Raw genomic sequence first — 60,948 nt, 5'->3', positions numbered from 1 at the left:
TTAATCTAATTTGTTCCCTAACTTAAATAAAAGAACCTATGTAAAAGCTTTTGATATGTTACATTGATTATTTACAAAATAAATATAATATGATATGAGAAATATATGGTATGGAAAGAGTTTTGACCAATCAAAACCCACCCATGAATTTCGATAAATAACACCATGTTCTCTACAACGTATATGATTCTGGTTTATTTGTCAGTTATTTTTCAGATACCATATCTTTTCTATATCATAGTCGAACTCTTTTTCCTAACCTAGTTCAGTCTTTTAAGGGTCTTTTTTGTTTGTACTTGAAATCGGAATTAGAATTAAAATAGTCTATTCCCATAATCTATTTGGTTCAGACAGGAATCAAAATAGAAATTGAAATCAGTTGGAGTGGGATTTCATTCCCAAGGGAAGGGGAGGGAATGGCCATTCCCTCAAATGACCCCAAGTTCTTTTTGAAAATTTGAAGAATGCTGAGGGTAAAAAGTCTGTTACAGCCATGAAGTATATTTAAGGTCCCATTTGGTTTACGGGAATAGGGGTCTGGAATCGGAATTGAAATTGGCCATTCTAATTCCAACTGTTTGGTTGGGGAAAATTGGAATCCCATTCCGACATTCCCATTCTTGGTGGAATGGCATTTTCCCATTTCAAAAAATGGCCATTCCCTCTCCTTCCCTTGGGAATGAAATCACATTCCAACTGATTCCAATTCCTATTTCAATTAATGTCTGAACCAAACAGATTATGAAAATAAACCATTCCATTTTTTTATTCTAAAAGATTTTGATTCCGACTCAACTGCAAACTAAGTGGACAGTTGCACACTAGAAAGACCCAGACATTGTTCATCCTCTCTCTCCTTCAAAATACCACCACCAACTTCTGTAAAGCAAGACCTCTCTCTCTCTCTTCTTGTTCTTCTTCTTTCTTTCCTTCTTTCCTTTTGTCCGTTCCTTCAACTTGCAACACCGCCACCATTACCCAACTGCAATTTGGTGTCACCCTTACCCACTCGTTCCCTATTTTAATTTACCTCCCCACTACTGCATTATACATCCATCGGCCTCCTATTTTAATCCAAATTATATTGATCCAACATCTTCTCTTCCCCTACTATTTCATGAATCAGCCATTTGATTCAGCTCGAGTATGCTTGTTCCTATCCAACACCAAAGTTTGGTCTATATATACAAGCCTACTTGGAGGCTTCAGCCTCTGCATCTTGAGTCGATTTACGAAGACCCAGGATATGTTTTAAGTCTCTCACCCATATTTTTTTTTAATTAAAAAGATAATCCCATTTTTTTTAATTAAAAAGATAATAAACAACTTGAATTAGTAATGTGTCATTCCCAAAACAACCAAAGTTTTCCCCATAAATTTACAATGTCGATTGTAAGTTCCTAACAAAATATACAGGTTTTCCGGTGATCCAATTGTTGAGATGGTCACCGATTACCCCTCTAGATTGGACTCTCAGGACCAAACATGTGGAAACCGACTCTTTATGGTAAGGCCAATTGATCTCATGTGCATCTTATTAGGGATGATAATTTTCTTCATTTCCGGGAATCTGCCCCGAATGAGGCGGGGCATGGGGATGGGGAAATTTCTATCCCCGTTGGCAAGGATTGAGTGGGGATGGGGAGAGCACTCTCCATTCCGCAAAGCCCCCGATCTCTGCCCTGTGGAGATTCCCGCATATATATATGTATGTATGCATGTATCTATATATGTATGCATATATTACTATTTTAAAAATAGGTTGAATATGTTTGAATATATTTGTATCTTTTTCAATAAGACTGTAAATTTTAATTATTTTATTTTTAATTTTTTAAATAAAATAAGAAAACAAAAACAGAAAGATTAACATTATAAAAAAAATCACATAAATGGAGATCCCCATGGGGACTGAGATAGGGATAACCTTGTCCCTGCTAGCAGGGAATGGGGAGTGGCTCTCCATCCCCGCCCTACCTCGTTGCCATTCTTGCACCCTACTCTATCTCACACCAATTCCCCTTTGGTGTATAGTATTAATATGTAATAAAAAACAAAATGTCTAAATTTTATTTATAAAAAAAAAAACATCTATACCATTTTAAAGGGGATGCTTACCTTAATTTTGTTGCAGGTTATAAAAGGATAAATTTGATAATAATTGCTAACTTTTATATCTTTATCTTTGCTTGCCTCCATACAAAAAAAAAAAATTGTTTTCCAAACCAAAAACAACTACCATGTCATGAAAAAACAATATAATTTTTCTGACATGGCAATTGTTTTTATTTTCAAAACAAAACCAACCATGTTATTGAACACGGGTAGGATATGTTATTAGGTATGCAAATGGATATCAGATTCGAATAAGGGTATATCTGAATCCGACCCGATCTCATAAACATCAATTTGAATATGAATATGTTAAAGATGTTGGGTATCCGAATGTGATCCAATATGATTTAATATTTGAATATGATCCAATCCGATTTAATTTCTAAGAAATTTAATAAACTATTAAAAGGTAAAAAATATAACAGTTTACATAAAAAGAAAAATAAAAAATACAAGTATTTTTTCAACATTTTCATCATATATACATGTTTTTATAAAAAATAAATAATATAAAAAATTACAAAAATGCAATATAAACATATTTATTAATAAATAAATAAATTTTCTAGTTCTTTTGATATAATTTTTAATAAAATCCTATTATCCGATGTGATCCAAAAACCTGATAAGAGGATATCCAAATCCAGCAAAATAAGATCAGACCGGATTGTGATCCGATCCATTTATGCCTCTAATGCTATCAACAAAATGCTTCCAACAAGTCATTGCAGCTGTGCATTGATTGGGACATGTTGGAAGCATATGATTGGTAGCATATCTGAACCCCATATTTCACATGAGGGGCAAATCTTCCCACAAGCATTATAAAGTCTCACTCATTTCTGAGTTGGAATCACCTGCAAACAAAAGATGTTCCAATACCCTCTCAACATGATCTTACATTATGCATCTCATGCATGCTGGATCCCAGTCTCATGCTAAGATGTGCGGTTTCAGATCTTATTCGAAGGGTATTGGAACGTGTTTTGTTGGATTCGAACGTTCAACCCTCTGCCAACGCACATCTTATACATGGCGGATCCCAATCTCACGTTGGCATCTCATACATGGCGGATCCCAATCTCGTGGCGAGATGTGCGGTGTGAGATCAAGCTGCAGCAGCATTTGATCATCATTTTTCTCATGGATCAGCGTCGAAGTCCGTAAGTCCCATTCCCTACTGGCAACTGCGTAACGTACATCGATAGATGACATGTGGGCTACTGCTGGCAACCATGGTCTTCGCATTCTGCGCTTCTGTGCTTCCCTCTCCCCGGTTACAGTTGCTGCTGCTGTTTCCACAACTCCTACAGCTTCATTTCTAGTGACCAGTTTTGGTGCCTCAACTCTAATGGAACCCACTAAGAGTTCCTCCTTCTCTGCTTCTGCCCTACCCAGAAGAAGGTACTCCTGCTATTGGGGGTTGGGTGGTGATTTTCAGTTCCCTGAAAGCCCTAGTCCTTTCGCCGGGTTCTCTTATATTTCCTTTATCCGGCTCTTCTTCTATTTTGGAACGATAATAACGACTGTAAAACTAAAGCATTTTTATTTCTTATATTTTTTCATTGGCAGTGGAGGTAGAGGTAGGGCTTCAGAGATGAGAGAAGATCATCTACAACCCACAGGCGGAAGGAGACCCACCAAAGACAAAATTGACGCTCTTGGAAGACTATTGTAAGCACAATTTCACTGCATTTTGGGTACCTGAAAATAGCAGAATCTGTTTTCTACATTGGAAATTCAGAAACAAAAGTTTTTTTTATTTTTTTTTTATTTTCTATTATCCTTGTTGTGAGGTGGCCAGAAACATGATTTCAATTTTCTGTTGACATCGGAATTTGTCCCATTTGGATGTTTTACTTTTGTTTCCAATTGGGTTTTTACGAATTTGAAATGTAACAAAAAGTGCATTTTCTTTTCTGCAATATATATGACATATAAAACTGGAATAATTTGATATTAATTGATTGTGTTTTCTTTTGAGAAAATAAGTTGATACAATTCAGTTGAAGAATGTTTTTTGATTATGTGACTTTCTCAGAACACGCATATTGCGCCATATGGCTTTTGAGTTGAACTTGGATATCCGAAGTGATGGGTATGTCAAGGTGAATGATCTCCTGAAATTGAACATGAAAACATATGCTAATATCCCACTAAGATCTCACACGGTTAACGAAGTTAGGGAGGTTAGTTCTGTAAACTCTTCTATTCTTTCTTATTTAATTCAGCCTGTGTTCTCTTTCAATATCTCCGAGGATATGATTCTATCAAGGTTGAGAATGTCTTTGGATTTCTGAATTGTAGGTTTTAGGAGTAAAAGGTTCAAAAGGATAAATAAAACATGGAATTAGAAGAATACCCAGAAGAATACCCCAAATAACTAAGACATAGAAATAGAAGAGCATGCCATATAGATTGTGAGGAAATATAATGTATCATTATTAGAATATGGTGTAGTCATTTTTTTTTATGGGTAAATATAGTGTCCTTTATAGTACTTGAGACTTTGTGCTAAATATGCTGTGACCTTCGGATTCTTCTTAGTTCTTTTTTCTCTTCATTCAACTGGTACATTTTAAGTTTTTAGCAGAGAATGCCCCTTGTAAGAGCATTTTGTTTTTATGTAGATCTCCTTAACAGAATTATTGCTTGATATATATGATTTTCAGGCAGTCAGAAAGGATAACAAGCAGCGGTTTAGCCTCTTGGAAGAAAATGGTGAGTTGTTGATTCGTGCGAACCAAGGGCACACAATAGAGGTGATCTTTCCTTAATTCTTTCTAGAGTTTTATCTGTCATGCATTTTAAGGCAAATGGATATAAATAAACAAGGCGTGTATATCGAGCAAAATGTTTTGGGGACTTTTGTAAGCATTTGTTCCTAGTTTATTACTAATACAGATTGTAATTGAAATATATTAGTTGTATGTTAGTTACGTTTGTTTTGTTTTGTTGCAGTTAGGAGTAGATGTAGTTGACAGTTAATTATCTCCTCTGCTGAGCTGGAGAGTTGGTTACAATAACTAACTTCTCTCTATATATATATGGTTGTACAGCTGTGATTGAAAAATGAAGGAAGATATTTTCTCTCAAGTTTTCCCGCTCATTTCTTCCTGCTCTCTGTTATTTCTTCATCTCTGATAATTACTAATATCAAAGCTGTTGTAGTAAGTTTTATTGGGTGATTGGAAATACTTTATCACTGATTGTTCTTGAAGTATTCCACTGGGACATAATGTAGCATATTCTTTAATCCCATTGGATCTGACTGGGGGATGTGGCCCTCCTCTGTTAGGCCCTTTTGGTCTTGGTATTGAAAGTGGTGCAGATTGGCTTTTTTTTCCTCCCTTTAGTGGGTAAATGGTGCAATTTGTTGTTATGTTACAGCATTCTGTCTCTTATATTGAATTTCATGTTTGGGACTCCTCATCTAAGCCTTGTCCCAATATGGGGTCAGCCACAGGAACCCTCTTTTTCCATTCTATTCTGTTAACTGCGTTACAGAGTATTAATTTTAAACTAACTAATTGAATTTTCATGTCTCCTTTGCAGACTATTGAATCGGAAAGCTTATTAAAGCCCATCCTTTCAGCTGAGGAAGCTCCAGGTATTAATGTTTCCAGGGGAAGTTAATATGTATTTTCAACGTTGTTGCATATAGCATTAAATTCTGACTAGGACCGTAAATTTCTTCAAACCCCCCCCCCCCCCAAATATGCAGTATGTGTACATGGAACATATAAGAGGAATCTAGAGTCAATTCTGCAGTCTGGTCTCAAGCGTATGAAAAGGCTGCATGTTCACTTCTCAAGTGGCTTGCCAACAGATGGGTGTGTAATTAGTGGTAAGCCAAAATAATTGAATTCTTTCACACATTGTATTATTGTTAACTTCACAGGTTTCACATTTTATTCTGTTGTCACAATACATAGAAAAAAAGATAAAGAAAAGAAGAAAACAAAAACAAAAAAAAAAAGGGAAAGAGAAGTGAAAGCTGATTTTAGAAGGGAAATGGAATTTTCCTTCAATCAACTGAAGGAATCTAGTTTATATTGTTCGAACACTGACTGTATTACACAATTTGCATTATGCACCTCATATATTCTTGTCAAACTGGAAACATTCAAATATTGGGTAGCTTTGGTAGGTGACAGCCCAACAGTTCTGAGCTGAGATCTCTGAGACCTAGTCTGTAATATCACACATTTTGTATACCACGTTACATGGAGTCTTGGGACACTGGGAACATTATGAATATTGAAATGGAATAGGTATTAGTTCAGTTCAATTCTTCCCAACAAACCCTTGACTGAAATAAAATGAGAAATCAGTTCAGGTCCCAAGTCTTTTATGCTAGTTGGTGTGTGTAATTGTTCATTCATTGTATCTATGCATTTGCCTTGATTGACTGAATTTGTCAATAGAAATCCAGTAGGAAAGGTTGCATGGTGAGATAATCTAATTATGGTCATGTCTGAGTAGGATGTAACTTGGGTGGGTTGGGCAAGAGCAAACCTGCACTTAGCACCTTGTTGGTCACATAAAAAGTATAGCTGCAAATAGTGTATGGTGTCATATCAGGTACCTGTCGTGTTTGATTCTGTATGCTGGGCATGTGCAGGTATCTGGGTATCATAGGTCTTATCTTGCATAGGGCCATAGGAATTTACTATGCAGGTTTTGGTACACTTGATTTTTGTCCATATACCTCCCCCCCAAATTTTGTCTCTTTTTTGGATATCTGGAAATAAAAGATTTTTATGTTTTAAAGCTTTCAATCTATGTTTATAAAAATCAATTATCCGATGCTAGTCCTAACTATCTTGGGCCTTGGGGGAGGTGGAATGAATACAGTCTAACGTAGGACATTTTCAATTATCAATTCAACTAATTCCTGGTTAGTATTGAAACAACTACTGAAAGGCATGGTGGAAAATAACCAGTTACCATGCCATGTTACTGATATATTTTCTGTTGAAACAATTGAAAACAATTAATTTATTGATATGCATATTGACTTCCAGTTCTTTGTTTACTTATTGTGGGAAGATAGGCATAGTCTTCAACATATCTCTATTCACAAGTTTTAAGAACTTCGATATTTTAATTTTTCCCAGGAAAGAAATATATGAATTTCCAAACTTCTAATGGTATACTTGACTTTAAAATCTTCCAGGTATGCGGCAAGATGTTAACTTGCTGATCTTTCTGGATGTTAGAAGGGCTCTGGAAGGTAAATTTTCTGCTGAATCCTTTTAAGTTTTGGGTTCAAAGATCAATTAAAGCCCCTGGGAATGGATCATTATTGATGCATATGTTTCTTATTTCAGATGAAATGAAGCTTTACATGTCAGACAACAAGGTGATCTTGACTGAAGGTTTTGATGGTGTCGTGCCAATCAAATATTTCGAGAAAATAGAGACATGGCCAGATAGACACCCAGTACCTTTTTAAAGCTGGCCGATTAGCTAAATGCTGTGTTCTGCTGATAGACAGTCCTGGCGTAGAATATCTCATATTACCCTTTATATTTTGGTGAAGATCACCATTATCAAACGCAGTAGTTTTTTTTTGGGGGGGGTCCAATTATGTATATCATCACGCTAATAATGTCATATTTTGTTCCAAGTTTTAACCATGAGTGAAATTAATGTTGGTTGTGTTTGGTAGCATTGTTGTTTCCACCTGAAACATTTTGGGTTATATGTGATGAGAGATAATTTGGCCCGTCCAATGATGTGATGACATGTGGAGCGACGGAATGATATGGCAACATTTCAGCGACCTCGAACACCTTAGTGATCTTAGTCGCCTTGGGCACCTCGGGTCACCCAGTTAGGCCGAGGCCCGAGCAGTTTGCTGCACCCACCGACCTGTTGAGGTGCCACATAGCTTCCTAGAAGCAAGCCAGTTGTCTCCGATTTCCTCGGGATCACGGTGTATGTCAATTGATTTTTTCTTGCCACCCGAATCGGACAAACCTGGATAATCTTTATCAGCTTACTCGAAGTCCATCTTCAGGTGCGAAACCAAGTCTAGGTTAGACAGGCCGGTGATCTCAGACACACATCGTAAGGCCCATGGCAGATTGCCTATAAAGGCTTTGCCTCCAACCTCACAAGGTATGCACGATTTAGCTCTCACATTTTTATGCTCTCAAGTTATCAGCTCTCTAAATCTCTATCGCTAACTTAAGCATCGGAGTGCCCACACCGGGTAAAACACCCCGGAACACTCTGATTCTCTTGTCTTGCAGCTCGACCCGACCACATAACTAGTCCGACGTCCGAGCTGTCTTCCAACAAGGAGCATTCAGATTGTGCATCATCAATATGTATTATGACAGAAAGCTAAAAGTGTTGTGTTACAGGAAGGGGTGTCAATTGGACCGGATTTGGTTCAACCCGATCCGATCCAATATGAGTCCATTATAGATGGATCAGGTCCAATCCAATCCGATGAGTACTCTAGACCATTTCGGATCAATTCAATTCAATGTTTGGATCGTTTAATCTGTTCAAATTGGTTTTAATTTAGATTAATTCCAACCCAAACTTGGTCCATTAACACCCGAATTCATATCTTCTATCAATGGACCGGATATTGGTTCAATCCGATCCAATTAAATGTAAATCCATTATGGATGGACCAGGTCCAATTCAATAAATACTTTGGACCATTAAATCTGGACTGGTCCAATTCAATATTTAATACATCTTTTATTGGTCCATCCAATCCGAAACCGGTCCATTTACACCCCTAGTTACATGATATTGACCGCAATAGATTCTAATCTAACTGATTGAATTTGTGGCTTTGAACACCATTGAACGAGTAATTGAATTTGTGGTTTTGAGCACCACTAAACAAGTAATTGAATTTGTGGCTTTGAGTACCATCGAATGAGTATCAAGACCCGCCCACCACTTTGCTGACGATTGTCTCATATTTGTAAAAGCCAGCCTGTAAGCTTACCATAACATACTGGAGATTTTAAATAAGTTTGCAAGAGCTTCAAGTCAAAAACCATATCAAAAATCAATAATGATTTTTTCCAAAAATGTATTAGCAAAGTTTTTTACGAGTCGAGCTTTTTACGAGCTGTTTGAGCTTGGCTCAGTTTCAGTTGAGCTCGAACCTATTAGAGCTCGGCTCGTGAGGCTTGCGAGTTGGCTCGAATATATCTATATATAATAATAATAATAATAATAATAATATTATTATTATTATTATTATTATTATTATAATTATTAATTATTATAATTTTTATTTTTATAAAACATTTTTTCTAAATATTTTTATAAAATATAAAACGAGTCGAGCTCGAGCTCAAGGTTCTGGTTCAAACCAAGCTCAAGCTCGAGTTCGAGCCTTGTAGAATAGTCTTGAGCCTAGCTTAAGCGTGGTACTATTCAGCTCGGCTCGACTCAAATCCACCCCTAATTCCAAGGTCAAATACAAAAGAAAAATACCTGGGAATTCCCTATAATCACCTAAAGGGTGACAAAAAGCAAGGCGCAAACCAGTTGGTTAGTAAGGTCTACTGGTTGTAGCTAGGGGTGGATTCAAACCGAGCCAAGGCGAATAACTAGTTATTCGAGCTTGACTCGCCAAGGTAGTATGAGGCTCGAGTTCGACTTGAGAAAAATGTTTTATAAAAATAATATATATAATATTTTATTTGATATTTTAAAAATTAAGAACTATAATAATTAGTTATTGTTATATATAAAAATAAAATTATTATTATTATTATTATTATTATTATTATTATTATTATTATTATTATTATTATCATCATCATCATTATTATATGTGTGTACATATGTATGTAGCTATTCTACCTCGACTCGATTAATAAACGAGCCTGTAAATTGGGCTCGAGCTTGACTCAAAGCTCGGTTAAAATCGAGCTGAGCTGAGCTTGAGTAGCTCGTGAAGAACTCAGCTCGTGGCCATCCCTAATTGTAGCGGAGACTTGGGGTCAAATCCTGTCAAATCCTGGGTTGGGGGATGGATTACCAAGAAATCAAAAAGGGTGACAAAAAGCATCTTTAATGGAGTGCTTGAGAAAATTAAAACAAAAAAGAAAGGGTGGGTGGAAAAGCAAGTCTCTTTCCTTTGGAGGGAAAATAACTCTGTTAAAATCAGTAATAAGCAACCTAGATCAATACCAGATGAGTATGTTTGGCCTGCCCAAAAAGGTTACAAAACAAAGAGGAATTTCCTGTGGAGTACAAAGCAAAAGAATAAATCCTTCGTGCTCACAAGTTGCAACTCAGTTTGTACAGATAAAGGAAAGGGAATATGAGGTTAAAAAAATTACGCCAAATAAATCAAGTGAATCTAATGAAACTTGGTTGGAAAATCAATAGATCATCTCTAACAAAAATAATCTCTTGGTGCAACTTGTTCAGCATAAATACCTAAAAAACATGGACTTCTTGGAGCACAAGACTCCATATTCTTGTTCTTGGGCGTGGAGGAAAATCACTCATGAAATTGTTAATCTTAAAAAGGGTATCATGTGGAGAATTGGAAATGGGGCTACTTGTAAGTTTTTGGTGTGATAATTGGGTAGATCTACAACCAATCCAAAATGTCTTGCAAGATGAGGCCGACATAATCCAGAAGATAAAGGTTATAAAATGTAGGGTCCCTTCCTTTTCTACCTTTTCCTTCAAACCAAACATAGCCTAAAAGTTAAAAGATTCCTCTTATGAAAGAAGAGTTAAGAGGAAACGAACATGCCCTAAGTCTAATTAAAAAATCAAGAAAATTCTATTGTCCCGGAAAATTAGAAGTCTTTCTTTGGCTCTTGATCTTTAACAAAATCCTTCCAAAAAAAAGAATCTTTAAGAGAGAAGCCTAAAGTTACAAACTGATTGCCCTTTTTGTACAGAGGCTAGTGGGAAGCCTTTTTCAAGATTCCATGGACAGACCTGATTGGGATCTGATAGACTAGTGGCAGAAATCAATAATTGAGGGAATAGGTGGTTTGGGAGAGAATAACTTCCACCTTTTGGCACCTTTGGAAGAATCGAAATTTCAAAATATTCAATAACAAATCATTTTCACCCCTTCAAATTCAAATTGTATTCAAAGTTTGGGACTATGCAAAAGAGTTTATAGAAGCAAATACCGCTACAAAACTCCCATATCGAAAACCATCTTTCTTTTTTCTAATAAGTAACAAAAAGAATTCATTAAAGATAACCTGAAAGAACCAAGATACAACAAGCTTGGCTGCAAAAGGCAAGCCTACTCGAGCCGAGAAGAACCAAGAATTCATCAAGAAACAAAGCTGCTTCTTAAAAAGAGAAGAGAAGAAGCAGAAAGCAAAAAATTACAGGTTACAGCCCGGTCCTGGGCAACCCTACTCGAGCCGATCCTTAGACATACCCAATCTAGCCAACATGTCGACCAAAGAATTGGCACTTCTGGGAGTCCACATGAACGAGGTATTTAGGGAATCCCTCAGAACTTGTGCCTGTCTTACCAGCGGCCTCATCCTCCAGGGAGATATTCTTCTCTCTTCTTTAGCCAAGAAATAACTGTTTGGCAATCCCCTTTTCAATGTCCACTTCTTTCCAAAAAACCTGTGTTGGATAAGATAAATAGCCCCAAATCCAATATGCATTAAGATAAATTTTGACACCTCGGTTAGAGAAGATGAGAGTTGTTCCTTTGGTTGCATTATGAGGGATTCAGATTTCAGAGGGCATGTTTTGACAATCAAATGTGGAAAGATAGACAAACTCTTCAATTGTTGTGGCAGAAATATGGGCTGCCCTTTAAGCCCACAAGTAAGCTTTGCAGGTTCAGAGAGAGACCATCACCATCAAAGGAGATTCCCTTCTCGAAGATCCCATGGAGGTGTCTTAAGTTAGCGGAGGAGTGCAAGCTGATAGCCTAGAGGACCGCAAGACAGATCTCTTACTCCCACACGCACAGAGAAGGAAGTGTAGTTGCAGATCGGTTGGCTAGTAAAGGTGTGGATCGTGAAGTTTCCCTGTAGCACGCCCCGCCCGGGGAGCTAAATTTTGTCATCTATGTTGACGCAGCAGGCAGAGCTCTCCCTCGCTAGATCTTGTTGTCTGCTGTTTTGGTTTTCTTTTTTCTTTTTTTTTTTTAATCTCCCTGTTTTGTAAAAATTAAAAAAAAAAACCAACCCACTAGTAGGAAACTAGAAATTAGGGGTGCTCACGGTTTAGGTTTTGTAACTAAACTGGTAGTACCGGTTTTTGGAAAACCGGTAACTGAAATCAAATCAAAACCAATCGGTTAATCATCAGTTCAGTTCGTTGTTTTATTAGTTTTTAAATTTTTACAATATATTATAAATATATATTTATATATAATACATATTTATTAATTTATAATATATAAAAAATATATAGAAATATATGTATACCAATTGACTCGGTTAACTGATTCTTCGATTTAATTTTGATCGATTCGATTTTTTGGTTCTTTTGCCCACCGACTCACCCCAAAAATAGCAATGATAACATAACACAATCAAATTTGTTCTTTTAAATTGAGTCAACTTACTCGTTCAACCAATAGTTGGATACCCAAGAGTTGACTAAAATGTGGCAGAAATTTGTCAGATTAGGGGTGAGCATTAATCTGAAAAATCAAACCAAAAATTTTGATTTTGATTTTTTTAATTCGGTTTTTTTTCTAGATTTTGGATTAATTTAGTATATAATGTACAATATATAATAATATATTATATATATTTATATATTAGTATACAATACAATCAAATTTGATTTCATGATATAAATATATAATATAATATATATTATATAATTTGATTTCAGTTATTTTGGTGTTTTTATAATTCAGTTTCAATTCGATTTTGATTTTTTCATTCAGATTGACACCACACCATTGAACAGATTTTTGAATGGGAATTGGGTAGGGGCCGCGCAAACGCGTACCCCACTGCCACAAATTATGACGTACACTCTCCCACTTGGGGAGATGTTAGGCGGGCACCCCTCCTCACTGCAATGGAGGTCGCCAACCTAGGCCATGGGCCTTCTTGATCACCCATTGACTCCGTCCAGGTAAGTATGATTATTCTTTTTTCTTTCACTCTATTTATACTCATTTCCTTCCATTGCTATTAACTTCTTTGGTCGATGTGGGACAATGTTCCAACTTAGAGTCTTAGGGCTTGTTCGGGAGTCCAACTTCAGTCAGAGCAAAGCCCGTTCCAACAGCCTTTATAGCCTTGCGTTGGGAATATTTCTGTAGTTATATGGTTTATTTTATGGGAGATATTCCCAATGCAAGGTTGCAAGGGGCTACTCGAAGGGTGTGAGCACCGACTTGCCCTAAAAGAAGTCGAGGGCCTAATTGACAATACGATCTGGACGGTCAGCTAATATATTTGCTTGACTGTAAGACAACTTTACCCTTTTACATTTATTTAAGCATAGGGACCCATTGGACCCATCACCTCGCGTTAACTATTTTCACTCATATTTGTTCAATGCCTGATCGATCGGAGACATTCAAGGAGCTTCTGCCACACCGAAGGAGACATGATACGTTGTTGCTAGAGGATATAATGTCCTTAGGTCGCCGTTAGATTATTTGCCAGAGTGATTTCGAAGAGGTACGTTGTTTTTCCTTTTCTCACATTGTTATTATTTACCATTATAACAATTTTAATTACTATTAATTCATATTAATTATTATAATTAACTATTAACAATTATTAATTATTAATAGTAATTAATAATAATAACTAGTATTAGTGATAAGTTAATTATTGATTAAATATTAATTAATAATTATTACAGTAATTCTTAATTTATAATAATTACTTATATGATCAGTAATTAATAATTAATTATTAATTATTAATTTTTATAATTATTAGTATTAGTTAAAAATTGAATATTCATTAATTATTAATTATTAATTGTTGATTATTATGATTATTATTATAACTTATTAATTAAAAATTAATAAGTAGTAATTAATATTAATTTTATTTATAACTATTAATTATTATAATCATTATTATTAAATACTAATTAATTACTAATCATTACAACAATTTTTAATATTATTTCTTTATTGAATTATAAGTTAATAATGAATAATTAATTATTGATTATTATTATGTAATAAGAATTATTATCATTAACTATTACCAATTATTAATTATTAATTATTATAATAGTTAATAATAAATTAATAATAATTCATAGACAATTTGTAATTGTTAGAGCTAACCGAATAAGGGTAAATTAGTCATTTTATTTCTGTTAAGTTATGTGCTTATGTGGCAGTTTTAATAGAGACTTCCTGCCCCATGCTTAAGTGTGGGGGCAGTTTAGTCTTTATACAACTAATTAGAGGCTAATTCATATTAGGGTCAACTGATAGGGTTTAAGCTATCAAATTCGATTGTTCTTCTTCTTCTTCTTCTTCTTCTTCTTCTTCTTCTTCTTCTTCTTCCTCTGGTTCGAACTGCTGAAGCCACTGAGATAACATGGTATCAAAGCAGGACGTTGCTCTTTAAATCTTTGCTCGTGACTGCTGCTCCTTTCTATTTGTGACTTCTTTTTCTTCTCTTTGGACTGCAAATGGAGAACACAGACTCGACCTAGGTTTGAGAACACTTCGGCCTCTCTTTCTCTGCTCAGAACTTGATTGCCTTTCAAGAGAATAACTCCAGAAATAAGTGGATGGTCGACTGAAGCTCTCCATCAAGGTTGGTTATCCTTTTTTTTTGTGTTGTTAGTGTTTCTGGGTTGGAAAACCCTAAAAAATCTGCTCGGACTGACCATAACTTAAAGAACTAGGTTATTTGTAGCCTTGGTTCTTGGCAGAAGGCCTAAGAATAGGTTATGTTTATAGTGACCGAATGGTGTAAGGGTTACTGTAGTGGTTGTAGTTGATGTCTTTGGACTGGTAGTGACCAAAAAAAAGGGCCAGACAAACCTGTACCATGTGGGACAGAGATGGTTGTGTGGTGATGCTTTTGATGCTCACCCTTTATTGAGCAGCCTCAAGAGGGCTTGTATGTGGTTAGTAAATTGTTGAATTACTGTAGTGGTGATTTATGGCTCTGCGTAATTAGTAATGGTGTGAGCAAGAACAAAAGTTGTTTTTTCGGGGGGCTGGAAGGAATGGTCGAATTGCCTACATCAATTTTCTGCCTTGTTGGTGTTGTCTGAATGTTGGTTTACCTTTTGTTCTTAATCCGAATGGTAGTATGTGCACAGTGGTGACTGGTTGTGACTTGTTGTGAAACTATCACCTGATTTTAGAGACTGTTGTAGTGTTGCCTTGGCTGCTGTAGAGTTCAGCATTAGAGATAGCAGTCGGGGAGACATAATGGCAGCAATGGGAGGTGGTTCTAGTGATTAGAAATCGAGTGTGATGATCCCCTTTGCTTATTTGGGTGTGCAGATGACCTCCATTAAACTTAATGGTGAGAATTGTGTGCCATGGGCCAAGTCAGTGGAAGTTTTCCTCAAGGCAAAGAGGAAAGTGAAACACGTGAAGGAAGATAAACCATCAGCTGACTCTCTAGGGTTTGATGACTAGGAATAGGAATATGCCCAAATCATGACATGGTTATGGAATAGCATGAAACTCAAAAATAAGTGCTAACTTTATATTCTTAGATACAACTAAGTACATATGGGAACATGCCAAGAAGCTTTATTCTGGGCAGGATAATACTACAAGGGTATATCAGCTCTATCAGAAGTATTTCGATCTGCAGCAAGGGAATAAAACCCTAGAAGAGTATTATGCCAGTATGAAGAACCTCATAAATGAACTCAATGTCTATCATTCCCTCACTCCAGATGTTAAGGTTCAGCAACAACAGAGAGAACAACTAGATGTCACTAGGTTCTTAGTGGGGTTGAAATCAGAATATGAACCAGTTAGGGCCCAAATATTGGGAGGTTCTACTCTTCTTACACTTGAGGAAGTTTTTGCATGGCTTCGTAGGATTTCTTTGGGATCTACAGAGAATTCCACACAGTCTGACAGATCAGCATTTGTGATAGCCAGAGGAGGTGGACGTGGTACTAGAGGGGGAGGACATGCCTCCCGAGGAGGTCGTGGTGGTTCCGTATTTGGCTGTGAATCAAGGGAAGGTCGTGGTAAAGGAAAAAACAACTCTACAAGGAAGTGTACCCATTGTGGCAGGGACAAACATTCGGTGAATTTTTGTTATGATCTCCATGGCCCTCCTACGTGAGCTAATCATGTAGTAACTGGTGGGGTTGATGTCAGTAATAACCAATAGGCAGATCTAACACCTTCTACATCTACATCTGTTTCTGGGAAGGAGATGGTGAGTGTACCACGTGATGAGTATGAGAAGTTCCTCCATGCTACTTCACATCATACTACAGCCACCCTTGCCCACTCAGGTATAGTTTGTCTGGCATCCAAACCCTCTCCCTGGATTATTGACTCTAGAGCCTTTGATCACATGACCAAGACTCTAGGTGTGTTCTCTTCCCTCTCTGAAACTTCCACATCTCAAACTGTTACCCTTGCCAACGGTTCCTCTTCTCCCATCTGTGGTGTTGGTAATGTTGGCACAGCTTCTCTTTCTTTATCATCTGTTCTATATGTCCCTAAGTTTTCCATTCAATCTTATGTCTGTTAGTAAATTAACCAAGACTCTTAATTGCTCTATTACATTTTTTCCTTTCTTTTGTGTTTTTCAAGATCTCAAGACGGGGAAGAAGATTGGTGGGGGCATGAGGCTGGTGGATTGTATTACCTTGATGGTAGTGGATCGTCAGTTGCACTTCAGACTTCACTCACTCCTCTACAGTGGCATTGTCAACTGGGACATCCATCTCTCAAGGCACTCAAGATACTGATTCCGTCTTTGAGTCATTTGTTGTCTTTACAATGTGAGTCATGTCAGTATGGGAAATCGTCGGGTTCCCTTTAGTCATAGAGTTGATAGTCGTATGTTGAGTCATTTTTCTTTGGTTCATTCAGATGTTTGGGGTCCGATTAAAATAGTCTTATAATGGTTACAAGTATTTTGTCACTTTTATTGGTGATTGTTCAAGGATGACAGAGATTTATTTAATGAAAGAAATGAGCGAATTATTTTCCATTTTTCAAAAATTTTATACTAAAATACGTACACAATTTGGTGTTCCAATCAAAGTTTTTTGTTCAGATAACGGTCGTGACTACTTTCTTGCTTCCTTTCAACAATATTTAGAACAACATGACATCATTCATCAAACTTCATGTGCATCCACTCTTCAACAAAATGGGGTGGCTGAATGAAAGAACCGTCATCTCCTTGAAACTACTTGGTCTATTCTTCATCATATGAGTGTTCCTAAACGATTTTGGAGTGATGTTGTACTTACTGCGTGTTTTCTTATTAATCGGATGCCCTCCTTCATTCTTCATGGTCGGTCTCCCTTTTCTATTTTGTTCCCCACCTTGTCTCCCTTTCCATCAACACCCCGCATCTTTGGTTGTGTGTGCTTTGTTCACAATCTGAGTCCTGGGATAGACAAGCTGGATGCACGCTCTATTAAGTGTGTCTTTCTTGGCTATTCTCGAACTCAAAAATGGTACAAGTGTTACAATCCCATTACTTGAAAGTGTTATGTCTGTCCTGATGTCACCTTTTTTGAGTCTATCCCATTCTTCTCAGAACCTGAAGCATCGGTGTCTCCACCTTTGCTTCTTCTTCCTCTTCTAGTCTGTGATTCCATTCCGGTTGTTCTAGTTGGGGTTGACCCTTCACCTCCTCCAATGCAGATCCCTACTAAACGACCACCGATCCGGCACGTGTATACTCATCGACAGACACCGGCTCCTCCTCCAACTTCTACCTTGTCTGTGGATCTTGTTGTTGCTCTTGTCCCAGAACCTTCAGGACTTGATCTTCCCATTGCTTTACGGAAAGGTAAACGTAGTTGTACCCTCAATCCCATTTCCAATTTTGTTTTAGTCTCTCGCCTTTCCGCTTCACATCGCCAGTTTGTTTCACTGTTGTCATCTATTTCTATACCTAAGAATGTCCAAGAGGCTCTTAGCTCACTTGGGTGGCGGCAGGCAATGGAGGAAGAACTTTCTACCCTTCAGTATACTCAAACATGGAAGCTCTCTACTCTTCTTCCTCCTAGTAAGCATGTTGTGGGTTGTAAATGGGTGTATACTGTTAAATACTTGTTGGATGGTAGTGTGGAGCGTCTGAAGGCTAGACTTGTTGCTAAAGGTTATTCACAGTTGTATGGGGTGGAATATATGGAGACCTTCTCTCCAGTGGCTAAGATTGGCTCTGTCTGTGTTTTAATTTCCCTGGCAGTTATGTATGATTGACCCTTGTTTCAACTTGACATTAAATTGCCTTCCTTCATGGTGACCTTATGGAGGAGGTATATATGGAGCAACCACTTGGGTTTGTTGCTTAGGGGGACGATGGTAAGGTGTGCAGATTGAAAAAGGCAATTTATGGGTTGAAACAATCGCCTCGTGCTTGGTTTGGGAAATTTAGTGAAGTGGTGAAGAATTTTGGAATGAAACAATGTCAGGTTGACCACTCGGTGTTCAGCTATGATTCAGAAGCTAGAAAGATTTTATTAGTGGTCTATGTGGATGATATTATCATAACTAGTAGTGACAAATTGAGATTCAATAAATTAAAGGTCTTTCTGCAAAACCATTTTCAAACAAAAGACCTTGGGACATTGAAGTATTTCTTGGGTATAAAAGTTGCTAGATCAAAACAATGTATAAACCTGTGCCAAAGAAAATATGTTCTTGATCTGTTGGATGAAACATGACTGTTAGGTGCAAAACTGGCTAAAACTCTCATGGAGCCAAATGCTAAGTTGAGCAGTGATACAAGGGAAATATTTGATGATCCTGGAAGGTATACACAGTTAGTGGGGAAGCTGAACTATTTGACTATCACGAGACCAGACATCTCCTTTGCAGTCAGTGTGGTGAGCCAATTTATGCAGAACCCTCGGATACCTCACTGGGATGCAGTTCTTAGAATTGTAAGGTACCTAAAGGGAGCTCCAGGTCGTGGGTTATTGTACAAACCAGAAGGAAGACTTGAGGTAATTGGGTATACAAATGTAGATTGGGTAGGCTTTGTGTTTGATATAAGATCTACTACAGGTTACTGCACATTTCTTGGAGGAAATCTTGTGACATGGAAGAATAAGAAGCAGACAGTTGTGGCAAGGAGCAATGCTGAAGTCGAATACAAAGCCATGGCACACACTACATGTGAATTAGTATGGCTGAGGAATCTCTTACAATAAATCGGGTTCTCCATGGCTAGACCTATGAAACTATACTGTGACAATCAAGCTACACTCTACATCTCATCTAACCCTGTTTTTCATGAGAGAACAAAGCACATAGAGATTGATTGCCACTTTGTGAGGGAGAAGGTCTTAATTGGAGAGAGAAGCACAGAACTTGTGGGCTCAGGTGATCAATGGGCAGATTTGTTTACAAAAAGCTTAAGCACAGGGAAAGTGAACTATATATGTAACAAGCTAGGATTATATGATATATATTCTCCAACTTGAGGGGGAGTGTTAGAGCTAGCCGAATAAGGGTAGATTAGTCATTTTATTTTTGTTAAGTTATGTGCTTATGTGACAGTTTTAATAGAGACTTCCTGTCCCATACTTAAGTGGGGGGGGGGGGGGGGGGGGGGGCAGTTTAGCCTTTGTATGACTAATTGGAGGCTAATTCATATTAGGGTCGACTAATAGGGTTTAAGCTATCAGATTCCACAATTCCTTTTCTTCTTCTTCTTCTTCCTCTGGTTCGAACTGCTGAAACCACTAAGATAACAGTAATTATTATAATTAATTATTAAAAATTAGAAATTATTAATTATTAATTTAGAATTAATTTTATTAATAATTAGTATTAGTTATAAATTAAATATTAATTAAGAATTATTAGTTACTATAATCATTATTATTAAAGATTAATTAATTATTAATCATTATAATAGTTTTTTAATATTATTTCTTTATTGAATTACAAAAAGTTAATAATGAATTATTAATTATTATTATTATTAATTATTATTAGAAATAATTATTAATTAATTATAATCATTATAATAATTTTTAACTTTTTGTAACAAGTCACAAGGTGAATTTATAGCATGCAAATCACAAGTCACAAGGTGAATTTAAGGTTGTATTGCAGTCTGCAAATGGCGAAGTTCTGGAAAACAAATACAAATATATAGCATGCAATGCAAAACCTTGTATTTTGTGTAATGCACATATGTATTTGTACTTTTTTCAAACTGAACCTAAAGGACGAAGAAAACAGATATCTTATATAGTTGTGGCAGAAGGCAGACCGGGGGGAGAAACACCGTTCCCCAACCTCAGAACAAGCTCGAGTTTGTGCTCTAATATCATCAACACAAGAAAACAGACATCTTATAGAGTTGTGGCATTTCCCCTTGACAAAAGGATCAAACACAACACTAGAAAAGGATGAAGATCAAATCAAATGCTACGAACAAGTTTATGTACACTAGTTCACAACTCTAATTTGGACAATGAAAGCTTTAAACAATGAATTGGTGGGGTGCGCCAGGCCCGTGCAGTAGTGCAACGCATAGGCGACGCGCGAGGACCCCAGTAGCAAGCTACTGCGGTGGGTCTTCCCCCTAGAAAAATAAATTTAATATCATGCGGACCGATGGCCCACGTATCAGATATTAAACTGATAAGAACAGATACTACACTTGATCTTAGCCAAAAGGCCGAGAAAGGTATGACTTCTCCAGTGTCTTCCATCACATTTTATAGCCCATGCTAACTCTTCCGTTCTTTCCAACAGCCGATGTGGGATTAAAGTCCTCCTTTCCTTCCCCGCCATTCATTGGTTCAAGATCACGCTGGTGTAGTCATTTATGAATCAACCGCCCAGCGCCCAGAGGTCGTTTGGTCCAAGACCCACCACTCTCTTGCCTGTTCAAAAAGCCTTCGCCTGAGCTTTTAAGGGTCCGTCCCGAGTATGCTTCAAGAACTATCTGAGTTTGTTCATCAAAGAATTATCTGGGTTGGCCAGTTCGGCTTCCATGGTTATGCTTACATAGCCATGTTCGTATCATGGTTTTCCAACAGTTGGACTGCTCAGCCCAGAATTATTATTCAGGCAACCGATTCTATCTTCATCCTTGAGTCAGTCCTTTGTCAAAAAAACCATTATCCAGATCTCAAGGGTTCAACCACCGGATTATTGATCGAATCAACGGTTTTTGACCAAAAAATTATCGTCTAAGATATATATTGTTCTGATCCAATGAATCGAAATTGTATTTCCGTTTTCCTTTGAATTTTTGATAGTAGAAACTAGAAACTAAGAAAGGATCACAACGTGTAGCAATGTAGTCAGCAAAATGGTTGAGAATCTTGAAATTACTTCTCCTTGCATTACCAAAGATGGGAAAACTCGTGAGACCAAAACCTAGAATATGGGACTAAGATGTAGCCCCATTAACAAAACAGAGAGTAAAAACTTGAAATTAGGAATTTGGTAGGGGCCACGCGAACGCTTACCCCCGGTGCCATTGGGGAGATGTTAGGCAGGCACTCTTCCCCAGTGCAAACCTAAGCCATGAGCCTTCTTGATCACCCATCTAGGTATGTATGTTTATCCTGATTTCTTTTCTTCTATTTATAATAGCTTTCTCTCTTTCGTCTTTCTTGAACGATGTGGCACTCTACTTCCGGTATAGGCTAATCGGTTTTGATTTGGAAACCTCTGATAGAAGTGAACCCAATTGTACCGGTTCTGCTTTTGAGCTTTGTGTCCCGATTATAATTGGGTTGGGACCGGCTTTTGCTATTTCGAATTGATTAAGACCTGAATACAAATAATTGATTAAGACCTGAATTGATTAATAGTATATAAAGGTTTCATAATTTTTTTTTTATATTTTATATCTGAAAAGGATAAATTTTATGTAATATATAAGATAATTTTATTTAAAAAATATTTGTCTTATTAACATATAAATAGTTGGGATGAGCAAATGAATAGATTCTACCTGGAACCAATCTCAAATCGGTCTTCAATTGACCTTACCCAATCTGTTTGCACACATGGTCTGATTTCAAATTGGTAGAACTAATTCCTACCCAACTAAGTCTAGGACCTAGGGGTTTATATTACCCAAACAGATTCATAGAATTGGCCTTGGTGGAACTGGTTTTGGAACTAAACTTGCCTAAAAATAAATTTTAAAATACATTGAGGATGTAAAGATTTGAACCAAGCACTCATGGTTACAACGACTATGGTCTCACTTTACCATTGAGTCACTTATAAAGAATTATTGTTGTTGTTGTTGAGAATCAAGAACAGTCTCTAGAGGGGAAGGGGGTGAAGAAAGAACAGATTACATCAATAGACTTTGGAATCACCAAGGCTAGAACCGAATTTGACAAGATAGATTTTGGTTCCAAAAATTTGAAATTGAACAGATTACATCAGTAGACCTTGGAATCGCTAAGGCTAAAACCAAATTTGACAAGATAGGTTTTGGTTCCAAAATTTTGGAATTGACCCACAGAGTAAGTTCGTATGTTCCAAGTTCAGGCTTGGAACCAAACCAAATAGACCCATGTTCACCATATGTGTGTGTGGTGACAACTAAATGCCATTAGCCACCATATAAACTAAATAGTGAAAAAAAAAAGCATGCATTGTTGTAGGAAACATCACCCAACAACTCGAATAACACATTTCTTTGATAAAAGGTTTAACCTAACAACATTTCAATTTCCTTTGGAGGACAGGCTTATGTGGTGCTGCATTGTTTTTCAAACACACTTGGACCAAACACCATGACTTGCACAAAATCCAAGTCAAATGTCCACTGTATATAGTATTTATCATGATTGTAGATGTCAAGTATAATTGGGTGAAATGAGGTTAGACCTGATTATCCCAATTAATAGTTTGTTTTTTGTTCTGATCTAAACTTTTTGTCTTGGTTATGATTTTGGGAACGGTTCCACCCTGTGTGGACTAGACCCGATCTATTGACAGCTCTACATTGGCACGGCATATTTTGTGCCAGTTAGGAGTTTTGCACAATGACATTTTGTGTATCAAGATGGATTTAAGGCTCAATTTGGAAGGAGTACAAATATAAGTGTGTACAGTGCAAATATATACAAGATAATACAAAATACAAGGTTTTGCACTCTATAAATTTGTATTTGTACTATTTCCAAACTGAGCCTAAGGTTACATTTGGTTGCGATATAAACGCAAATATATACTTTGCATAATTACCCTCTTTTTGGTTTGCATTTTTAAACCGTTTTTGTACTTATTTTGTTTATTTGAAATCGGTGCAAAGCATGCACCCCCATCATTAAATGCTCCAATGTCTTTACTTTGGTCAAAAAGCAAAATTATCAAAACACAAAAATGTATCAAAAAAATAGGTACAGTAATGTTCTCTCCTCGTATTACAAACGTGTAAAAAAATACATTTTTGATCTCTTAATCATTACATTTTTACACGTCAAATGAACACTCACAAATGCGAATCGAAGTACATAAATACCCTGGTTCAGCGTTTGTATCGCAAACAAATGGAGCCTAAGGTGAAAATGCAGAAGTTATGTTTAGTAAAATCCCATAATGAAGCATGTGCCTTCCAAATGCCATTTTTATGATTGTTGAGTGAAGCTACTCTGAGTAGCTTATCTGAAACACACACGCTCAACAATCACCACTTCTATAGCAGACCCTTCCAAACAGGCTCGTATTGAATTTGAAGGACCAGTTTGGATGTTTGTGGTTGGCCTCGTACTAAACACAAAACAAAAGTAAATCAAAATTTGATCTCAACACAACACTTTTGCACTAGTACAAATGCAATGGTGCAGGGGAAGGTTGCAAAAATGACCTAATCGTAGCCCAGGTCAACATCTCCCAAACCTAACTCTATTTTCATTGCTGTCTCATTTGGGTCATTCTGGTCCAACTCAGCTTACATGTTTACTCAATAATAATGTACACTAGAACTGCAACTTGGGTTGGATCAGCCTGATCCCGATTTTCCACCAATGTTAAGTTGGGTTGGGTTGGATCATGTTGAAGTTTGGGCTAAGGATTGAAAAAGTATGAATCGGAATTAACTTTGAGTTAGGTTAAGGTTGAGACCTAGGTCAATCCAATCTACCCTAAACCCTATTTTGCTTTATATTTACATATATAAATATTATATTAACATTTATTTATGTATGCCATTATTTTTTAGATATGTAGTATGCATATGTAATATATATATATATATGTTTGTGTGTGTACTTGTAAGTAAGCATATGTAAATGTATGCATGCATGTACATATTGGAAGGCAAAATATTTTAGAGGGTAAAATACTTATACTTCCCCTCACCTTTAAATGTTGCAAAGACCTCCCCTAACCTTTGATGTAAAATCTTCTTATTGACCCCTTCAATTAGTTAAACATTATAAACTTAATTGAAATATAAATTTATTGTTCTAATTTTTTAAAATACCAAAATTACCCATAATCATGTTTGGGTAAAATACTTCTCCCTTGACTTTCTTATATGTACTTAAACATCGCTCACCTTTTGGGATGCAACAAGTGCTTATATAGCTCAAGATTTTAATGAGGCAATGTTGAAGTTGAAGAATTTTAGTCAACCAGCTTGGGAGTGAGTCAAGGACATTTTGGAGTAGACATGCTTTCAACACAAGTGCAAAGATTGATGGCTTAACTAACAATATGTCCTAATCCTTCAACAAATGGATAATGGAAGCCAAGTAGAATCCCGTAGTGTCTCTTTTTGAGTGCATAAGGAGAAATTGGATTGTTAAGACGATGAGCAGATATGAAAAGGTTTCAAATGACAACAATGTTCTTATTAGAAGCGTCAGCGGAACCTAGGCATAATTCATGGGTAATTTGGGTATTTCAAAAAATTTAGAGCAATAGATTTATATTTCAATTAAATTTCTAATGTGCAACTAAGGAAAAGGGGTCAGCAAGCAGATTTTACATCAAGGGAGGTTTAAGTACTTAGTAGAAACGTCAGAGGAGGTATAAGTATTTTACCCTATTTTAGAAGCGTGATAACTATATTCTTTTTGCTTATCACTAGTGTAAGAGGATATATGTGTAATATGCACAAGCAAGTATTAACTCCATATCAAATATGGTATTTGGATTTAACATTTATTATTTATATAAAACAAGGTGAGATGCTAAAAATCCTTGAATATGTGAAATAAGAACATTTGATGATTTCACAAAAGGAGGTAGAGAGTTAGACCAACTCAAACCCAATGTAGTTGGCATTAGGGTTGTCAATGAGTTATGTATGGATTTGATTTGGATAAAATTGGAATTGATCCGCCAATAACCATTAAGGAACCTAAATCAAACCACACCTCATAGGGCCTATAATGTTTAGACCTAAAACTTAACCGATTGGTTATTGGGACAATTGAGTTTGACCTGATGGGCAAAATTGGAACAGATCCATCGGTATTAGATCCTGGTTCTGGAATAAGAACCAAATCAATCGGGTAGGGTCATTCAGATCCATCTAATTGGACCTACCACGTTGGCAACCCTAGTTGGCGTTTTACATATCAGATTGGGTTAGGGTTGACCTCAACCTGACCTAATCCAATTGGTGCTCACCCAATGTGCCTACTACTATTAGTACTAGAGATGCAGACTTGGGAAAGAGGCAAAGAGCACCAAACTCCCTTGGTCCCTTAAAAAAAAAGGGAAAATTCCTGATTAGTACCTTGTACTTTGGGCCTAGTGCCACTTTGGTCCCCAAATTTTAAAATGCGACAATTCAGTACCCATACATTTAAAACGTGACAATCCAGTACTAGCAGCTAACCAATTTTTAAGTGACATTTGTAAAAGATACAAATGCCCTTCATGTATTACTTAATTTTCTTTATCAAGTATCTAAACATTGACAAAAAATTAAAGTCCCAATCCTTACATTTTCCATCCAAGAAAGTTGGAATCATGTTTGGATGGGTATTTTGGTGATCCTAACTTTCTTAAACAGAAGAGATAAGGATTTAAAATTGTTAATTTTTGTTCAATATTTGGATGATCGATAAAGATGACACTCAAAGTACATTTGTGTCTTTTTTAAATGCCACTTAACACCTGATTATCAACTAATTAACGGCAGATAATCATCGATTGTCATGTTTCGAAAGGTTGGATAATGAATTGTTGCATTTTAAAGGAACCAAAGTGACATAGGCAGCAAAGTACAGGTACTGACCCGAAATTTTCCCCCCAAAAAAAACTCACCGCTTCTGTGAGTTATTTCCTGGATCTCCATTTGGTGCCTTCGACGCTCAAAGGTTAGTCGATCCCTTGCTTCTCTTTCCCTAGAATTTCACAATCGTATACATCTTTGCACGGATTTTCAATTTCTCCTTTTCATCTTATGTTTCTCAATCTCGCATAGGATTAAGTATCACCGGATAGTCGAATAACACAGTAGTTATGATATGAACATGGCGGAAGATTGTTTTTCTTTCCAAATCTAGATATTCTTTGTTTTCCTTACTTCTTAATAATCTTTTCAGCAACTCAACTGATTAGAGGGCAAAGAAATAGGAGTTGGGTATGGTTGGATTTCTAAGATTTCGTGTTTCGTTGTCTGCAATACTCTCTAGAAGATCTCCAACTCAAGACCTTGGTCAAGGTCTTGACTTGGGTAAATTTTCTCATTTTGGATTGAAGCTGCGTTTTGGTTCTTCAGACCCATCTTCTACTTTGGTGCCGAAAACTGTGGGAAACAATGTTGGTATCTTCTGGGACTTGGATAACAAGCCACCCAACTCATTTCCTCCTTACGAGGCCGCTGTTAAACTTAGGACTGCGGCATCTGCATTTGGCATTATCCGATATATGGTTGCTTATGCCAATCGCCATGCCTTTAGTTATGTCCCACCTGTAGTTAGAGAGCAAAGGAAAGAGAGGAAGGCGCTGGATCAGTTAGAGAAAAAAGGAATAATTATGCCTGCTGAGCCGTACTTATGTCGAGTCTGTGGCAGGAAATTCTATACGAATGTCAAGCTCGTTAATCACTTCAAGCAACTTCATGAACGGGAACAGATGAAACGGATGAATAGGTTGGAGTCTGCAAGAGGAAAGCAGAGGGTAAAGTTGGTTGCCAAGTTTTCCATGAAGATGGAGAAGTATAAAAAAGCTGTCAGGGATGTTTTAACTCCGAAGGTTGGATATGGTCTTGCTGATGAGCTCAAGAGGGCAGGTTTTTGGGTTCAGACTGTGTCGGATAAGCCTCAAGCAGCGGATATTGCATTAAGAAATCGTATGGTGGAAATGATGGACAAGAGACGGGTAGAGTGTTTGGTTCTTGTTTCAGATGATTCTGATTTTCTGGATGTTTTGAGAGAAGCAAGATTGAGATGTCTGAAGACAGTTGTTGTAGGGGATAACAACAATGGAGATCTCAAGAGATGTGCTGATGTGGGGTTTTCATGGAAGGAAGTCCTGCTGGGGAAGGCTAAAAAAGAGGCTTCATCAGTATTGGGGAAGTGGAAGGATCGTGATGTCCTGAAGAGACTTGAGTGGACATACAAACCAGGATTGGAGAGAAAGGAATATGATTTTGATGCCTCCGAATATGAGAGCGAGGATGGGGACATTGAAGAAAATCTCTCTATGGAAGTTGAGGATCTGGTTGAGAAGGAAGATGTGAGGCCTTGGTGGGAACTAGTCTCTGATACTGAAGATACGGCTGGGAAATTGTTTAAATAATTGGTTCCTGTCATGTGCACTAAAAGGGTATTTTTAGCTTGGTAAAACTCACTTATGTTACCAGGTCTTTGTGTCACTTTAATTTTATGAAGGTCCAAAACCTTGTAATTCCCATTCTTTTAAGTAAACAGGGAAAGCTATGAGCTATTTAATTTAAGGAACCGTTCTTTGTCTTACTTTTGGCTATTCAAGTTAGAGGCAAAATTTACTAGACATCTACTAGAATAAGGTTTTTGTTTTATTTCCTTATTCACTCTTTTGTGAAAATAGTTATGAGCTATTTAAGGCAACATTTCAGTCTTACTTTTGGCTATTCAAATGAGAGAAGTTCTATCTGCAAACATCTGCTACTTTCTTTTTCCACTCTTTTTCATCTAACGCAGATAGACCCTCTCTCTCTCTCTCTCTCTCTCTCACACACACACACACGCGCGCGCGCGCGCGTGCGCACGCCCACACACACACACACACTTTATCTCTCTCCCTTTGATTTTTTTTAAACATATTCTCATACCTCACCTCTTGCTCATAACACATCATATATGCAGAAGCTTTATTGAATGCATGTGATGATCTGCCTTTTTTAAAGTACATTAGTGGTTTTGATTATCCAGTTAGTATGTTCTAGTGCTTTCTTGCCCATTTTTTTAAACCTATGGGTTGAATGAAGTATTTAGTAGGAAGACCACATAACAACTTCAAGTATGATGGGGAGGAACATGACCTAATGTGGCAGATACATAAATGGAGCCAGTTCACCTCTCTCTCTCTCTCACACACACACACACATACACACATACACACACAAACTGATCTATTTCTGTTTCTATAGTTCAAAGGTTGCCTCAGGAAAGAAAGAAAAGAAGTATATTATCAAGTTACTTTAAGACCTTAGAGGGTTAGAATAATGAACTAATTTACATAACTTTTTTTCTTTGAAAGGTAAATAAAATGATTGTATTACTGAAAGGGAGAGAACTCCCAATAGATGCAACAAAAGGCCCTTTAAGAAAAAGGAAAAGCTCCTTAGGGGGTTAGAATAATTACAGCTTGTGCCACTATCCTGCATGGAAGTTATCTTGACAAGAATGAAATACATTCTGCAAATAAAGTTGATTACTTCAGGGAGAAAATTTGATGGTTTTGAACCAAACCTTTTCTTTCTTTGAGGACAGGTCTGCTTTGCTATGGTGAGCCTCTAATGTTGCCAAATAGCAGATGATGACAACAATCAGATTACAACTGTTTTTTCAGTGAACTACTGGTTTAATGCTAATGGTATAACTGCTCGGTGGCAAAGTTGCAATAATTGCTAGTTTTAACAATACCCCATACAGAGCAAAGAATATCTTCCCACCTAATAACCCTGAAAAAAGTATATACTCTGTTATTGGTGAGCTACATATTGCAATTAACAAAAAGATTGTATAATTCTGACATTAACTTGATGGTGATTGATCTTTGCTTAGTGAAAAATCTCTAAAATTTCTCTTGTTGTCAACAATAACCTTTGCTTTTTTTTTTTGTTTGTTTTAGCTACTTTCTGGCCCACACCTAGGGCAAAGTCCTTATTTACTTGACTTCCATTCCTCTTGTCGGGCGATGGAATCTGGCAGACTCCTAGAATAAACTGTTAGTTATGAGAGCTTCTGGTGGATGGCGTCGTTCTCTTTTCTGTTTGCCCCTCATTTTCTTCATTACTTACTTATTCCCAGGTGATTGGTCCTCTTCTTGCATTCCCTCTGTTATTGAACTTTCCTTCTATTCTGCCATTAGCTGGATCTGAAGAAAGGTTTTTGCTGCATTTCTTAGTTTTGGAACTGCACCAATATTCAAATATAGAAGGGCTTCCCAGAAAACATAACAAGAAATTTGATCATCTGGTTCTTGGGCCTGCTGCTGGTCAAGGCTTGCATGACCGTTTGCAATGTCAAGGTACTTATTTACTTTAAGAAGATTATAATGTTGCTTACAATGCATTTAAGATCTTTGTCTTTGATAATATTGAATTATTCATTTGAACAGTTCCAGTAATATCCATCATTGTTTGCAGTTCAGTTCTCCATGTGAGTAGGTAATTTCTAAAGATAATTTTATTGGTACACCTGCTGATTAGACTATACCTTTTGGACTCTAATTCCTTTCACATTTTGTTTGTTCTATTGTATTTCTGTAAAAAAATTATTTAGCTTGATGTCTATTCCTTGGGATGCCTTTCTTAGAGGTTGGCAAATTTGCTTCTGGATGTAGCTGAGGAAACCATATAATATAATTGAGACTGATTATTGATGCTAACTAGCTCAAAGAGAACTTATTCTGGGAGAAAGAGATGAAGCTGTGTGATTGAAGGCTGATATGTTGGAAAATTACCATGTTTTGGGAAGCTTGAGATCAAGCCTCATGCCATAGAGTATAGCAATCCTGTTACTTTATTGATTCCATAATTTCCTATGTCAACAAGGGCAGGGCTTTATTTTGGTATTTTTAGAAACCTTATGCAGCAAACTATCCACAGAATCACCTTTGTCCTATCTGATTGCCTTTAAAGAATCTCCTTCTATCAAAAAGAGAAATGAGACCCTAGACTCCCTAGACTTAGCAATCATAAAGACAAATAGGAATGACATGACATCAGCTCAAAGGAATCACTCTATCCAATGGTCTGATAGTCTGGTTTCCTCATAGAAGTGACATTAGTAGTTATCAACTGTTTATTCCTTAGAGGCAAGATGTTTCTAAGTAGCTCTTATTTTGCATTCTAATAGTAGAGTATAAGTTGCCAACTTCCATATTGTATGCAAATCACCGGCCTCTTTACTAAATACTAATATGCACTTCAGGTTGAAAGCAGATTATCTCTTTTCCCATTTTCTATTGGCTGCTGTAGGTGCTACTCCATCCTGAACTTCGAATATGATACCATTCTACCATAGGGTGACTCCATCCAAAATTTGTTTCTCTACAGGAGCTACTGCTTGATGCAGTGATAAAACCTCTGAGGTTGCCAAGCTTGAGAGTGTAGGTTCATATCTTAGAGTTGACATTTTAGGTTAGGTCTCTGTCCAGTCCACCCTACCAAGATCATAGATAGCAAGGATCACATCAGCATTGGGTAATGGCTTTTTATGTGGTGATACTCTATCCCCTGGAAACATAGGTTGGTGAATATTTTGTATTATAGAGTCTTTAGGAGACTTTGTTTTGTGTCTCCTTTATCTCAATCCATTTTTACTAGGCGCTTCATCGCTATTTTTTTTTCCATTGCAACCAACTCCACCCTTTCTCCTTGTTTCAAACAAATAGGCTTCTCTTACATGGCAAAGAAAAAATAGTGTCTTTTATCCTTGACTTTGGTTGATAGCGAAAAATTATAATTCAGTAAAAGGTATGGAGCTTACACGGTCAAGGCCCTCAAGGAGACAAGGACACAAAAACAAATCCCTTTGGTTGACTATCAGATCGGTAGCATGAATTGGGCACATCAACACTCTGCATGGCTAGAGAAGGGGTAACTTTCCAGGAAGCAATTCTGAATGGGACCATCCAAGAACATATTCTTCTATTAACTATTTTTTTTTTTTATTCTTTTGAGGCTCTTTCTGTAACTTATGGCTGGCTTACCCAAGTTGGGTGGCTAGGTGAGGTGATTAGGAGTTAAAGAGTTCAGAATTTGTCACTTGGTATTTGTATTCACATGTTTTTATCTTACAGATGCCATATCCTTTCTTCTATTCCTTTTTCTTGGGGACACATAACTGCAAATCCCATTCTGCTGCTGTATTATCAATTTTATTTATGTGCACAATCTTAAATGTACTTTCTTTGTTGCTTCTGTTGCAGGTCTCAAAGCTTTAAACAAGACCCATTTTTCTACCTTGTCTAACATTTCCAATTTCCAGGACACCATATCATTTGTCACTGTTTTTACTGTCTATAACACTACTCTCCCTGCACGTGTTAATGATAGATCATCTAACTTGGTGACTGTTGGGAACATTTCATATGATAAAGTGGAGAGGTCGATGGCTATTTTAGATGTCTTCATCAATTTCATCCAGGTAATCTACTATTTGAACTAAATGGTAAAATACAGTTGCGTTTTACCTACAAGAAAAAAAAACAGTCAAAGATTGAAGCCCCACCCATTATGATTATCAAATCTCAAGCTTCCATACAACAGGAAAGCAAGTCACCATTAGGGTCTAAATGATTACTTGGATATTTTAACATAAAAGGAAGTAGGATTTTGTTCTCGTCATGTATTGATAAATGGTAACTTACTGGATAATATAATTGTCTGTTTGGAATCTAATAAGAGCAAATTAAAGAACAAGAGAGTTTGTTAGAATTTTCCATATCATGTTGGACATTCAGTAATTAGCATCACTATCTGTTTTTTCGAAAATAATTAGCCCAAACTGTATTGGATTAAGAAATGAGTTACTATTATGAGTTCATAATTTATTGCATTTTATCATGATTAATAATTAAATTATGAGATGATAAAAGACTTGCATTTTTCTAATACTTTAGAACTTTAACTCAGCAACTAAAAATATCCAACATGCAGGGAAAATATTCCAATCACTTTTATTTGGTTAGTAAAAATCATCCTTATCTCTCCCTTATTATGGATTGTTGAACCAAGATAGTGGAAGAGGTCACATTAAAGTTATCTCTGCAGTGTAATCAGCTTCTCAGTGTTTTCCCCTGTGCAATTTATTTTTGAACAGGGCCTTGTATATTCTGTTCAGTTTCCTATAATGCATTACTTTTTCTCAAAAAAAATAAAAAAATCTCACCTCTAATCCTAACTGTACCCTGATTTGTATTCCTATCATTATTGAGTTTACATTGCATATATTTTGTTTTAGTCCTACTTCTTTTAAAGCCTCTTGTTCCTAAGGTATTTCTCCACAAACCTAATTTTTCATTTAATCTTTTGCTAGTTTCATCAATTAATGTTATGCCATCAGCAAACACCATAGGACGTCCTACTGAATATGCTTACTTAAAAAGTGTTTTTTTTTTTTTTACTTTTGAGTTTTTTTTTTCTTTATTTTAATGATATCTTTTAGAAACCCCCTAGATCTGATAAGTTTTGGATTAGGGTGGTCATTTCTAGCTTGGCCTGGCTTGCAATTTATGTTATGTTATATATTATTATATTATTATCAAGTATAGCGTAAATTCTATGCATATATTATATGTTATATAATATAAAATATTATATATATACTATTTTATATTTAAAGACAGGCCCAAAGCCTGGCCTGGCCCATGATCATCCCTAATTTGGATTAAGTTTTTATAATTGGATCAGAATTGGATGTAGCTGGAGCTGATCTGAATCCGACCTGGTTTCAACAGTAACCATAGGTTCTATAAATATATTGGATTTCAAACCCATGTTTGGAATACTTTTTTTTTTTTTTTGGGGGGGGGGCTTCTTTTTGTACTTGTTTTGTTAAAGAAGCATGTTTTCAAATAAGCTCTTATATAGAGCAAATATTTTTGCAGATAATCCAAACTTGCATGAAACTAAAAAAATGATTTATACAGTATAACCATTTAAGTCATGGTTCTACAGAAGTTGGGAACTGATTCAAGTCCTTACTCTTTTCATCCATTATATACTTCTTGCAGGTGTCAATGCCACAAAGTAACATAATTATCCTGACTGATCCAGCTTCTAAGCTTCCAGTACACAGAAATAGAGTCAGTGTACTTCCTATTGAAGGTGAATATTCGCGGGGCAAACTGATGCTTCAAAGAATCAGGTCTTACATTGTAAGAGCAGATTGCATCTATATATGACTGATAAATTTCTTTTTTTAATCAACAATGCTAGCTGTTTTTCTTCAGATATTTTCAGCTAGTTGATTCTTTTGTTATTTGGTTCAGAAAATGTTTTTCCATGTGAAGTTTTGACTGCAGTGTCAGTGTGTCACATGCATAAATGCTTTATGAAAATGCTTTCTGTTAATTAAAAATCAATAAACTAATATGCTACTTATCAAAGAAAAATATAGTGATGCAATATCACGTGAATAACCATATTTCTTGGTTAAATGTCTCAACCAGCCGACTGTTTGTTTCTTGTTGTGATTCTAACCATTCATACATACTATGAATCTCCTGTTTATGCAGGACTTCTTACAAAGAAGGCTTGAGGAATATTCTCAAAGGCAGGATCATGTTAATCATTACATATTCACTGATTCGGATGTGGCAGTGGTTGGTAACCTGGGACAGATATTCCACAACCATCCGGATTTTCATTTGGCTCTCACATTCCGGAATAACAAAGATCAACCTCTGAATTCAGGATTTATTGCAGTAAAGGGCACACCCGACGGAATTCTAAGGTTGGCGAATTTCGTTGCTTGCATCCAATGTTTCTTTTTTCTGAGATATGGGTAAAGGTCTATATGGGAATTCAGAGTGCATATGTTGTTTGCAGAGCAAAGGCATTCTTACAAGTAGTGCTGGAAACTTACAGTACCAAATACATGGAAGCTTCAAGAATGCTTGGAGACCAGTTAGCCCTAGCTTGGGTTGTGAAGTCTCATCCTTCATTTGATGTGAGGAGATTTTCTAGACCACAAGCATTTATGGAAGAAATTCATGGGGCATCACTGCTGTTTTTACCATGTGCAGTATACAACTGGACACCACCTGAGGGTGCTGGGCAATTTCATGGGATGCCTTTGGATGTTAAGGTGAAAGTCCTTTTTTATTGTAATTTTCTTTAGGCATACCCTGTTAACTGGAATCAGCATAATCACCATCTTTTTTTTTTTTAATTTTTTTGATGATTAAATGGATAAATTTTCAGTCTGAGACCAAAGGGGGAAAAGCCCATTTGGTTCTGAATTTTCACATAAAGGATCTTATCTCCTTGATATTCTAAACCACATAAAAGCTATGTTACCTAAATGGCAAGGACAAAGTTGGATACGGTGTTGGGTATGGAATTTACATTAAAAATTGAAGTATCCAACATGATACTGCACCTTTGTACAGGCACCCTAGTGTTGCCTTTGCATATACACCTACATCTATAAAATGACAGGAGGACCAAGAAAACTGACAGAATTTTCTTTATTTGCACTAAAAGGGGGCATGACCCTGAAACATGACGCCAACTCATTCCTTTGATTGGGTACAGGTTGTTCATTTCAAGGGATCGAGGAAGAGGCTGATGCTTGAATCGTGGAACTTCTTCAATTCAACTGCCTGCTCTGGCATTGCAGATATGTTGTGCCTTATCTTAAAAAGTGGAAGAACAAAGTACGACTTTTAAATATAAGCTTCACTCTCTGGTTCTAGTTCCCTATCCTTTGACTTTTAAATATAAGCTTCACTCTCTGGTTCTAGTTCCCTATCCTTGTACAATTCATGATTGGGCTTCTCTCTCGTTCAATTCCTGAAGGAGCTGCTTCATGATAAGCTTTAATTCCAGGATAACCTGTATCCAACCAGTCAATGGAGTCCCTCAGTGCTTGATTTTGACTATTTTGTTATTAGTCGGATGAATTTACCAGGGGGTATGTGAGTACAAAAGGATTTAACAAAATCCAAGAAGGGAGAAAAGGTAAAACAGTAATGGATTTTTGGATATCATTTTGCAGCTGCATCATTATGTTCATATCTATATCCTTGAAGCCTCAAGCCCTTAACTAATTGCCTTGTTTCCGTCATTGAGTATTGAATCTGTAATTGTAATATGTTTCTTTACAGATGGAATCCAGCTATATGAGCTGCCTTTTTTTGTTGTTGAGATATCTGATTTTCTCCTCGCAAAATTGATCCTCAGCCGAACATTGGGAGCATCTCTCCATGAATTTAAAGCATGCGGAGATGTTCCCCATGTGCAAACACATCTGCATTCCCTCTCCGATAATGGCAATGGTCAATAGCATAATTATTTTTCTTTTGGGAAAATTTATTCTGCCGGAAGGACATGATACCGGGAACCGGAAGAACTTTGATCAATCAAACCCCCCCATGAATTTTGATAAATACCACTTCATTGGTTTCCTGTAGTCTCAGTTTGGAAAGAATACAGTTACAAATATGTACAGTACAAATATATACAAACGGAGCTTTAATTTGAAATTTGACAATTAGAATTAAGAAATGATTCAAGTCTTTTCTTTTTCTTGTTTTGGGTATATAGAAGCGAAAGAAAAGATAAGTCTTAGAAGAAAATAAAAATGTTTCCTAGCAAAGAAATACAAAGAAGAGATAAAAATGAATACTATTGGCCCGTTGATTCCACTGTCATTAGATATGCTCATGGTTCGGTTAATCAATCGTGGGCTTTTTTCTTCAAACCTAACCGGTGGCATTGGTTTTTGGAAAAATAGTAACCGAAACTGAATAGAAGTTGATCAGTTTGGTTAATCGCGGTTTATTAGTTTTTTTTATTTTCATTATATTATATATAATAAATAGTATATTATAAATATATATAATATATATAAATATAAGTATATCGGTTGGTTCGGTTAACTACCTGTTTTTTATATTGGTTAACCAAAGCTGAATTGGTACCTTTAGTTATTCTAAAATATTGAACCAGTTGGTTCGGTTTTTTGGTTTTTCTTGTTCACCCGTCATCTAGAGCCCCTTCAATTCTAAGATCCCATGACAAACTTGTGGAATTGGGCATTTTTGCTCATTTAACCCTTTTTTGGAGTATGTGTGTGTGGTATTACCTTTGCTAATCTAAGGTTGTATTTAGTTCCACTAATTTCAGGCTCATACATTTGGAGAGGTAATGGCATTTTTCTGTCAAAATGCTTGTATGAAACTTAGGTTGTTACTTGTCCTCACTAGGTGTCGAATAAGTGTTTTGAGCAATAGTGTTTGACATTGGTATGGCTACCTAAAATGTTTAAATGAATTGTTTACAACTTTATATTTTATGTGCCCATCTCCCAATTATGCTGATTTTCATGGTGATTTTTTTTAATAATAATTGGGTCATTATTACACATAGATTAACATCTAAATGATAGGTCCAAAATATTGAAACATATTCTTGTATCGGCTGATACGAACATGCACCAAACAATGGGAGTTGGGTTATTTCAACCATTTGGATAGTTAATTTTTAAGTTAAATGACTTGTCGATCTATCAAATCAAAATAATAAATAAAACATTGTTTTGGTTAAAAAAAGAGTTAATGTTGGAAAAATGGGGTCACGGAAACTTGGAGAAGTTTTGAGGTATGCTTAAAGATATTATCTTTAGAATGTTATTTGTCCTTACTCATATTTACTGAGTTTGTTGTTGGGTTACAAGTACATTTGTTCCCAAGATACAAAAGAACCTTGGGCGAAAATTCGTAACCAACAAAGTTGAATAGTCTCTAAAGAAACCCTCTGTGAGATAGTAGTAGATCGTATAGAAAGAGAGACAAGAGTGATTTTCGAAAAGCTAATGTGTGAATTTGCTTGATTCACGCTCCTTAAATAACTTTCAAAAGAGTCATGGAGCAGAGGAAGGTGTTGGTTCAAAAAAGACTCATTAAACAATCACAATTTCAAACATTGTGACTGTTAAAAAGGTAGTTAACAGTTCATGACTATTAAGTTTGAATAGTGCCTCTTAATCACACCTAATCGAATTGTGACCGTTGAAACATCAACAGTCAGCCTTGCACCAAAAGTTAAAGACGCCCTTCACGAGCAAAATGCACCTCTAAAGCGCCTCGTTGTGTCACACACACGCGCATGCATTATACGGTAGCAAGCCTCCATACTCTACTCTTTATTTTTAAAGAGTGTAAATAAGTTCCTATTTAAAAACTCAAAACAAGTTTTATAATTTCCCAATGTGGGACAAGTTGAAAATTGGTTTTAATAAGAGAAAAAAACTATTTTTCAGGACATGTGTGCATATGCTTTTTTTATGTAATTGATGAATCAAACCCCATTGAATTTAATCTCTAATGAGATCCAACATGGGGTTTATGGACATTCGATGCCAATTAAGCGCCTAGTCATAAGACTGTTTCTTCAAATGAGCAACCAATGAAGAAAATATCAATTTGATGTTTCCTCTGATACCCCTAGTTTATGTTTCTAGTAGGAAATAAACCCAACTCAATAATGAGTCGAGTTTGGCCCAATAATATTATACATATAATAAAAAATATAATATATATTATATAGTAATAAAATTAGTAATGAAAAAAGAACCATATGCATATATATTATAACATATAAAATATTATATAGTATATAATATATTATAAAATATCTATCCAAATCGAGTTTTGGGCTTTATATAGGGTTGGGTTCAGGCTCACCTCAATCATTTTATGTTCACAAAGAGGCAAAGTTCGACTTGAATCCAGCCCAACTTGGCCCTGTGAACAAGTCTAAGTAACCATTTCGTGTTGTGGGCTTGAGGCTTTGGATTTTGGAAGGTGGAGCTCATCCAAAAGGCCTATCCATCCAATGGTGCCACTGCTTTGGTTGAGCTATTTTCATCATGGTTTTCAAAAATCAGATTGGACTGGACGGTCGGACAAAAAAAACTGGGAATCAGTTAGGTAATTGGTTCCATTTTTCCCCAAAATCGGATTTTTGCCAAAAACTGTTGATTTTGGTCAGCAAACCGTTGACCTGGGCAGTTAACCGTTCAAACCGTTTTTTATCATTTTTATTTATTTATTTATTTTTTTATATCTTTGTCAGAACAGGACGATCGTTCAGTTTGAAGGGTTAGACTATTTGACCTAGGAACCGGACCCTAACCGGTTCGCTCTCTGGGTTGGTTTTAAAAACCTTGGTTTTCACTGAGATGCTTTGGATAAGTTATTAAGTGCACATGTGTTTGGTGAAAAACTCAGATAACCAAAAACAGCTTAGTCGTTGTAGCTCAATCAATGTAGAAGCCCTCCCAAATAAGCCATACAAATTTCAATAGAAAGCACTTTTTGGGCCTACGTAGCCAAATTTCTCCCCGTTATTGTCTAGCCAGCTATCTTGGACTTACATCAAGCTTGCACAAAATGCGAGTCGGGCCTAAGCTAAGCAAGCCCTAGTCCCACCAAACCCAGCTCAACCCCAAAAAATGTTTATATATGTGTAATATGTAATATAATCTATATCTATCTATAAAAAAAGAGGAATGTATGGAGGCCAAGGGTCTTCACCAATCACCACAACACTCACACATAGTCATCATTGTTCTCATTTATCATGTGTGGATTTTCATTCTTGAAATACCATAATTACCCTTTTATCATTAGTAGTTACATAATTTCTCTCCACTTATTGTGATCTTTAAAATCTAACCAATCTTTCTTTTTAGTGTTTTTTTTTTTTGGTGACTTTCTTGCAAATTTTCATTAAATAAGCTATTTCCTCTTAATAATGATTGAACATAGCATAACGAAGGTTTTTCGTTTATTTTGTCATATATACTCCTGTTTTTTCTTCCTATAACTATAATTATAGACCTCAATAGTCTTCTTAAACATTTCTCCTTATCAACATATACATTAATCTGTTCTTTCAACTAAGCTCCGTGTTTAGGAGATCACGATGGAATAGGAATCTATTGCTGCCAAGGTTGGGGTCGAGGGTAATAAGGGAATTTCATTGGCACTTGAAGTTGATGGGTCCGACCTGTGAGCAGGAGAAGAATACACATTAGAGGCCCTAGGTGTTATCCCAAGGGTAGAGACTCCGATGGTCAAGTTAGCCAAGTGACAAAGAGGGGTTAGATTAGGCTTGAGACGAGGGTTCAAAGCTTAGTCCTTAAGAGCTAAGGAAAGTCCTCTTGGGATTCTAAATACAAGAGAACCAGAGAACAAGATGTCTTTACGTTGAGATGGGCACCCCCTTTTATAGCTGACCTTGTCATGGAGTGGTTAGAGCCTTGGAGGCAGTTAGAGATGTGTGGCCACGATTCTATCTGTCTAATGCCATGTGGCGCGATCCGAGGCTTTCCAAGTACACCTACATCAGAATCCTATCACATCTCACCCAAATACATGTATTTCACTTATTTTTAATTATCTTTTTTTTGTGTTTTTATTGCATAAACCATTTTTCTTTCTGCCTTTAGGTAACCAGGAATCAAATAGGAAAGAGCACTTCAACCCCAATTCTCTGATTCATTAATTGTTTATCTGCATTGTAAAAGAAAAGATTTTACCTTTGGTGTAATTGCTTTCTATTGTTGATTTAACTATGAACCGATGACCACTATCAGGGTGTTTGGTTCCATGGGCGTTTATTCAATAAACACTGCTACATAGGCGCCACTTAAGCAGTTCCACTCTCATGCTCTTCCGTACGTATCGAAATAGCAAAAGTGGACTTTGGTTTTTATGCATGCCTACTGTTTGGGGAAGTTAGTTTTTAAGCTTCCTTAAACGGTTAGATGTTTTTTCACTGTTATGCTGATGTGGTGCTTAATGGTGCCTAATCGTCATAAACAATTGTAATTATTACCTTTCTCGGTTTTACAAACAAATAAAGTACAAACTTTGAATGAAAAAACGTAAACGAAACCAAACACATACTATGTTGTTAAAAAATCAGCGATGCATGATACGTTCTTGTGTTGTGTTTTTCTTCATAAGCCAGTTTGTCAATTCAACCCCAATTATGATGTTGTCATTGCAATTCATTAGTTTCTGCTGCAATGAACTCCTAAGCAACCATCTTATTATGAAAGTAAAAGAACATAGACTCTGTTTTGTTTCCATTCAGCCCCATTTGCTTGCCAAGCCATCGGAGTTTATCATGGTTTTGAAAATCGGACTGGATTGGACCATCAAACTGGTTGACTTTGAAACCGATCAGACAATTGGTTTCGTTTTCACCCTAAAATCACTCTTGGGCCAAAAACCATTGATTTGGTCAAAGACCCATTGATCCAAGTGATTGAAATGTCGACCCAGATAACAATTTTTTATTGTTTTTTGTTTAATTTTAATTATTTTATTTTTAAATCAAAATGGGCTATTTGTTCAAACTGGACGATTGGACTATTAGACTTAAGAACCGATCCCCAAAGCGGTTCCATGTCTGATTCAGTTTTTAAAACTTTGGTATTTAGATTCATTATTCATTATATAAATGTATGTGATTCCATGATATTGTTGTCATGACCAAAATTATTTGTTGGTGATAATGATAGACTTGTATGACGAAAGAGGAGAAGGAACTAGTATGGAAAAAAATGAAATTATGGAAAATAATGGTGTTGAAGTTCTTCCCAAATGCTTCAAAACCAACCATTTGTGTCAGAAAAAAGATATCATTAATGTATAACCTATGCTTTTCTAATGGGGTGAAGAAGTAGAGTTAAACCAGTTTCCCTATACTTCTTTTGGTTGACCCATACACTATATGAGTGCATGCTAAATTGGTCGTTCAAACCCACGTTTAACAACTATTATTAATTAATTTCATAGTTCATTAATTATAATTATTATAAGTCATAATACTATAATTAATTAATATTAATTGAATACAATGATCATATTTGACTTGCAAAGCCAAAACTGCCACAGGAAAGCTCTCCTAAACGAGACCCTATGCCAATTATGGTTTTCAAAATCGGACCGGAAAAACTGGGAATCGATCACCTGATCGGTTCCATTTTCCTCTAAAATCGCTTTTCCCCCAAAACTGTTGATTTTGGTCAGCAAACCGTTGAACCGGCCAGTTAACTGTTTGAACGATTCTGGTAACGGGGCCCCTGACTGGTTTGGTCACCGATTCGTTTTTAAAAACCATGATGCCAACAAAACTTCTTCCAATAGCTTTGTCAAACAAGTTGTGGTCAAGGTTCACAATATCAACATGTATTGGTCCATATCAGTACATATCATTTTGGGAGCTCCCCAATACACCCCTACAAAGGGTGTATTGGGATTTTGATTGATTTAGGGGCGGAGGAGCCTTAAACCACCCCCCCTAAATCGATTTAAAAAAAAAGAAGAAAAAGAACACTATCAATATAGCCCGATACGCCTCTATCGGCGTATCAGGCGTATCGATATTTAGAACATTGGTTGTGGTTTGGTTCGTTTTTCGGATTTTGAAGAGGGGAAGTCAATCAATGGGATTGTGCCATTGTGGTTCCTATTGATTGCTTTTCTCATGCTTGTTTTTCACATTCGTGTAGATCTATGAAAGATAGGTATCACTTACTTGACCTAGAGGTGAGCATTATTCAGTTAAACTGAAAAATCGAACTGGAAATTTCAATTTCAATATTTTTGGTTCGATTTTTCGAGTTTGGCTAATAATTCAGTTTTCAAATATTTTGATCCCAGTTTCAATTTTTAGAATTAGAAGTTTGGTTAACTAGATAAACCGAATTAACCAAAATTTATTATATAATATGTAATATATAATATATAAAATACAACATATAATATATAAAATATAAAATATAAAATATAACATATAATATATATATATATATATTAATATATTGGGAAAATTCCCAATTAGTACCCTATACTTTGGGCCTAGACTACCTAATGTCACTTTGGTTCCCGAACTTTAAAATGTGACAATTTAGTACTTGAACTTTCAAAACGTGTCAATCCAGTACCTACCGTTAATCGTCTATTAACCAACCGTTAAGTGGCATTTGAAAAATACACAAATGCCCTTCGAATGTCGTTTAATTTTCTTTATTAACCATCCAACCATTGACAAAAAATTAACAGTCCCAAATCCTCTCTTCTTCTATTCAAGAAAGTTGGGGTCACGTCGAATATTCTAGACCCAAACTTTCTTGAATAAAAGAGGCAAGGATTTATGACTGTTAATTTTTTGTCAACGTTTGAATGGTTGATAAAGAAAATTAGATGACACTCGGAGGGCATTTGTGTCTTTTTCAAATGCCATATAACGGTAGGTATTGGATTGATACATTTTGAAAGTTCGGGTATGGAATTATTGCATTTTAAAGTTCGGGGACCAAAGTGGCACTAGGCCCAAAGTACAGGGTACTAATCAGGAATTTTCCCTAATATATAATATAATGAAATTTGATTTCATAATATATATTATAATGTTATAATTAATATATAAATATATAATATAGTATATGTATTATTAAAATTCAGCTTTAATTGAAATAACCAAAAAATTTGGTTTCAATTATTTTGGTTTTCTATAATTCGGTTATTATTTTTAAGTTTTTTTTTTTAATTTTGAGTTTATTTTGGTTGGTTTTTAATTGAATAAACTGAATGCTTACCCTTACCTGATCCATCTCCGAGGTGGGTAAGTAACTTCCCCACTTGAGAGAAAAGTTATAAAACATATTAGAACAATTTTGCTCATTTTAACAATAACTTTTTTATGAATAAAAGAATCACTATATCAAGGTTTTTAAAATTGGACCAAACAGAGAACCGTTATGGGGTCTGACTCCTGGGCCAAATGGTCCAACCGTCTAGTCTGAACGGACGACCCATTCTAACAAAAAAAATTTAAAAATTAAAGAAAAGGCCAAAATTGTTCTCGGGTCGAATAGTTCGACGGTTCATTCGCCTAGGTCAATGGTAAAACAGAACCAGTCAGGTGACCGGTTCTTGATTTTTCCAGTCTGATCTGGTTCGGCTTTAAAACATTTGCCTGTATAATTTACTTAAAAATCAAATGAACACAGGTAAATTCAATTATCCGGATAAATATCTACTGAAAAAACACTTAGTCATATAAGTGAATTTATCCAAATAATAGCTTTCAAAATAATCAAACGGGGGTGCATGCATGTAAACCTAAAGCCCTCTACTCTACCTTCCTTTCTTCGCTTCGTTGAGACTAGACTAAAAAGAGTGCATCAATTGGGAAGAACAGGACCTCATCCATAATGAATGGCTGAATGGTGAATGCAAGCAAAACGGAACTTCAAAAATACACTTGCACTACCCTGGTCTGGTCTGGCCAGCCTAACATTGGACAGATCTAAACCTGCAACCAAACACGTAAAAAGACTAGGGTTTCTAGGTCAGGCTGTCCAATACTCCAATTCCTTCAATTTAGGGCTCAGTCGCAGGCCTAGTTCGCGTATGGCCCAGCCCATTGAGAACCCCTAGTTCCATTTATATATATAACTAGGGTTTTTTATTAGGGTTCTCTTGCTCTTTTAAGAGGAGATAGAGAACCACCGCCGGTCGTTCGCTCCCGCCATTTCGGTCAGTTCAGATCTCTTTCTCTTTCTCTTTCTCCCTCTCTCTAGCTAACAGACGAAGATCATTCCTTCGTTCATTTGAAGCTTTCTTACTGTTGTTTAAAATTTGTCTTTTCTCATTACTGATGAATGGGTGACCTTAAAGAACAACAATACCCAAAAAGCTTCTAGTACTGTAGATTTCTTTGTTTAATTTCAACGTTATTTTTTGAAACGGACGGATGATTTGATTGCCATATTCGCAGAGAACCAGCAGCAGCGAACGAGCTGAATCATGGCGTACGCAGCGATGAAGCCCACTAAACCTGGTTTGGAGGAACCCCAGGAGCAGGTTCACCGCATCAGGATCACTCTCTCCTCAAAGAACGTCAAGAATCTTGAGAAAGGTCTTTGCCCTTTCAATCTGATTAGAATCATATATGAATTAAATAATTTTGTTTAATACAAGAACCGCGTTCAGATCTCTCACGGGCTATATGTTTCATTTGCAGTTTGTGCGGATCTGGTCCGTGGGGCCAAGGACAAGCGACTGAGAGTTAAGGGCCCAGTGAGAATGCCCACCAAGGTTCTGCACATCACTACTAGGAAGTCCCCTTGTGGTGAAGGTATTCAGCATCCCTAATGAACTGTTTCTCATATTGAAATATGTTTATCTCATTACGTTGAATTTTATTTCTAAAATGCTACGTCCTGGTTTCAAATACATGTCGTTGTTGAGTTGAGAATGTGAACTTGAGGTTGTCTTTGTTCTTACATGGAGTGGTTGTAAGGTGTTTTCATGCACTGCTATTAGAGTTAGGACCTACAAAAATGTTTATATGGAAAAATGCATTCTGCGTTAGGATTTATTATCCGTTTGTATTCTCTTCAGTTTCCTAAATAATTTAATCCTTGTTTTTCAAACTATGACTGTTGATGGTCTGCCTTGATATTTACCATCATATCGTTTTTTCTAGATTTTCTTTCTCCACAGGATATTCCTTCCCAATCAACGGTATGACCATTATTGTCATTAGTCTGTGATTCTTTCAGTTTAAACTTCATTTTCGTCCTCCCACCGGTGTTATCTAAGGTCCTGTGTGTCAGATTCCCATTCTGAATACTCAAAATTTCCTTGTTTCTCTTTAATTTCACTTGATAAGGACTTTTTGTACCACGTCCTAACTATTGGGATCTTATTGAATTGCAAGCTCTAGGGTGCAAATGTTTCTTTCTATTGCTTGCATTATCCAATGATCCCTTCATTACATTTACTGGCATTAGTTGGGATGTATTCCATTTCATTTCTTTTACTAAATTTTGGCTTTCTAGACTTGATCTGGAGCTGGTTGTTCTTTCAGTTGATTCCCCCACAGCTTGTCGTCTTCATGTGTTCAACATATATAGATAGGTAGGTTGTCTATTAATTTGTTGTCATAATTTTCTAAGGCTTATCCCCACTATATGCGGTTGGTACATGTCCTGTGTTGCCATTCTGGTCTGTTTAGTGCCATATCCATTAAATTATGGGCACTTAAATCATTCTTGTTTAATTTTTATGATGCATTTTATTGATTGAAATAGAAGTTATGTAGCAGAAAATTGAAACCAGGGCCTTAACTTTATGCTGTCAGGAATATTTCCTGATGATGGTTCTAGGTATTGAGGAGAAAGAACTCATAGTTTATGATCTAGTAACAAAAACTTAGAAGGATTACACATCAAATATTGTTGGGATGCAGGAATATGAAGGCTTATGCCTTGGCTCTGCCTTATGATAGTTCTTGGTATTGAGGTGAAAGAACTAATAGCTAATGGTCTAGTACGAAAGTCTTTAAAAATTACACATCAAGTAATGTTGGGCTGCAAGATCACGAGGGTTAATGCCCTGGCCATCTCTCATGCCTTGCAACTCAAATCCTCCTATGCGATGCAATGTCAAAGGCTTAAGCCTTGCAATGAAAAAACGAGGCTATTAGGCTATATCCTCCAGGCTAAAATGTTCTCCCTTGTGCCCTGAGGCTATATCCTTTTTAAACAAAACCATAGCAAAATAGCCAACTAAATGGGGTTCTCATTTGAAGGTAGCCACTCCTAAGTAATTCTCTATCTGCATTTGGATCATCATGAGTGAAATTGAACCCCAATCCTGATCAATTACGTGGAGTTGGACTGTCTAATCACATAGGAATTTCAAAATATGCACAAACGCTAAATTGATTAATCTGCTAGTTTCAAAAACCGGTCAAGTACTAAAGTGGCCCAAATGGTGGGGCCCCTTGTCAATTCCAACCTGAGTGTCATTTGACCATGATCTGAATATTGTACAAGCCTAAACTATTAGGACTTGCTGATTGATAACTTTGCACCTTTTGGGGCTATGCTGATGATTTTCGAAGGAAAATAAGGGTCCAACAATGTGTCAAACCCTGCAACACATTATAAGTTGTCTATATATACTCATACCATCCTCTGGAATCAATTTGTGTTGAATTTCAGTAAATTTGATTGGTTGTTTTTCCATTGTCTGATAAATTGTATCTAGGGCTGGGTCCGATTTGGATCAGACCTGGATTAAATTCAGGTATTATATTTCATTAATAAATTAAAGTAAAAAAAAAGATACTGTAATTTATTAATAAAATGAATCAGAAATGACATGATAGTTATTTGTTATTAAATAAAATGAAATAAAAAAAACATACAATGAAACTTGAACCCATTGAATTTGAACCTTTAATGAAAATATGGTATTTAAACGAACTTCATCAAGAAATATTTGTTAACTTTATGTGGGCTTTTGCCTATATGATATTTATGGTTCATCAATAAATAGTTAATGGTAGTGATTGGAAAGGATTTTTAATCTTGTGATTCACAGGTACAAACACATGGGATAGATTTGAGCTCCGTGTACACAAACGGGTTATTGACCTCGTTAGTTCCTCTGAAGTGGTGAAGCAGATCACCTCTATTACCATCGAACCTGGTGTTGAGGTTGAAGTTACAATTGCAGACCCTTGATTATTTGCTTGATTTTTTTTTTGCTTTACCCTTTTTGCTCTGTCCGGTAGTAAATGTAGATGTACTTTCTGTTATATTTTTCAAATTTTAACATGTTGAGAGGGAATTGATCATTTTAAGTTTGATTGAAAGACTGGTCGTCGGTTGCAATGGTAGAATCTCTATATTAGAAATTAAGATTTAGCCAGCTTCCTAGTATTTTTTCATGTTGATTGTTGTGCGAGAGATTATCGTGCTAATAGTGTTGTAGATTAAGGGTCCATTTGTTTCAGTCTGAATCGGAAACGGAATGAAAATCTGTCAGAATTGGAATTGACTATGCCCAATGCCCATTGTTTGGTTCAGATGGGAATTGTATTATGAATTGAAGTAAAAGATGGGGAGGGAATTATAGAATTGGTATGGGCTCCGATTTTAGACCCCTATTTTCACGAACCAAATATGGTCCCCAAGTATTTTTGTGACATTACTTTTATGTGGTTGAGCGCATATTGGAACTTGACCAGCAACCCTTCTCTGGTTTAGCACACCGTTCCCTCTAGAAGATAGGTAATTGAATGGAGGTGCCTGCTAAGGGGAGAAAATGGAGATGGACTTTTTGACTGTAACTCCTGTCTTTCTTTCCCCTCATGAACCGGAAGAAGCCACTGAATGAAGTATAAGTCCATTTATTGATTAATGGTCTTGAAGCGATTTATTAAAGGACAGGTATATTTCGCTAGTATTTTTCAAGATGATATTTGGTTGCAACCGTCTGAAGGCCACAGTGAGAAGCTATCAAATGGATCCCTTCCAAGGGTCTGTTTGTTTTATAGCTGGAATTGGAATTGAAATCCTTGGGAATCAAAATTGGAATGGTTGGGATAATGCCATTCCAGGAGGAATAGAAATGGGATTCTGATTCCGAACCCCTATTCCTGCGAACTAAATGTGGCCTAAAATCTCCATCGGGTAATAAATGATTTAATATATCTCATTCTTCTCCCGCAGTCTATTTCAATTTTACCGTTTTGAGTGGCAACGATGACATTGGCGACTTTAGGTCTCGTCTACTGGGAATGATCCTCCTCAACGTATTTCAAGAGGTCAAGTTGAAGTATAGGCATTTCCAATGCTGGGTGTGCACGTGCAGATTGCCACATTTCTAGGCATTTCCAATGCTGGGTGTGTACGTGCAGATTGTCACATTTACCATGGTCCTTGGCAATAAACCCTTACAATTGCAATTCACCCCATAATTTTCTGATTGACATGGGTTTGACGGTTTTAAGCTATGTCCAGTCCACCTTAGATTTCATAAATTAATTCCTCAAACGTAGTTATCAGTTATCATCACCCCGACCCACCCCTATAAACAGTATCCTGTGAATTGGGATCTTTTCTCCCACTTACACCGACCCGAACTTTTATGTACGATCCCATTATGAATTCTGTGCTAAATGCAAGCGAATACCTACTAAATACATACGTTGAATTAAGAGGCCCTCGTTTTTTTATAGTTTTCCCCAAGTGGGTGCATTCGGTGACGGTGCCCAGATGTACTGGCAAATGGCAAGGGGTGATGAACTGTTTGACAGATGAGGTTGGAAAAAAACCAACCTCACTGAGTAGTTCTCGAATCACATTTTAACTTTTCTTGGCAAATGGCAAGTGTAAGAACTGTTTGACAGATGAGGTTGGAAAAAACCAACCTCAGTTCTCTAACATCAAAACCACATTTGCCTGTAAAGCACAGTCAGCTCCTTTTATGCATTATATGCTTGTTTCATATTCTTCCGTGTTGCGATGTTGGAATAGATATCTTCTGTATGGATTGTGCACCATGCTTTACCCAAAACAGCTGAACAGCTGCTGCCTACGACTTCCAAAATTATGTTAAGTCCATTGTAACTCAGGAAGACAGGCACAATGGAATTGAGGTCTTGATCAGTCCTCGCGATAACCAATCTAAATTTTCAACTTGGCCTGACTAGATTTGAATACAATAATCTACCCATGAATTTAAATATACAAGGCAATAAAAACCAAATAAATTATTTTCTATCTGGAACAGCATGCCTAATATGTACTAGGTGAAAGCTTAACCACATAATACAGATAAATGGTTTTCTATATTGGGATTGAATGATGGAAGAAGAAAAGTATCTAAAAGGAGAACACTAGTTAATAAAATTTATGGGCAAGTAAGAACTAAGGCTATGTTTGGTTTGAAGGAAAAGGTAAGGAAAGGGAAACGTAGGGAAACCTATTCAAGGTTTCCCTACATTTCCCTTCCTTTCCCTACGTTTTTCCTTCAAACCAAACACATCCAAAAAGAAAATGAAATATGGAGTTAGAAATTAATAATATGTGGTGTTAGATGGAAAATTCTATTAAAAAGTTGGCAAAAATCATTGTAGTGGAATGAAGAGATTCAAAAAATAAGATATCTTGTCACAAGACCTGGCAAATAAATAAACATGGAAAGAACTTTAAGAGAGATAAATGCTAAAAAGGAAGCTTAGCTTAAGGCTTACAATGCATTTTACAAGTAAAATACAAATAAATGTGAAAAAGATAAGTAATATACAAAATGAGGGAGAAGAAAAGCAAAGTAAAGATCTGGATCATGTTAAAGGCATCATAGTCAAGCACAAAGAATTCTAATAGAGAATGAGATTATGGAGAGGTGCAGAACTTATTTTTAGAGGGAAAATCTATGATACGGGAAAGAGTTTTGACCAATCAAAACCCACCCATGAATTTTGATAAATGACACCTGATTCGCTACCACATTTATGATTCCTATTTATTGGTCAGTTGTTTTTCCGATATCATATCTTTTCCATATCATAGTCGAACCCTTTTAGAGATCATTAAATGAAGATCTGGGATCAAATTTTGAAGATCTTAGGATGTGGAGAGTGGAGAACGTGGATATATTCATAGAATCAGGGCTTAAGAGGTTTAGGAAACCTTAAAGAAAATGAAGGTAGGAAAGGCTCTATGACTTGATGGTATCCTAATATAAGTTTGGAAATGCATGAATGGGGTTATTTTGGTTAGCTATGTTGTTTATTATGAATATTGACATAAAGAAAATGGTTGATGAATGGAGGAGAGTTGCAACAACCCCTATATAGAATAGAAGTGGTTGAGTAACGACTAGACATGAAACTGGTGTACCAAAAAACAAATTTGGATTCATGCCAGGTGATCAACTATTAACTATGGAAGCTGTCTTTAACTTAGGAGATCAATAGAGAAATTTAAGAAAGAAAGGTGAAGTCCCTACTTGCTATTTATTGATTAGGAAGAAGGGGATAGGGTCTCTAGGTAAGTCCATCTGGTGCTTCTTGTAAAGGAAGGAGCTTCAAGTAGGTATTTCACTAGGGACATGTATGAAGGGACAATAGTCGATATAAGAACTTGAGAAGGGGAGACGAGTTAATTTCGAATCATGATGGATTTACACCCATGGCCATCACTTGGTATCATTTTGTGTTAGTGGATGAACTAACTGAACATTTACAGGGGGTCCCATGGTGTATGTTTGTTGATGGTTATGGTATTAATTGATAAGAGTGAAGATAGACTGAACACAAATTAGAACAATGAGAGATGCTTTCGAATCAAAAGGTTTCAAGATAACTGATGACTAGCATGAGAATTTGATATGGATTTCTAGTTTTTAAAACATGGAACTTTTGGTAGAAGCCAAAGCCAACAAATTTACAATACTTTTACTCAAGATAGATGTCATGCCAAAGGAACTGGAAAACCAGAAACTAGTTGCAAATTTGGAACTGTAGGCATAAAAAACAGGAAGGAATATATCCATCTCCAGACCTCATAAACTTATGAAAAGAACAGGCAGATGCAATTCTAGTGACCAAGGTCAATCCTTAAAGTAATAGAACTAATTGGCAACCTTGAAACCTCCAACTCCATCTTTGGCAATGGGTCGTGACATGCAAACTTTCAATGTACTGAATGCAGATGGAAGAACAACTTTTAACACTTTCTGTGCATGCTATATGTCTAAAACATAAAAGGACAATATACTTTTATAATTTATGTGAAGTTTGGATTACTGAGATACACTTAAGACACATGTAAGACAGTAGAACAAATACTAATTTTAAAGATAAATAATTGTTTTCTTTCTTTTATTAACAAAAAGTTAATAACAGTGTCTTCAAAGTTAAAATTTAAAACCTGTCATTTTGACAAACAGTTGAAATATGGTGTAGCGGTGGAGTTCCTTGCCATATATATAGACCAACTGGAATTGATTCCCACTAGTTCAATTCTTTTTATACATTTAAAAACGAGTCAAAGGAAGAGTTAGTGTACTTTAATAGGAATTATTTACAGAAGTGAGTATTAAATGCACCATTTGAGTTTAAATGGGGGAGCTAGCATTAAATAAGGATGTTATTTGAATTTAAATTTGTCTTAAATAGGAACTTAATTAGGGAGACCATTAAAGCAAAAAGGAAAAGAAAAAGAGTATCTCAGCCAACACCTAAAGTATTGGTCCGTATTGGCCATATTAGTTGAATTTCAACATTCCACCTGAGCCACATATTAATATCAATACTTTAAACCTTGCTTCCAACATCTTTAAGAACTAGCAATTAAAACCATGCAATGCATGGGGTTAAATAAAAATTTGGTTAGGTTTGGATTGGCAAATTTGGGTTTTGACATCAGTTTGGGTCAAATCTAGGGCTCATATTTAGGGTTGGTATTTGGTTGGCCCTTAACCCGAACCAAATCCATCTAATTTTGTACAGCTACTTTATTAGAGAGAACCAAAAGGGGTTAAGTGAGATTTAAGAGAAAAGGAGGGATTTCATAAATGAGGGGAGAAGTTATATACATTGATTATTTTGGGGGTGGGGAACCATGTGTAAGAAATGAGACGAGGAGCCCATGTGAACTATGTGGTGAGAAGACCCCCCCTCCTCTCTTTCCTCTTTCTAATATAGATATAGACGCAAAAATCAATCCATTCAAGCAATCTTGGACTGATGAAAAATTATTGTCTTAACATAAGGGGTGCTACCTTAACTTTTTTCTCAAAACACACACACACACAAAGTAACATTTGGACCTTAGACACTCTTTGTCAACAACCTAATCTCATGGATGCTATATATAAACCTCATTTTTCCATAAATCGAAAGAGAATATAATTCCTGTTTTTAGATACTAAGTTTCCTTCCAATAAAAAGAGTGATGTACATGAAACAAGTCAAAGTTGTGCCTCTTTGGGATATTCCTTAATTATTACCTTAATCTGATTAATGCCCAAATGAAGCCAGACTAATATAATCTATATCAGTCCACATTTATTTGGATATTTAGAATTTTCTTCAGCCCATAATATAGTTTAAAAAACTACAATATAATGGAATACATCCTCCTAGAAACAAAGTTTCTGCTCTAAATAAATCACATTAAAAGAACTTTTGTTTCCTCCAGACTCCTAAGAAAGTGAGGTTTAGGTGTCTGTTTTTGGTCAGCATCTACAAAGATAGTGGGGCAAGCTCAGCATCACTTGATGGCTGAATAATCCACAGTTGAGTAGGGAATGGTGTTGAATGCCAAAAGCAAAATGCCTTGGTGAGAGTGGTCTGAAGGCTGGGGAGACATGACCAATAAGTTCTCACACATGGCAGGATTAGGTCAAATGTTACCCTACAATGTATTGGCACATGCTAAGAATTATATGCTATTGCTTTAGACAAATGCATGAATTGGAGATGCCGCCATCCTTATGTGGTAAAATGTCATTGACTAACCATGCGTATCCCCTTTCCCAGCAATATCCCCTTTTGTGATTGATGGGCTAATCACCTAACCATTTTGATTTGGTGTGCTCCCAAAGCTCCAAACATTTTGTTGACTCCAGAGATCAAATATAAAAGCTTTTTAAAGAAGTTTTGGGGATTCCAAAATCCAAATCCCTTTAAAAATCAAACATTCTAGTTTTAATCCCAAGGATACCAAACCATGGTTTTGAAAACCAGACCAGACCAGTTGACCTGGGAACAGTCAGGCAACTGGTTCTGTTTCACCCTAAAACTGCTCCTGGGCCAAAAACCATTGATTTGGTCAGCGACCCACTGACCTGGGCAGTCAAACTGTCGACCCAGACAATGGTTTTTTGGCCTTTTTTATTTTAATTATTTTTTAAATCAGAACAGGCCATTCATTCAAACTGGATGGTTGAACCATTAGACCCAGGAACCGCGGTCCCCAAAACGGTTCCGTACCCAGTGACTCCAGTTCAGTTTTTAAAACCTTGTACCAAACACATCCCCCTCCATGATTTGATTGCTAAATCACATGTACTAGTTATCCTGACCCCCTTCCAAAACCAAAAGATTTATTTATTTATTTCTATTTTGATAGTTAACCTAAAGATTCTAGTATCACCTTACTGTTCTCTACATCCCGGTTCATGCTTTGATTCCCATCATGCATTTATCCTTTGTATGGTCACATTTTTATGGTTGCTATACACAATAACTTCTGAGGCATATATGTTTTCAAGGTACCGTGGTGAGGCTAGGTGACACAGGGTGCCTTACTGCCTAGGGTAATTCCCTAGGTTCCATAGCAGCCACCAACCATTTATTACTAGTAATCATCTATAATTTTCATAAAAAGTATAAAATTCAAATTGGAACATAGAAAATCAACATAATCATAAGAGAAAAAGAAGAAAGAAAGAAAACTCAGATAATAGAGGGGCTGAGCCTCTGTTTGTCCTATGAAAAGAAGAAAACAAAGGCTGGAACATGTTGTTTGGACAAAATTTTAAGTTCTTCCTTGTTCATCAGTTCAGGTTTTGAAGTCTTCAAGGGTTAAAGACACCATATAACAACATGAGTGTTGATCGAACCCTAACAAATAAGAAAATAATAAAAATAAACTAGTCTTGTAACCCACAAAATATCTAGGTGCTTAAGTGAGGCAACCCTCCATGGGATGGGCGCCTTGTTGCCTAGGCATCACCTGTTGCATCTGAAAGAACCATTATCCCTCAAAATGTGTGTGCTGGGTACATTTTGTTTGACCAAGCAATAAGGATTTCAACTAGAAACAACCATCACAAGCTGCTTCCATAAGTTCTTCCTGACTATTGTGATACACTGATACCTCCAAAAATGCACCTAAATTTCAGGTGAAAAAAAAATCATAGTACTTGGGATGTAATAAATCTAGGTATCACTATTATATTTCACAGATACCCATTTATGGATTCTCACTCCATTACAGTAGTTGCTATTTTGAAGAACATATTGCTGTTGAAGATCATCTGATAAACCAATAACATCTAGTACCAGAAACCATAACGTTTAAAAATATAAAAAATGCCCTTAAGAAAATGAGAAATTAGGCATAGCAAAACAATTTAAATAACTAATATTGACTATTGTTTTTTTACACAATTATCCATTTAGGAGGTTAAGTGGAGGCTCTTTATCAGTCAACATATGTTGATCGCCAGTAATAACATATTTGTGTTTCAACAACATTGCCAGCACAGCTAGTTAGCTTAAAATAAAAAATACAATTATTTTTTTGGATCAACAATAAAAAGATGCAACTATAGTCAGAAATGAAAAATATAGGAGTAATATAACAAATTGATTGGTACCTTGCTAGAACATGATATGTAGATTTGCAGGGCCATATAATATTCTGAGAATACAAACATGTCCATTATCAGGAAATTATTATAAGAGGGGTATCAATCACCAGAGTTGCTCTATGCAAAAGCTGTAAGGTAAAACCTGGGCATCATTTTTCTTAGCTGAACTGCTGAAGTGAACACATTCAATGTAATTAACTTCCTTAAAGGAGAGAAAAATACAAAAACTGAGAACCAAAGTAGCACGTGCAATTTTATTGTAATCAATAATAAGACCATGACAAATGTAGTCTATCAATCAACATACGTTCAGAACCTATTAGTGCTGGATTGTACAATGCCAAAACTACTACGAATAGCAGCAATCCTAGAAAAGAAAATAAGGAAACAAACAAAGCAATATGTGGAAAAAATAAGATGCTTCGGGTTTTCTTTTGATACAGATGAGGAACGTCCTGCAAACAATTCCGATCGTTACCAAAAAGCCTCTATTTCAGGACAGGGATTTCCTCATATGGCAAATTAAGATATACGAGCAAAAGAGAAATAGGCGAAGAATGGCAAAAGGGGAAAAATCGTAAGAATCAAAACGAAGAATTCAAACGATTCTACCATGCAATGATGAAAGGTAGATGAAGGGTATCACCCAGCGCTCTTCTTCCCAGAACTTGAATAGTAACTGAGGTACCATCTGACAAACTTCTTCAGTCCTGTCTGCAGATCCGTCGTGGGCTTGTATCCAAGCTCCTTCTGAGCCAAGCTTATATTAGCATGGGTGAATTGCACATCTCCATTCCTTGGCATCTTCAACATCAATCTATTGGCTTTAACTTTCAGAAGCTTCTCCAAAATGCTAACAAGTTGGGTGACGGGCACTGGCGATGTGTTCCCTAGATTGAATACCCGTAACTGTGCAGACCCCTTCTTCTTTCCCCCACTGCCGGTACTCTTTTCCGCAGTGTCCAACGCTGCTAAACATCCCTTTACAATGTCATCAATATATGTAAAATCTCTTGCAACAGTCCCATGGTTCGGGGCTTCAAAGATTGGAATTTGGTTTCCTTTGAGTATATCTTTGGTAAAGAAGAAATACGCCATATCAGGTCGACCCCAAGGGCCATAAACTGTGAAAAAACGCAACCCAGTAATGGAAAGGCCATAGATATGATTGTAGGTGTGAGCGATCTCTTCACCAGCCTTTTTGGTGGCCGCGTAGAGACTGGCAGGCTGGTCTGTCCGATCTCTTTCTGAGAATGGTACTTTAGAATTGAGGCCGTAAACAGAACTTGAAGACGCCCAAACGATTGCAGGCTGTGGATTGGCCGATTTGCAGACTTCGAGAACATTTACAAGCCCGGCGATGTTGCTGTGAACATAAGAGCCGGGGTTCTGCATGGCATATCGCACCCCTGCCTGAGCGGCGAGATGCATGACGTGGGTGAATGCGACAACATCGAACAATTTCCGGAGAAGAGCCGAGTCATTAATATCACCTTCGACAACGAAGACGCCTGTGCGCTCAAGGAGGGCCTGGCGGGCGCGCTTGAGCGACGGGTCGTAGTAATCGTTGAAATTGTCAAGGCCAAGGACACCATCGCCTCTGCGCTTCAATGCCGCGGATACATGAGTACCAACAAAACCAGCAGCGCCAGTGACGAGCACAGAGAGACCATTTCGAGAGCGGACACGTGCGGAGGATCTGACGCGCTTCTCCCAGGAGGGGCCGCCCCAGTTGGAGGTACGAAGAGATCGGCGAGAGGGATCGGAAGGTGAGGGCGAAGAGGGAGAACGGAGGAAGAAGAAAAGGATGAGACCGAGAAAGAGAAAGGACCAAAAGGTGAGCTTGGTGAGCGAAGAATGCCATCGAAGTCGGTGAATGTACGGCGATTTGTCCATCTTGAATTTTCCGGGAGTCGATGGAATACTGTCCAGATGAGAAACGGGTTTAAGCTGCGACATTGACCAAAGAAAATGCCACAGATGCGTGTAACCCTACACTGCCCCTTTTTTCTTCGTCTTCTAAATTGTATTATCAGGAAGAGATAATGAAATGTTAAGGCTAGGGTTAGGGTTTAGGCTTAGGGCTCATAATCTTCGTTAATCGTTACTCTTCTTCTTCTTCTTGACAATCTATTAAAAGGACTGTCTCGAAGAGATAAGAAAGATGGGTTTGTCTTGTTCTTCACTTCTTCCCTTCTACTTAACTTAATTTTGGGAATCTTCTGATTCCACGGAAGGGTTTTCGTCGTTCCTCCTCTATTCGGTTTTCAGAAGACAGACAGAAGTGATGGGAAGAAGAGTCGTTGTTAATAAGAGTAGTGACGTTGTCTTGTGCGTGTTTGTGTTTGTGCTTCAGATAGGAGAGAGGAAATAGAGAGGAAACGACGGGCAGGCTATATGGCCCATGGGTGCAATTTGTAAATGTCAGTGAGTTAAAGTATTAAACAAGTCAAAACAGGAATAACTAATAACAAAGGCCCGTTTGGCAAGTTTTTTTGAAAAGATCTAATAGCTCTTACAGTTAATAGATATATTGAACTTTTGAGATCAGATCTGGGCAGTCTGAAGATCGTTTGGCAGATGCGCATCTTTCTATATGTCATTTCAGGTCTTTCCGCACGAGATTAAAACCTGGAAGATGCTGGGAAGCTTCATTTGGAGCTTCCCGAAATCAACCCAAAATGGACTTCCCATGTTTTTATGGCACCCCGTCTTTTGGTGGCAAAATCGTCCGCATGCTAAACGGGAATAGACCGATTTTCGATCTTCCCAACTTATAAACAGCAGAAAAACTGCATGAAAAGACACCAAACGGGGCCTAATAAATGAGATTGGGCTCTAACTCCATTTTATTTGCTTTTGAAATTCGGCTTCTAGGCTCTAGCAAAATCAATCTTATCTAATAAAAATATTCTTTGGATCTCTCTAGCATTGATTTCATCTTGTGTGGGGAGTGTTCATTGCATTGAAGTTGGGGATGGCGTGGGGTAAGGTTGTCACTTGTGAGTACTAATGAGTAATGAGGGGCTCTAGGTTCTTCGTCTTTTACTCTTGACCCTTGTTGGGTGGTGTGAAGAGATGTGTAGAATCAAGGTTCTAAATATGGATACGTCCTATACTTCAGTAAAGGCGTATCAGACAATATCGATATTTAAAAAAAAAAAAAATCGATTAGAGGGCCAGTTTAAGGCTCTTCTACTCCTAAACCGGTCAAAGCCCCGAAACATTCTTTGTAGGGCATATTGGGGTGCTTCCGATTTGAACCTTGTGTGGAATATTGAATATGGAATTCCTCTTAATGCTGTATTATTAGGATTTGGTAAAATTACCTAATGTGACCTAATGTGATGGCTATGGAAGCTGGGTTGTATATTTGGTAAAATGACTTAATGTGAGAGGAGACAAGAGTCACGAGAGAGAGTGTCTTAAAACCCCTTTAGTGGGACTCGCCAACATTCACCAAAAGGCAAAAGCAGAGCAGCCGCTTGAAAAGAAGGAAGGTTGGCACTAGTGTCCTCATTAAGGTATCTTGTGTTCTAAATTTCTACTTTAGGTTGTAAAGCTACCAACTTCCAAGTGAGATGAACCACTGAACCAATACCCACTCTAAACTCTGAAGAAGAGAAGAGACTAATCTCTCTCAAAATTAAAAGAGAAAAAAATGGGAAGTGGAAAGCATAGACAATAATAAAAAGCAAACCAACACTACCAACTCTTTTCATAGTGTGGCATGGCCCATCTACCTTTGATGGGGTCATACTAACAACTAACAACACTGGTAACATAAATGGGCAATCTTCTATACATGGCTTATGACCAAACCAATCCAATGGCCGTAGAGTGCAGAGCGTGCCCTAGTTATGATCCAATCCAAGACTTCAAATATAGTCATCAATTCATCAAGAGAGGGTAAGGTTCTAAATATCGATGTAGGCAAATATGCCCAACTGGCCTATCCTGTGCTCTTCTATTCTTTTTTATTCAAATCGACTCAAAGAATCAATTTAAAGCCCATCTACCCTCTGAACTAGGTCAGACTCCGAAACACTTATTGTAGAGATGTATTAAGGAGTCACCAATATGATACATATCAGCAGATATACCCTGATACATTGCGGAATTTAAATCCTTGGCAGAGAGAAGAATGGAAGAAAGAAACATCACTGCATCAGATAAACACATGCCCTAGGAAAGCATATGTGAAAAGAGGAATTTTGTTAAGCTACTGTAGTGCATGTGCATTAACCAATGCTATATCCCTATTATTTATTGTAACAAGGCCAAGTTCCAACCTAAGTTGATTGCAGGCGGTGGCCCGTGGCTGTCACAGACTCACGGGAGGCAGCAAAATCTGAGCAGCCCCCAGATTCAGCTTACATGTGATGGCAGTTCAGTAGTTCACAGCAAATATGTCCTATTTAACATTACCCGATTTCTGTGATATATCAAACAACAAGAAGATTATTCTATTCCGTAATATCAAAGGAAAAGAAGAAAATAAATTCGGTCTATTCAGAGTTCAGAGAGCACGTGTCAGCGAGAGGTCAACCGGGGGATCGGAACCTTCTGGCATTGGATTCCAATCCAATGGTCCACGGCTCATGAAATGGATGCTCAAATTACACATGTAACAATCAACGAATAAATGATGTAAGTGAATAATTTAACCAAAGAAATAAATTCCTGCAACTGCCAATCTCCCATCAACATGTGACGATGTCTGGCATCAGAGAGAGATCCGAGGGGCCATCCAACTCTAAGTTGGGTTTTCTTTGTCTTAGGAGTTGGCACACATATATGACATAACACATGCAAAGCAAAGCTGTTTGTCTACAATTTCTATTGAAAAATGCTGCTTCAGCCTTCAAGATTTCATGGGTAGGCTAGATAGAAGGGCAACTTTTGTGATTTAATATCAATAAAAGTAATATAATTAAAAAAATTTCAAAAATAGGTTTACTTTTTAAAAATAATATCAATAAAGGGCAAAAATACTATTCATCATCTTCTTCTTGCCCTTTGTTCATCAGAGCCACCGGCCCCGCCTCCGGCAACGTTGCCGGAGGTGGTGGTGACAGTGATGGCGCTGGTGGTTTCTCTGTCCAACACTGCCACTTTCACCCACCTCCGCCTCCGCCTCCAGCAACGTTGCCAGAAATGGGTGGAGACAGGTGGTGGCAGCGGCGGGCAGAGGAATAACCACCAGCGCCGCCGCTGCCACCTCTGCCTCCGGCCACCTCCGGCAACGTTGCCAGAGGTAGAAACGGAGGTGGGTGGAGGTGTCGGCAGGCGGCAATGGACGGTGGTGGCGGGTGGCAGCGGACAGCGGCTCTAGTGAATAAATGGCAAGAAGAAGAAGATGAAAAGTGTTTTTACTCTTTATTGATATTATTTTTAAAAAATTAACCTATTTTTGAAATTTTTTTAAATATATTACTTTTATTGATATTAAACCCCAAAAGTTACCCTTGTATGCTATTACCCCTAGATAGAAAGGAAAATGGTCTTTAAAGTTAAAAAGTACAGGTCTCCCCGAAAATCTCACCTTCCAATTCGAGGGCCAGAATTTTCTACCACCCAAAAGAAAAGGCTTTTTTTAACTGAGCTCAATTATTGTTGTTAGACTTTATATCTTGACGCTTATCCATGTGAACACACTGTAGTGTGTATCCATTGGATACCTGGTCTGAATAACGTGAAGACAGCAATGGGTCAAGTGGTCTCGGGGGTGAAAAGGACAAGAGATCAATTTGCTAAAGTTGCTACCTTTTTAGACCATGGATGATTGATTAGTTTTGGTGGCTGCCTGGAGACCTAGAAAGCTGGAACTGGAAGCTACGTGACTATAGTTGCTTCATTTTAGGAACCCTCTAATCCAACATCATCTGAGTTTCTTTCTTACGGCCCTAGCATTGACTTCGCTTAGCTCCCTTGGGCCTTGGCTCCAAGGTACCGCTCAATGGAGGCGAGGTCAGTTCAATCATATGGAGGCATGTAGAGTCCAGTTTCTTCTGTTATGCTAATTAGGTTGTTGAATCACCTACCAACAACATTACCATGTCGTGCCCTTAGTTGCCTCCATTCCTGAGTTGATTGTTGAGAGATCGGATTTCGTCCTCCATACTTGTATGTTTTCA

The 60,948-nt window shown here is 36.9% G+C and overlaps 4 protein-coding genes, 2 non-coding genes and 1 pseudogene across 9 annotated transcripts; 4 read left to right on the top strand and 3 right to left on the bottom strand.

Annotated features, from left to right (window-relative positions):
• The first annotated feature begins 3,235 nt into the window (after positions 1-3,235).
• On the top strand, positions 3,236-8,673 carry LOC104611431 (uncharacterized). Its single transcript, XM_010278466.3, has 8 exons — positions 3,236-3,519; positions 3,688-3,789; positions 4,157-4,304; positions 4,788-4,877; positions 5,671-5,725; positions 5,840-5,962; positions 7,295-7,351; positions 7,449-8,673. The coding sequence occupies exons 1-8, from the start codon at positions 3,329-3,331 to the stop codon at positions 7,571-7,573; spliced, it is 891 nt and encodes a 296-aa protein (XP_010276768.1). The 5' UTR covers positions 3,236-3,328; the 3' UTR covers positions 7,574-8,673.
• A 4,372-nt stretch (positions 8,674-13,045) lies between these two features.
• On the bottom strand, positions 13,046-13,205 carry LOC148800849 (U1 spliceosomal RNA). The gene has a single exon (XR_016070877.1). It is a non-coding gene; the product is annotated as a U1 spliceosomal RNA (small nuclear RNA).
• Positions 13,206-20,726: 7,521 nt separating this feature from the next.
• On the bottom strand, positions 20,727-20,922 carry LOC148800848 (U2 spliceosomal RNA). The gene has a single exon (XR_016070991.1). It is a non-coding gene; the product is annotated as a U2 spliceosomal RNA (small nuclear RNA).
• Positions 20,923-26,420: 5,498 nt separating this feature from the next.
• On the top strand, positions 26,421-35,752 carry LOC104611443 (polyphosphatidylinositol phosphatase). Of its 2 annotated transcripts, none has more exons than XM_010278492.3 (8): positions 26,421-26,541; positions 29,504-29,682; positions 29,780-29,902; positions 31,808-32,025; positions 33,614-33,757; positions 34,118-34,335; positions 34,431-34,689; positions 35,139-35,752. In XM_010278492.3, exons 2-8 carry the CDS (start codon positions 29,607-29,609, stop codon positions 35,271-35,273), a joined length of 1,173 nt encoding a protein of 390 aa, XP_010276794.1. In that variant the 5' UTR covers positions 26,421-26,541; positions 29,504-29,606; the 3' UTR covers positions 35,274-35,752. The 2 variants fall into 2 exon arrangements, with proteins under 2 accessions (XP_010276794.1, XP_088758522.1); XM_088902396.1 differs by lacking the exon at positions 26,421-26,541 and adding an exon at positions 29,152-29,245.
• On the top strand, positions 26,480-28,179 carry LOC104611439 (zinc finger (C2H2 type) family protein). Its single transcript, XM_088902397.1, has 2 exons — positions 26,480-26,541; positions 26,770-28,179. The coding sequence occupies exon 2, from the start codon at positions 26,810-26,812 to the stop codon at positions 27,965-27,967; it is 1,158 nt and encodes a 385-aa protein (XP_088758523.1). The 5' UTR covers positions 26,480-26,541; positions 26,770-26,809; the 3' UTR covers positions 27,968-28,179.
• Positions 35,753-44,004: 8,252 nt separating the features above from the next.
• On the top strand, positions 44,005-47,361 carry LOC104611449 (small ribosomal subunit protein uS10y). 2 transcript variants are annotated; one of them, XM_010278514.3, is made up of 5 exons: positions 44,005-44,164; positions 44,406-44,546; positions 44,652-44,765; positions 45,472-45,550; positions 47,021-47,239. In XM_010278514.3, exons 2-5 carry the CDS (start codon positions 44,435-44,437, stop codon positions 47,037-47,039), a joined length of 324 nt encoding a protein of 107 aa, XP_010276816.1. In that variant the 5' UTR covers positions 44,005-44,164; positions 44,406-44,434; the 3' UTR covers positions 47,040-47,239. The 2 variants fall into 2 exon arrangements, with proteins under 2 accessions (XP_010276816.1, XP_010276806.1); XM_010278504.2 differs by lacking the exon at positions 45,472-45,550 and having other exon boundaries at positions 44,006-44,164; positions 47,021-47,361.
• Positions 47,362-55,039: 7,678 nt separating this feature from the next.
• LOC104611461 (UDP-glucuronate 4-epimerase 3 pseudogene) lies at positions 55,040-58,615 on the bottom strand (annotated as a pseudogene). The gene has a single exon (XR_016085450.1). The product of XR_016085450.1 is annotated as a UDP-glucuronate 4-epimerase 3 pseudogene (transcript).
• Between the last annotated feature and the right edge of the window lie 2,333 nt (positions 58,616-60,948).

This window comes from Nelumbo nucifera, chromosome 4 (assembly GCF_055504915.1).
Source record: "Nelumbo nucifera cultivar China Antique chromosome 4, China Antique-T2T, whole genome shotgun sequence".
In the NCBI taxonomy this organism is placed as follows: domain Eukaryota; kingdom Viridiplantae; phylum Streptophyta; class Magnoliopsida; order Proteales; family Nelumbonaceae; genus Nelumbo; species Nelumbo nucifera.
This window is presented reverse-complemented; position numbering and strand designations above follow the sequence as displayed.

Bases quoted from the DNA above. Each gene is read 5' to 3' on its own strand.
- LOC104611439 (XM_088902397.1), top strand. From the start codon at position 26,810: ATGGTTGGATTTCTAAGATTTCGTGTTTCGTTGTCTGCAATACTCTCT.
- LOC104611449 (XM_010278504.2), top strand. From the start codon at position 44,435: ATGGCGTACGCAGCGATGAAGCCCACTAAACCTGGTTTGGAGGAACCC. The intron at 44,547-44,651 runs GTCTTTGCCCTT...TTTCATTTGCAG, and splicing joins CGTCAAGAATCTTGAGAAAG to TTTGTGCGGATCTGGTCCGT. The intron at 44,766-47,020 runs GTATTCAGCATC...TGTGATTCACAG, and splicing joins GAAGTCCCCTTGTGGTGAAG to GTACAAACACATGGGATAGA.
- LOC104611443 (XM_010278492.3), top strand. From the start codon at position 29,607: ATGAGAGCTTCTGGTGGATGGCGTCGTTCTCTTTTCTGTTTGCCCCTC. The intron at 29,683-29,779 runs GTGATTGGTCCT...TGCATTTCTTAG, and splicing joins CATTACTTACTTATTCCCAG to TTTTGGAACTGCACCAATAT. The intron at 33,758-34,117 runs GTAAGAGCAGAT...CTGTTTATGCAG, and splicing joins AAAGAATCAGGTCTTACATT to GACTTCTTACAAAGAAGGCT.
- LOC104611431 (XM_010278466.3), top strand. From the start codon at position 3,329: ATGTGGGCTACTGCTGGCAACCATGGTCTTCGCATTCTGCGCTTCTGT. The intron at 3,790-4,156 runs GTAAGCACAATT...TGACTTTCTCAG, and splicing joins GACGCTCTTGGAAGACTATT to AACACGCATATTGCGCCATA. The intron at 7,352-7,448 runs GTAAATTTTCTG...TTCTTATTTCAG, and splicing joins TGTTAGAAGGGCTCTGGAAG to ATGAAATGAAGCTTTACATG.